The following is a 72,089-nucleotide window of genomic DNA, read 5'->3' as shown; positions in this document are numbered from 1 at the left end:
TCTCCCCCCCTTCTTGTTTTGTCACCCTGTCCTTGTGTGCATTAGCATCATCTGGCGGAGGAGCTGAGGCACCGGCGACGGAGGGAGCTGCATCCCACATGGCCCATGAGGGTGAATCCACTGAGGGTTAAGGCACCAATGGGACAGAGGGTGAGGGGAGCTCCACGACGGGGACAGGAGGGGATACCAGTGACAGCGACTCCTCCTCTGATGGAAGCTCCCTGGCGGTGGCGGACACCTCTGTGCCCACCCCAAAAACAGGTACAGCTGCCACCCCCCCTACCAGCACCACCCTCCCAGCAGCCCCTCAGCATGTTTCCCGTGCCCACTCACCCAGGATGGTGGGCATCTCCTTCGCCCCAGGCACCTCAGGCCCTGCCCCAGTCAGCCCTGCTGCCCTCAGTGAGTAGGCTATTGACCTCCTGAGATCCCTCATTGTTGGGCAGTCAACCATTCTGAATGCCATCCAGGGTGTCAAGAGGCATTTGCAACAAACAAATGCATACCTGGAGGGCATTCATTCTGGCGTGGCGGCCCAACAGAGAACATTTCAGGCTCTGGCCTCAGCACTGATGGCAGCCATTATCCCTGTGTCCAGCCTCCCCCCTCCAACTTCCACTACCCAGACCCAATCCCCTCTACCTCAGCCTATCCCAAGCACACCTTCAGACCAGCAGACACACACATCAACACACAAAAGTGGCTCAGGAAAACATAAGCACCACACATCATCACACAGGCACTCACACAAGCACCATCCCCATGCACACATACCAACATCCACTTCCTCCACTGTATCCCCCTCCTCCCTATCCTCCACCTTCCTCCCAGTATCGTCTCCACTCACACCTGCATGCACTACATCATCAGCCACTGCCTCCAAAACGCCCATCACAACACACCGCTCACGAGCAATCACCACCCCCACAACCATTCACACGTCCACTGTGTCCTCTCCCAGTGTGTCTGTGAGCCGTCCTACCAAAGTACACAAACGCAGGCACACACCCACTCAACACCCATCCACCTCACCACCGGCTCCAGCCCACACACTTTCACCCAAACTCAGCAGACGTACACCTCCTACAACCACTACCTCTTCCTCCACTCCCACACCCCCTTCATCTTCCTGTCCCAGTATGTCAAAAAAACGTTTCCTAGCTAACATTAACCTCTTCCCCACACCTCCCCCCCGTCCTTCCCCTAGGGCCAGGATGTCTAGATCCCAGACTAGCACCTCAGCCACCAAATCTGCGTCCGCTGTGGTCGCTGCAAGTCCGGGAGGATCGAAGGGGGCACCCGTCAGAGCTGCCAGTGTGCCACCTACAGATGGGAAGGACCACCCGATTCCGCCACCTGCGAAGGTCAAGAAGGGGCCGGCATGCAGCAGGGGAAAGTCACACCACCCACCCAGCAAGGCCTCATCCAAACACAAAGAAGACAGTGCCAAGGTCCCAGCAGCGACTACCATGGTGGGGAAGGGACACAAGACAAAGGAAAGTCACCTCAGGGCACAAAGCCTCCTGGTGAGGGGCTGATGACCACCATTTCCCCAGAGATGCCAGCGACCTGTACCACGGTCACCACCTACGCAACGACAGCCACCCGCACCGCCACCTGCACCTCCGTCTTCACCGCCACCTGCACCACCGCTGCCACAACGTCAGCCTGCAGCATCCTCCCCAAGGATCAGCCATCCGAGGCTGCTGGAGATGGTCTGGTGTGTCCCTCCACCACTACATACACCTGCACCACAGGCAGCACCGGCAGCATCTCCGCCTCAGCCACCGCCACCTGCATCACCATCTGCACCACCACGTGCCCAGCCAGTGCCACTACATCGACTTCAGCAGCATCACCAGTGGGCAGCTGTCAGAGGCTGCAGGTGACGTCCTGTACCCTGGACACACCACATGAGGCACCACCACCAGCACTGGCACTACCAGCAGTTTGCACCCTAAGTCGCCGCAGGATGAATTGTGGCTCTGCCTCCATGGAGGATCACGCTACCTGTTCCATGCACATCTCGTGGCTCAGACACCCAGGTGAGAGAATGTGAACTGCCACATCCAGGGTGCAGCATCACTAGGCACAATGCCCCCTCCAGAACCAGTGGAGATATGCATCCACTCCCCCAATCCTTGGTCAGATGAAGCAGACTGGGCACAATGCCCCCTCCAAAACCCGTGGAGAAATTAATCCACTCCCCCAATCCTTGGCAGGATGGAGCAGACTGGGCACAATGCCCCATCCAGAACCAGTGGAGAAATGCATCCACTCCCCCAATCCTTGGTCAGATGAAGCAGACTGGGCAAAATGCCCTCTCCAGAACCATTGGAGAAAGGCATCCACTCCCTCAATCCTTGGCAGGATGAAGCAGACTGGGCACAATGCCCCCTCCAGAACCAGTGGAAGAAGCCATCCACTTGAGAGACTGTGGCTTTGCACTCCCCAGGACCAAGTAGTGGGCAAACCACCCACTTGAGAGACTGTGGCTTTGCACTCCCCAGGACCAGGCAGTGGGCATGGAGCCCCCTCGAGGAGCAGTGATTTTGTACCATCTTCCGGCTGAGGTGCCCCCTCCCCTTCCCTCTGAGGTACCTGTGTTTTTTCAACCTGATGCCCCTGCAGTGTTCTCTCCATTTTGAGGCAGGTGTCATGTGTGGGCTTCGCGCATGCTTTTTGGGACCACTAGTCCACGGACATTTACAAGGGACAGTGTACGGTCTTGTGTACATTATGTACATTTTTTGTATATACTGATTATTTAAAATTCTATTGGTATATCTGAATGTTCCAATATAACACTGGTTAAACTCATTTCCTTTTGTCCTTGTGTTCTTCCAAGGGGTGACGGAGTGTATCAGTAATGTTGTTGGATGTGTTAGTGTGTATGATGTGGTGGGTGAGGGTGGGGGGTAGGGGTGTTGCGTGCCGCGTGTGTGTCACTCTCTTTTCCCTCTCCCCCTCCCCTGTGTGCAAGATGCAGTACTCACCGTCGTCACTGCTGCCGCCTTCTTTCCACTTCCTGGTGTATGAGAAGATACACCAACATGGGGAGGATCTGCAATTCGGGCTCCATGGCGTCCTGGTTCTTCGTGGAGTGTCAGAAGGTGAGTGGTTCCCCTTCGATGTACTGTTTCTGCCATGCTTTTGATGTCATTGGTACCGCCCTTGAAAAGCTGGCGGATTGGCCTCTCATGATAGGGTAGGCGGTACATTGTCTTCCGTCTGTCTGTTGGCGGTGACCGCTGCAGTGTTTGTTGCTACCACCATGGCGGTTAGAGTGTTAAGGTGGCTGTCTATGTTGGCGGTTTCCGCCGCGGTCGTAATCCCATTTTTTTTACCGCTGGCCTGTTGGCAGTGTTAACGCCACTTTAACACCGACCGCCAGGGTTGAAATGAGGGCCAAAGTCTTGTGATTTCAGGTGTGCACTGCATTTCAACACAGCAATCTTCTCAGCCATTTGAATAGCTTGTAATAATTCATTAATTCTCTCACCATTTCTGACTGGTGAACCAGAAGAGGTCAAGAAACCTCTCTGTGACCACAGCTGGCCAGAATCATGGACTATTCCAAATCCATACTGGCTGTCCGTATAGATGGTAACTTTAAGCTGTGCAGAAACATGGCATGCTCTAGTAAGGGCTACCAATTCAGCAACTTGTGCAGAATAGAATCCTCAAAGCCAGGACGCCTCAAGTATACCAGAAATTGTGCACACAGCATATCCTGCTCTCAGTGTTCCCAGATTGTCTCTCAAAAAGGAACCATCAACAAAAATAATTTGGTCATTTTCCTCCAATCAGGTATCTCTAATATCAGGTCTCGGTTTTGTGCACAACTCAATTACTTCGAGACAGTCATGTTCAACTTCTTTCAATTTGCCAATTTCAACATTCTCTTTTGGGAGTAAGGTTGCTGGGTTAAGCACTATACACCTTTTCAGTGACACATTTGGGGACCCCAGGATGATCGTTTCATAACGAGTCAGCCTGGCACCTGTAAGGTATTGCGTTTTGTTTTGGGTAAGTAAAACTTCAATGGAGTGAGGGACCATGACTATTAAAGGATGTCCTATCACAATGCTCTCACCCTGAGTGAGGCTCAGTCCAACAGAGGCTACTGAACGCAGGCAGCCTGGTAAAGCTGATGCAACTGGGTCCAAAGTAGGTGAAAAATATGCTACTGGGTGGTTTACACCACCATGGACTTGAGTCAAGACAAAGAACATGCATCACGCTCATGACAAAACAACATGAAGGATTTTGCGTAGTCAGGCATCCCCAAAACTGGGGCTTTGCATAGACTTTCTCTCAACTCTGAAAATGCTTTCATACAGGCTTGATCTAACTCTAAGAGATGAATGCGTTCTTTGTGAGTCAGCTTTTGCAATGGCTGTGAAATGACTGAAAAGTTGGGAATCCACAGGCGACAGTAGCTTACCATTCCCTAAAATATCCTGACATCTCTCTGGGTTGCTGGAGGACTCATCTGTAATATGTCTGTGACCCTTTCTCTGGAGATTTTCCTAGTTCCTTTCTCAATTAGGTGACCTAAATATTTCACTTCTTTCTGACAGTACTGTGATTTCACTGGAGAAATGTTATGTCCATTCTTCCCTAAATGTTTTAGCAATGCAATAGTACCATGCTTGGATGCTTCTCTCATCTTTGATGCAATCAACAAATCATCAATGTGTTGTACCACTGTCGATTGGAAAGGCATCTCCAATGACACCAGGTTCTTTTTCAGGATCTGGTTAAAAATAGAAGGTGATTCTGAAAACCCTTGAGGAATTCAACACCAACAGTAGACTCAATCCAAAAATTTGAAACAGAAAAGAAATTGAATATCCTCATGAAGAGGTACAGAAAAGAATGCTCGTGGCAGGTCTCTTACAGTGAACCATTCAGCATCACATGGGATCTGGAACAAAATCGCTGCTGGACTTGGCACTACGAGACAAATATTTGATTACAATGTTGTTTACCTTTCTCAAGTAATGAATAATTTGAAATTTCCCACAGGGCTTTCGCTATCCCATTATTGATGAATTACATGTACCGCTCAACACATCTTTCAAAACCCCTTGGTTTACAAATTCTGCAATTCTGGGTGCAATCCCTTCGATTGTGTCCTGTGTCATGTGATATTGAGGAATCTGGGGAAAAATCCCACACTTTAATTTTAACTGCTCCCTGTAAGTCAGAAGGAAGATCTCTCACTGTGAAAACTGGAAAGAAGCTAATCAAAGGATACTCCTTATTTTCCATGTCATAATCTGTTTCTGGGATCCAGTCATCACTGTTTGTCTGAATTTAAATTCCATCATTTGAGCAAGTAATGGAACATCCGGTTTTGCACAACAAGTCCCTTCCTGGTAAAGATTCCGGTCTCGAGTCACAAACTACGAATCATGAATTTGTGTAGTCCTTTAAAGTTGCCAATTTTAACCTGAATTGGTTCTGTAATTGTTTTGGTCAAATACTGATTTGCGACTCCTACAATCTGGACTGTTTTCCCTGAAAGAGGCAGGTTTGGAACTTCTGCAGTTCTTACTGTAAAGCGTGTAGCTCCTGTTTCAAACAAAAATGAAACTTTATGACCCATTACCTTTCCCTTTACATATGGGCCTTTCTGAGCTAGCTTTAGGGAAGCTGCTAACACACATTCTTCTTTATCCAAACTCTCACTCACTCAATCATCGTTTATTCCATACTCAATGTGTAATCGGAATTGGTGCATTGCGTTATTACTCTGATTAAACCTTTGACCTGTGACCTGCTGAGGAAGCAGCACATGCTGCTGCTCCATTGGGGCTGGAGGTATTTGAATTTGCTGTCTAGGTACCATTTGAACTTGAGTTGCATTTGCTGCGACTGGGGCATCTGCAAATGTGGCATTTGCATCTCATCTCTTCCATGGGCTAAAAACCTTACATCTGATTCACATTACTTTGAAAATTTGGATTATGACCTCTCATTCTCGGTCCTCTCAAGTTTTGAAAAGAATTGATATCACTAGTTTGCGGAACAACACCTTACTGTACTAACGTCGGACACGCCCGTTTCCAATGTCTGAGCCCTCCACAAGCGTGACATGGCCACCATCTCTTCATTTCTTGAACATCATTCTGTACCACCACAGTATTCAGATCAAGGCTACGATTCCCATTACCAATTCCACCACAATCTTTACCTCTTGCTTGATTCTGAAACACCACGTTTCCCTTTTGCTGCTGTTGTGGAAAACTTCCCTTCATTCCTGTTTGTGCCGCTTTAATCTGCATCACCGTTGCCTTATCATTCTCTGTTTCTGATCAACCTCTTCACTGCAGTACTTTGCATATTGCAATACTTCATCAATCAGCTTTGCTTGTCATACCATTATTCCTTGGGCAAAGAATGGTATGACTGGACCTATGGTAACTGGTACTGATACTGCAACTTTTACCAATTTCTCTTTCCAAATCTGTGAATTATTTTGCTTTCTTTAGGAGACTAACCATTAACCCACTGCCATCTCTGGGAAGACCAGCTATTTCTCAAGGGGAAACTTTTATGGTGGCCTCTTAAGGAGACATAACCATCCCACTCTCTTACCTTTTCTACAGGGCAAAAGCAAATTACTTTATGATATGGGTTCTCAAGGAAGCCAACGATGTTACTCTTCTACCTATCTCTAAACTTTATGATGGCCTCTTAAGGTGACAAACCATGCTAAAGACCTTATGATGGGCTGTCACAGAGGCTAACCATGTACCAGGCCTTGAGATTGGCTCTTCAGGAGGCTAACCATCTTACTCTGCTGCCATCTCTGTTAGCGCATCTGACCTTTTTTGGTTTCTTAATTTTACTTTATCAGGGGACACGTTAGAGGTTTGATGGACCTTTTGTCTACGCTTGGAGTAAATCCCACCACAAGGTACAAATTCAATACCAACCATCAAACAATATCAATCAGCAACATTAATAATCTTTGGAGACAGTAATCTCACGCACCATGACTCCTTTGGCCATGAATACGCACTCTAGGGTTAAGGTACAAATCAATAGCAAGAACAACTGCAAAATAGAAATCGCATACATCTACATTCAGCAACTGAGTAACATTGATTATTTATTAATAGCATCCTAATAGCATTTCAGGATTTCATCTACTAACCTTCTGATTAGAATAGCATGTTTGGACTTCATGCAAAACAATTTCGTCAACATAAATTTGGAAAACATCTAAATATGGCTCTATCAAAATAGCGGTTGGTACCTAAAAAAAAAAAGAAATTTCATCAAAACAACAACATTTTGTTTTACCTCTCCTCAGTAAGGATCAGCAAGCTGCGATTATCTTCATCAACTGGACATTTGTTCAGTCAACATCAGCATCGGACCATGAAAGGGAATGGTTCAGAACCAAGCTATCTGAACCAATTGAAAGCAAAGTCTAAGGGATTAGCATTCAGCATCAGAAGTCTAAGCAATAAAGTTAAAGATAGCATTCTCTACTTAGGAGAGTCAAGAATGAGCACACCTCTTTGGCAGAAACTGAAAATGTAATGAGCGCTTCTCTCTCTGTGCAGTCAGACTAATTTAAAATCATCTAAAACTCTTCCCAAGTCGCCATTGGTCAAAGAAACGTTTGTTTACATTCAATGAAGATAGAACTTCAAATCTAAGATATAACTAAACTGCCTTTCACATGTCAATGCTTGGCTCCTTTTCTCCTGTTCCCATCGTCACATTTGTCAGGTGTCAATTTTGTATCCCTTCGTCTCCAGTCAGTGCATCCATTGTTAGCTCCTGGGAACATTGCTTTCTCACACACTAAACTAAACAATGTATCAGTACTGTTACATCATATTCTAGTAAGCAGTTCTCATGAGAAAAGAAAAACATTTGCTAGCGTTTGGTCAACGCAGTGGAAAAGAACAATTCACTTATTCATTTCTTCAAGCAAACATTTCTCACAGTGTTATCTTAACAGTGCAATATAACACAAAGCTGTTCAACCAGGCCCAGGACCTCACTAACTTAAGGTCTACAATTAATGAAGTAATACATAATATGAAATCATTAATATAACATACTACTACATTAATTTAAACATGAGCACATCACTTCATTTTAATAAGCAACTAATAAGGACACTTTTATGATTACTGACGAAGTAGGGACATATTCCAAGTTGCACATTATTTTCTATATTAAGTCAAATTCTATGCAAATTCATAATTCAGATACATGAATATTTATTTGTAAAAACTCAGTGTTCACACGAGCCAAAATGACAAAAAAAATTCTTAAAAATCTGGAGTCTTCTGCCTGAATTGGGTCAATTGGCATGCATGCTAATGCCCAGGATCTCCTATTTGTCCTTTAGTCTCTCTAGAGGAATGTTCTTAGGTTGCTAGTGAAGATCAACCCTTTCTTCCTTGCTCCAGGCTTCAGAGTAAGGTAGGAGAGTTATGACCTACCATTGATAGGTTGTGACATTTAGATGTAAGCAGCTGTGACTGGTGAAATCCCCTAAGGGAATCCATTTAGAACTCTCAAACATTACCATGGTATCTTTTACCACACTATAATCTTCTTCATGTCCCAGCTATGGGCTGTATGGAAAAATATATCCTCATGTCTTCTGTGCTGCAAAAATATAAAATAATAGTTCTGAGTATCAGTTAAAAATGGTGTTTCTGTTATGCTAAGGTATACACCAGTGCAAGGTAGAACCCACCATTCTAGTCAGGGTAAACTAGATACACAACTGAGATAACCTGTGCTCACCCTCTAGTATATTGGCACAGAGCAGGTAGGCTTATCTAAAGAGGCAATGTGTGAAGTATTTGTGCAAAACACACACACACACAGTAACACAATGAATATACCACAAAAAGACTCCACAGAGGCTTATTAAAATAGCTTACTGTATTATCAATAAATCAAGACCAAAATGATAATAGTACCCGGTATACTTTTCAAGATATGTGCATTAAAATTTATAAAAGCAGAATATATTATTCAGGGCTTTTGTCATATTTCACTATTTGCTGGTGGTCACGCTGGCCCATGGAGAAATTATAAAATATGCACAGGGCCCCTCTATGGAGGCTGCCACCCAATATTATGAACAAATGGTGTCCCTAAAGCCTGAAGGCTCTAGAAGAGGGAGTCAGTGGGCCACTCTGTCTGCATCCTGGCACAGGGTAGCCTCTTGTGAGGGAGGGGAGGTCAGCTGAACACACCCCTCAGGTCCCATGAGATCACTGTACCTGACGGTGGAGTGCCGTCTATGCACAGGGCCCCACAGTGCTCCGGTTACTTCAGGAATCCGATGACAGGTATGTTTAGGGGTCTCATGAGTGGGGCCCATGTTGTTGTGCTGGTCTTCCTCCAAGTTAACAGTGGTAGCCCAAGTCGGGAGCACCATGTGGTTCTGGCGTGCAGGGGGCTGACAAGCCTTGCACTTCCGACCACCCCCCTGGTCATCAGGGAAATGCGTCATGATGGAGCTGCACTGAAAGGTGCTGCAGCCAGTTGGGGTGCAGCGGTGATTTGGATCAGCCCACACAGTCACTGGCCTTTGCAGTGAGAGTCGGAATGACTGGAGCACTGATTTTAAGCACCCAACAGAGTGCTAATCATTGAAAAACATGAGCAGGTGATCCAGTATGCTCAGTTTCTTGTCCAAGTTCAGCCACCTGGACTTCCGACAATGCTGAAGTCTTTGATGGCCCTAGGACTTTCGGGAACAGAGGGCAAACCAACAAGCCCTTGGAGAACACTTGAAGTCACAATGTAGAGGTAGCAGCCAGCAGAGCAGCACAACAAGGCAGGTAGCAAATTGGCAGTCCCTCCTTCATCTCAACAAGCAGCAGCCAAACACAGCAGAGCAATTAGCAAAGTGGCAGTCCTTCCTGGCAGCACAACAGAACCTCTGGCAATGTGTAGATGTAGAGCCAGCAATGTCTGGCTACAAGGCCAAAAGTGTCTGATTTTAGGGGGTCAGAGACTCAGTTATTATACTGAAAAGTGCCTTTGGTGTAGGGGATGACTTCAAATGAACTCTGAAGTGCACAAGGATTTCTTTCAGCCCAGCCATGTCTGCCAGGCTGTGGGGGATAATCAGTCCTTTGTGTGGAGTCAGGCCACTACTCTTTGAAGTGTAAGTGTGAGCCCCTCCCATCCTTCCTGCCCAAGAAGACTGATCAGTAGACAGATATAGTTGAGTGTCCTGTGTTGTGGCTGTCTAGAGGGAATGCACAAATGTAGCTTTCACCCACCCCAGCCCAGATGTGAGATGGAGACATGCTGTCAAGCACACAGAGCAATAAGAACAGAGAAATGTCCACTTTCTAAAAGTGGCATTTCTAAAATAGTAATGCTAAATCTGACTTTACCCGTATAGAGGATTTATCATTACCACTCCAATAATTATGAAACATGATGTAACTACTCCTTTCTCATGAGGAATTACAGCTGAAACATATATTAGCAAATTCCCAGTGCTAACCCAGGAGAGGAGTAGGCCTCACAATAGTGAAAAACGAAATAAGCTGTTTATCACTACCAGGGCATGTAAAACTGAAAAGTACATGTCATATCTTTTACTTACATAGCACCCTGTCCTATAGGCTACCTAGGGCCTACCTTAGGAGTGACTCATATGTAATAAAAGGGGAGTGTGCTTGGCAAGTAGTTTAAAATATATATAAGTATAAGGTATACCATTTTACAAGGGACTTATAAGTAAATTAAATATGCCAGTTATGTATTCACCACTCTAACCATGTTTAGAGAAGAGAGCACATGCTCTTTAGCACTGGTTAGCAGTGATAAAGTGCTTAGAGTCCTAAGGCCTACAAAAGCAAGGGCCGAAAAAAAGAGGTGGAGGAAGGCAAAAGGTTTGGGGTAATCCTGCAGAAGGGCCATTTCCAACAGTTTCCTTGGAATTTCTCAATCCCTCTGTTCAAGCTCCTCCCAAAGGAAAGTGACTCCAGCCCCTGTAAAAGCAAAGAAGAGTCCCATTTCGTCTAGGTGATTTTCCTTTCCAAATGGCGGAGAAAGCATCCTCCAAGTCAGCAATGTTCCTTCCGTTCAACAAAAGGAACTGACAGTCCTCCCATTAGCAGGCACTTGTCATAAATGAAGGGAACAGGAAGTTCTTGGACTGACAAGGAAGGGTTTGATCTGTGGTGGTTGACACCTCTCCTGTGGATGAGGAGTGAATGAAGAGAGTTACAGTTGTGCATGTACTTGGGTTCAGGTAGAAGCTGTAAACGTGATTCTTATTTATCTGGCAAACACAATGAGATTTTCTGCCTCGTTAATGTAAGTTGATTCAACAACCTGGTAATTCAGGTGGGAGACAACTTTCTTTTCACAATGCTGTAGACATGCCAAACTCTCATTTATAGCCACATTTTGATTGGTCAATCAATCAATCAGTGTATTTGTAAAGCGCGTTACCACACGCGAGGGTCTCGAGGTGCTGAGGGGGGCGTGAAGGTTCTGCTACTGCTTAAATAGCCAGGTCTTGAGCCGCTTTCTGAAAGTCAGCAGGTCTTCGGTCTGTCGTAGGGGCAGGGGAAGGTTGTTACAGATCTTGGCGGCGAGGTGGGAGAAGGATCTGCCTCTGCTAGGCGCTCTTCGGATGTGGGGGACGGTGGCGAGGGCGAGGTCAGCTGAGCGGAGTTGGCGGGACGGGGTGTAGAAGTTGAGTCGTCTGTTGAGGTAGGCGGGGCTGGTGTTGTGAGCACCTTGCGTGCGTGGGTGAGGAGCTTGAAGGTAATTCTTTTGTTGACGGGGAGCCATTGTAGGTTTCTCAGAAGGGGATTGATGTGGCTGTGGCGGTGGGCATCGCAGATCAGGCCTGCAGAGGCATTTTGTATGCGTTGCAGTCGTTTGAGGAGTTTGGCCGGGGGTTCCTGCGTAGAGGGTGTTTCCATAGTCAAGTTTGCTGCTGACGAGGCTTGGGTGACTGTTCTTCTTGTATCTGTGGGGATCCATCTGTAGGACTTGCGGAGCATGCGGAGGGTGTTGAAGCAGGATGAGGAGACGGCGCTGACTTGCTTGGTCATGGAGGGTGTTGGGTCAAGGATGACGCCCAGGTTGCGTGCTTGGTTGGTGGGTGTTGGGGGTGCTCCTAGAGCAGTCAGCCACCAGGAGTCGTCCCAGGCTGAGGGGTTGGTGCCGAGGATGAGGACCTCTATCTTATCTGAGTTCAACTTCAGTTTGCTGTTCATCATCCATTCGGCGATAGCCTTCATTCCAATGTGGAGGTGGGATTTGGCGGTGAGGGAGAGGATCAGTTGGGTGTCGTCGGCGTGGGAGATGATGTTGAGGTTGTGTAGTCGGGCGACGTGGGCGAGCGGAGCCATGTAGACGTTGAACAGTGTAGGGCTGAGGGACGATCTTTGGGGAACGCTGCAGATGATCTTGGAGGCTTCGGAGCGGAAAGGGTGGAGGCGGACGCTCTGGGTTCTGCCGGAGAGGAAGGAGGTGATCCACTCTAGGGCTTTGTCTCGGATCCCTGCGTTGTGGAGGTGTGTGCGTAGGATGCAGTGGCAGATGGTGTCAAAGGCAGCCGAAAGGTCCAGTAGGGCCGTGGTCAAGCAGGGCCCTGATGTCGTCGGTGGCGGCGACGAGGGCGGTCTCACTCTCACATATTACATCCATGTTTGAACTCTTGAGAATACTGAGTTTGGCATTTTAATGTTTTCTCAAGTCATTTCCCTGCTCTTCAAACTGAAAGGTGATTTATTGGTTTCTCCAAAAGAAGAGTCTCCTAGAGAAACCTGAGATAAATGGGCAGAATATGGTTCTCTAATTAAGTGTTTCAAAGGCACTAATTTGACAAATATGACAAAGACAAATGTTGCCTGTACAGCTCAGTCATTTCTTAAACACTTCCGGAACATGCATTGACACCTAGAGAATGAAGCATCTTTGTGAATTATTAACTGAGAAAGATCACCATATCAATCTGTAAAATCACTTTTTTTCGATTAAAGCACGAACCATAAAAGAATAGCAAAATATTTACAAGAAAGAAAAAAATCATATACATTTCTTAGTTCAATGGTGAATACAGTTTATGCTTCATTAATTAATTACGTTAAACCTCCGTCAATAAGATAAAAACACTAGCTTATAATATAGGGTTTCCTGTGGATAATGTAAAAACCACAAACAAATAACAGTGGTAAAGTGTTTTCCTTAGAATTGCCATCGCAAAGACACCTTTTAATGTTTTTTAGAGTCATAATTTTGAGGGAAGTCAACTAAAAAGTTTACAATACTTGAACGAAATCTCGTTTAAACAAATGTGAGATGTACGTCGATGAACATTGTAACATATGGGTTGGTGCCGCAATGTGTTAGCAAAGGTGCATGTATCATATTAGTTACTTTGTTTTGGTTGCATCTCGCCCTATCCTCCCTTGTAATCTGGGTGAGTAGTGTTTTAAAGTCTCTTTTGCTTATTTCAGCTTCTTCAAAATGTCTTGCCATTCCCATGTCGTTACACATTTTCCTGACATAGGTTAACATTCTTTTGAGCCACTGATTTTTCACCTTCTGCAAAATATTTAAATAGCCCCAGATACCCACACCACAACAAGCTGCTGCTATGCACTTTTCCGTGTAAATCGCAAGTCTCTCCTTCAGAGGCTTTACGCCTAGCCTAGCTGCAAAACTGATCATTTCTGAAAATAGAACCTTCGGATTTTCCTCAAAAGATGCCAATTGTTCCAATGATCGGAAGCGAAGGTATCAGTATTTGATATATTTTCTCGCTTTGGAGAAATAGGCAAGAAAGCTAGCCCTATGACCTATGATCATGGTGTATGTTTTATTACGGTTAAACACTCCGACCGTGGTCATTCATAAAGATAATAAAATGATTTGAAGACCGATGTAATCCAGTTTCTAGGCATGCCAACAAAAGTGTCATCTGTGTGTTACAACACAGGCCGAGGAAGTAAGCCAATTTGGGGCCTATCTTTTGCCTTTTCCTCTAACAATTTCTCAATGACATTTAAATATAGAATAAAGAGGAGGGGGCCAAAGGCACCTGCGGATCAGCACCCTCAGAATACCGAGTGGCTCAGGACATTCCCTAAACTTTCCATATCGTGCACTAGCCATTGAATCTATACACAGGTGTGTTTCAAAAAATGAGCCATAGAATCATCGACCCACATCTTGCCCATGACTGTCCACAATTTAGCATGGTTTATGCGGTCAAAAGCACTCGATAGATCCATAAGTGCCACACAGATGGATCCTTTTTTAGCCTGTGTATATATGTCGATTGAAAGATTTCAGTTCAAGCAGTGTTCCTTGGTATGGATACCTTTGCGGAAAGCATGTTGGACATCGCACATTATATTTTGCTCTTCCACCCAATATTCTAATTTTGAAAGCAGTATTCTCCCCACTACCTTTAGTGTTGAATCAAGTAGGGAGAAGGGCCTATAGCAGTTTGCATCTAACTTTTCTCTTTTTTTTTTTTAAATCAAGACAATTACTGATCGACTCCCGTTTGGAAACAGGCCCTTAGTTGAAACAGCTTTCAGGACATTAGTCAATAAAGGGGCCCACAGATCTGTTTTCTGCAAACATATCAACTGGAACCCCATTAGATTCTGGTATTTCCCTTTTTTTAATTGATTTTAGCACTAATGACCTCCTCTAGGTCAAACTTGAGAGGACATGGTACTTTCACTTCATCACATTGTCCCTTCTCCATTAAAGTAGTACCAATCTCATTAATGGGCAGAGAGTAAATAGAGGAAAAGTGATCAACCCAATCGTAAGGGGGAATTAGGGTTTCAATAATTGGACTTATCAAGAAGCTTACTAGGAAAATTGGTAGATATCAGGGTGGCCAAACCTCCCTTGGCTCTACCATATGTAGATGAAATTGCATGTGAACAGTACGATGTATAACCATCGATATGGAAGGAACTAGTGCCCGATGTTTTTGGAGGCACAGAATTGAATACTTTTGAGCCAAAATGTGCCAAACAAGGTTACCAAGTTTAGATCTAATACCAGCTGCATTCCAATACAGAACCTGCACTGATTCGTCATTACAGACCTTATTACAGGTGCTAGCTGTGGTGATATAGTTTACTGACATAGTTATATCTCTGGACAAGCAATGGGGAGGGGTGGTATATTTTTAACATCTTCTGATGCAACCTGGCTAGAAATGATCGCGGATGATTATCAGTCCGGTTCATTCAATGCGCTCAATGGGATGAAGTGATTGTGAGTATGCATCGACTGGGACAGTAGGGTTTAGCCAAAAAGGTATTTAAGAATTGTATTTTATCTCGATTAACTACTGGGCTCTTGCATAGTCAGTTGATTTATAAAAAATAATCTAAAGGGACGACAGTTAATTTGCTGTGTGGCAGTGAAGAAAAGGCCAAGATCAATGATACCCTTTCCACATAATATGAACATCTGCAGTTCGCCACCACACAGTCATCTATACTCGATTTTGCAGTTCTTCCAGTCTATGGGGCATGCACTATACTGATAGCATCCAAAAGTTGTGTTCTCTTCCCAATCTAGTATCCGGGTAGTTATATGCCTTCCATGGGAGTGCTTCTTTTGACTGGTTCTTGCAAAACGTAAGAATGCAGTTTTCAAGAGCTATTCCTCACAGCTGAAATTGATGTTGATAACACCGAAATAGATTCTTCTCTTCTTTGAGTTTGTTCCCTTCTGCCCATATCTCATGGCCCTGTCAGGTTGACAGTCTAAATGTTACGCCTGCCAAAGAAGGCGCTAGGGATTCCTTGTTGTCACTATTTAACGTTTTATATGTTCCTTGATTAAATTATCAGATGTGTGTAACTGGGGATCATTTCATTAACTTGTGTATGGTCAAGGAGCTCATTACAGATTTTATATTTCTACAGCAATGGTTTCATGATGGATTAACTGAGAATACAATGACTGAGAGAGAGAGAGAGCTTTCACGGAGCTCTGGGAAGGTTTTGAATAATTTTTTAAGTCTATGTTGCAGAAGGAATATCTATCTAGCAAGAGCACAGATTCAACAATTTGAAAAGAAGCCTAAATCCCTTCATATTCAACCTTTATATTTGGAAAATGGAATTAGTCCTGTTTACATTATTTTTCGACATAGATTCAACCCTGCAGACACATTGATATGTTGGCTATCCTGGAAAAGAGACTGGACTCTACCATGGACCTTCCTCCACCATCACCCCAGCCCCTTGCACATACCCCTATACTCACTAGCACCTAAAGAAACACCCTTTAATCAAATACCAATCTGGAGTCAGTCTGATGATTCACAAATGTATTACTACAACATTAGCAAAGCATTGCAAGGTATATGTTCATTTACTCATGCCAATGTATGACAGTTGTTGGGCAGCAGTACACATAGCAGAAGGCAGAATGGGGTACACAGATCTGAAAAAAGGAAATCCAAAGGGAACAATCAGTGTCCATACAGAGAGGTTAAGAGGCTGCCATGTACAATGTCCTAAAGTAAACTGATATGTGAAGAGGAGTTACAGTCTCCTACCTGTGTGCCACTGGAAGTACCGCAGGATGATGTTTGTCCTGTTCTTAACATCTTCTTCCTCTGCCTCCTCTTCCTCACTGTCCACAGGCTCCACCGCTGCCACAAGACCATCACCAGGCTCATCCTCCAGCAGAAAAGGCACCTGGCATCTCAATGCCAGGTTGTGCAATATACAGCATGCCACGATGATTTGGCACACCTTTTTCGGTGAGAAGTACAGGGAGCCACCGGTCAGATGGAGGCACCGGAATCTGGCTTTCAGGAGGCCGAAGTCCTCTCAATAATCCACCTACTTTGCCCAGGTGCCTCATTGTGGCGCTCCCCTGCCCTTGCCCTGGGATTCCTCACTGGGGTCAGGAGCCATGAGAGGTTGGGGTAACCAGAGTCACCTGCAAATATCGAGGGACAATTGTGAGACACACACTAACCCTTTGGGACAACCCCATTCCAAGACACCTACTCATACTGTGTGGGGACCTTGGGCTCACCTATTAGCCACACCCAGTGCCTCTGGAGTTGGCCCATCACATAAGGGATACTGCTATTGCACAAGATGTAGGCGTCATGCACAGAGCCAGGATACTTGGCACTCTCATGGGAGATGTACTGGTCCGCCAAACACGCCATTTGCACATTCATCGAATGGTAGCTTTTTCTATTTCTGTACACTTGTTCATTTCTCCGGGGGGACACAAATGCTACATGGGTACCATCAATGGCACCAATGATGTTGGGGATATGTCCCAGGGCATAGAAGTCAGCTTTCACTGTGGCCAAATCCTCCGCCTGGGGGAACACGATGTAGCTGCGCATATGTTTCAGTAGGGCAGACAACACCCTGCTCAACACTTTTGAGAACATTGGCTGAGACATCCCTGATGCCATGGCCACTGTAATTCGGAAGTAGCCACTTGCCAGGAAATGGAGCACTGACAGGACCTGCACAAGAGGGGGGATACCTGTGGGCTGGCGGATAGCTGACATCAGGTCTGGCTCCAATTGGGCACACAGTTCTTGGATTGTGGCACGATCAAGGCTGTATGTGATTATGATGTGTCTGTCTCCATTGTCGACAGGTCCACCAGGGGTCTGTACACCAGAGGATGCCCCCACCGGAGGATGCCGCCATCTCATATGCTGCTTCAGCGGTTGTAGCCTATGGAGAAGAATGGTGAGCAGAAGGTCATTTACCAAATAGATAGCACAACTGTGTCTGAACTAATGTTACAGAAGCCGTGTGTTAAATCGTGAGTCAGTATATGTGCCAATATGTGCTGTGGTGCAGTTAGGTGCCATGCCATGTGCTCCCCTGAAATGGCGGCTACCTCACATGTGAGGAGAGACAAGGGGAAATGAGGTAACTGCGCTGGCGTTGTGCAGTGTCGCGGTAGACGGTCGAAGACTGCCGCGCAACTCCGCATTGGTTATCATTGGGCCCTATGGGTCCTAGGAGCCAATAGCGAAGTATGCCATCGGTGACGGTATGCCCCGCCACAGACGTCACCACCATTTTCTACCCATTCACTCACTTGATACCTGACCATCAACAGGAGAGAACCTACACTGCAAGTGCTGATGTGACCTGAGTCTGGAAGCGACAATGGCTACAGTGTCTGGTGAAAGGGCCCCTGCCTTCACTTCGGAAGAGTTGGACAAACTGGTGGATGGGGTCCTCCCCCAGTAGACGCTACTCTACGGTCGTCCAGACAAACAGGTGAGTGCACTGTGAGCATGATGCGTGGCAATGCCTGTTTGGAGAGGTGTGGATGTAAGCCACATGTTGGGGGGTGGCCTGAGTGCTACATGTGAGGTGTTCAGTGTATGTGCATCAGGGCATGGGTGGGAACTGGTGGGCAATGAATATGATGGTCCGGACGGGTGAGTAATGACATTTTTCCACTCTGTTTACCCTCTAGGTCAGCGCCCACCAGAAGAAGGGTATTTGGCGTGCCATCACCAAGGAGGTGCGGACCCTGGTGGTCTATCACAGGCAGAGCACCCATTGCCGAAAGAGATGGGAAGACCTGCACTGCTGGAGCAAGAAGACGGCAGAGGCCCAGCTGGGGCTGGCCTCCCAACGTGGAAGGGGTGCCCATCGCACCATGAACCCCCTGATGTTCCGCATCCTGGCGGTGGCCTATCCGGAGTTGGATGGGCGCTTGAGGGCATCACAGCAGCCACAAGAGGGTGAGCACAGTTTCAGAAAGCTGACTTTGTGTGCTTTAGGAACTAGCTGGGTGAGGGATGTGTGCTGTGGGTGCCCTTAGGCCAGAGCCATCATGCCAGGGAAGGTCCCTTGTTTGAAGGCTCAGAAGCACCCCTACCCCAATGGTACAATTGAACAACTACTAGTGTGCAGGTTCCTGTAGGTGTCGGGTGTGCAGGTGCTGGCGTTAGGCATTGTACCCCATGGGCTGGTGAGTGGTTGGGCAAGGCCTAGTGCATAGGGCAGCTCAGTGTGTGTTGTGTCCGCCAACGGTAGTGGTGTTGCTGACATTGACCATGTGTGTCCTCTGTCTCCCCCCCTTCTTGTTTTGTCACCCTGTCCTTGTGTGCATTAGCATCATCTGGTGGAGGAGCTGAGGCACCGGCGACGGAGGGAGCTGCATCCCACATGGCCCATGAGGGTGAATCCACTGAGGGTTAAGGCACCAATGGGACAGAGGGTGAGGGGAGCTCCACGACGGGGACAGGAGGGGATACCAGTGACAGCAACTTCTCCTCTGATGGAAGCTCCCTGGCGGTGGCAGACACCTCTGTGCCTACCCCAACAACAGGTACAGCTGCCACCCCCCCTACCAGCACCGCCCTCCCAGCAGCCCCTCAGCATGTTTCCCGTGCCCGCTCACCCAGGAGGGTGGGCATCTCCTTCGCCCCGGGCACCTCAGGCCCTGCCCCAGTCAGCCCTGCTGCCCTCAGTGAGTAGGCTATTGACCTCCTGAGATCCCTCACTGTTGGGCAGTCAACCATTCTGAATGCCATCCAGGGTGTCAAGAGGCATTTGCAACAAACAAATGCATACCTGGAGGTTCAAGAAGGGGCCGGCATGCAGCAGGGGAAAGTCGCACCACCCAACCAGCAAGGCCTCATCCAAACACAAAGAAGACAGTGCCAAGATCCCAGCAGCGACTACCATGGTGGGGAAGGGACACAAGACAAAGGAAAGTCACCTCAGGGCACAAAGCCTCCTGGTGAGGGGCTGATGACCACCATTTCCCCAGAGCTGCCAGCGACCTGTACCACGGTCACCACCTGCACCTCCGTCTTCACCGCCACCTGCACCACCGCTGCCACAACGTCAGCCTGCAGCATCCTCCCCAAGGATCAGCCATCTGAGGCTGCTGGAGATGGTCTGGTGTCTCCCTCCACCACTACATACACCTGCACCACAGGCAGCACCGGCAGCATCTCCGCCTCAGCCACCGCCGCAGCCACCGCCACCTGTACCACCATCTGCACCACCACGTGCCCAGCCAGTGCCACTACATCGACTTCAGCAGCATCACCAGTGGGCAGCTGTCCGAGGCTGCAGGTGACGTCCTGTACCCTGGACACACCACATGAGGCACCACCACCAGCACTGGCACTACCAGCAGTTTGCACCCTAAGTCGCAGCAGGATGCAGTGTGGCTCTGCCTCCATGGAGGATCACGCTACCTGTTCCATGCACATGTCGTGGCTCAGACACCCAGGTGAGAGAATGTGAACTGCCACATTCAGGGTGCAGCATCACTGGGCACAATGCCCCCTCGAGAACCAGTGGAGATATGCATCCACTCCCCCAATCCTTGGTCAGATGAAGCAGACTGGGCACAATGCCCCCTCCAGAACCCGTGGAGAAATGAATCCACTCCCCCAATCCTTGGCAGGATGAAGCAGACTGGGCACAATGCCCCCTCCAGAACCAGTGGAGATATGCATCCACTCCCCCAATCCTTGGTCAGATGAAGCAGACTGGGCACAATGCCCTCTCCAGAACCATTGGAGAAAGGCATCCACTCCCTCAATCCTTGGCAGGATGAAGCAGACTGGGCACAATGCCCCCTCCAGAACCAGTGGAGATATGCATCCACTCCCCCAATCCTTGGTCAGATGAAGCAGACTGGGCACAATGCCCTCTCCAGAACCATTGGAGAAAGGCATCCACTCCCCTAATCCTTGGCAGGATGAAGCAGACTGGGCACAATGCCCCCTCCAGAACAAGTGCAGAAATGCATCCACTCCCCCCGATCCTTGGCAGGATGAAGCAGACTGGGCACAATGCCCCCTCCAGAACCAGTGGAAGAAGCCATCCACTTGAGAGACTGTGGCTTTGCACTCCCCAGGACCAAGTAGTGGGCAAACTACCCACTTGAGAGACTGTGGCTTTGCACTCCCTAGGACCAGGCAGTGGGCATGGAGCCCCCTTGAGGAGCAGTGATGTTGTACCATCTTCCGGCTGAGGTGCCCCCTCCCCTTCCCCCTGAGGTACCTGTGTTTTTTTGACCTGATGCCCCTGCAGTGTTCTCTCCATTTTGAGGCAGGTGTCATGTGTGGGCTTCGCCCATGCTTTTTGGGACCACTGGTCCACGGACATTTACAAGGGACAGTGTACGGTCTTGTGTACATAATGTACATTTTTTGTATATACTGATTATTTAAAATTCTATTGGTATATATGAATGTTCCAATATAACACTGGTTAAACTCATTTCCTTTTGTCCTTGTGTTCTTCCAAGGGGTGACGGAGTGTATCAGTAATGTTGTTGGATGTGTTAGTGTGTATGATGTGGTGGGTGAGGGTGAGGGGTAGGGGTGTTGCGTGCCGTGTGTGTGTCACTCTCTTTTCCCTCTCCCCCTCCCCTGTGTGCAAAATGCAGTACTCACTGTCGTCACTGCCGCCGCCTTCTTTCCACTTCCTGGTGTATGAGAAGATACACCAACATGGGGAGGATCTGCAATTTGGGCTCCATGGGGTCCTGGTTCTTCGTGGAGTGTCAGAAGGTGAGTGGTTCCCCTTCGATGTACTGTTTCTGCCATGCTTTTGATGTCATTGGTACCGCCCTTGAAAAGCTGGCGGATTGACCTCTCGTGATAGGGTAGGCGGTACATTGTCTTCCGTCTGTCTGTTGGCGGTGACCGCTGCGGTGTTTGTTGCTACCGCCATGGCGGTTAGAGTGTTAAGGTGGCTGTCTATGTTGGCGGTTTCCGCCGTGGTCGTAATCCCATTTTTTTTACCGCCGGCCTGTTGGCAGTGTTAACGCCACTTTAACACCGACTGCCAGGGTTGAAATGAGGGCCAAAGTCTTTTGATTTCAGGTGTGCACTGCATTTCACCACAGCAATCTTCTCAGCCATTTGAATAGCTTGTAATAATTCATTAATTCTCTCAACATTTCTGACTGGTGAACCAGAAGAGGTCAAGAAACCTCTCTGTGACCACAGCTGGCCAGAATCATGGACTATTCCAAATCCATACTGGCTGTCCGTATAGATGGTAACTTTAAGCTGTGCAGAAACATGGCATTCTCTAGTAAGGGCTACCAATTCAGCAACTTGTGCATAATAGAATCCTCAAAGCCAGGACGCCTCAAGTATACCAGAAATTGTGCACACAGCATATCCTGCTCTCAGTGTTCCCAGATTGTCTCTTAAAAAGGAACCATCAACAAAAATAATTTGGTCATTTTCCTCCAATGAGGTATCTCTAATATCAGGTCTCGGTTTTGTGTACAAATCAGTTACTTCGAGACAGTCATGTTCAACTTCTTTCAATTTGCCAATTTCAACATTCTCTTTTGGGAGTAAGGTTGCTGGGTTAAGCACTATACACCTTTTCAGTGACACATTTGGGGATCCCAGGATGATCGTTTCATAACGAGTCAGCCTGGCACCTGTAAGGTATTGCGTTTTGTTTTGGGTAAGTAAAACTTCAATGGAGTGAGGGACCATGACTATTAAAGGATGTCCTATCACAATGCTCTCACCCTGAGTGAGGCTCAGTCCAACCGAGGCTACTGAACGCAGGCAGCCTGGATAAGCTGATGCAACTGGGTCCAAAGTAGGTGAAAAATATGCTACTGGGTGGTTTACACCACCATGGACTTGAGTCAAGACAAAGAACATGCATCACGCTCATGACAAAACAACATGAAGGATTTTGTGTAGTCAGGCATCCCCAAAACTGGGGCTTTGCATAGACTTTCTCTCAACTCTGAAAATGCTTTCATACAGGCTTGATCTAACTCTAAGAGATGAATGCGTTCTTTGTGAGTCAGCTTTTGCAATGGCTGTGAAATGACTGAAAAGTTGGGAATCCACTGGTGACAGTAGCTTACCATTCCCTAAAATATCCTGACATCTCTCTGGGTTGCTGGAGGACTCATCTGTAATATGTCTGTGACCCTTTCTCTGGAGATTTTCCTAGTTCCTTTCTCAATTAGGTGACCTAAATATTTCACTTCTTTCTGACAGTACTGTGATTTCACTGGAGAAATGTTATGTCCATTCTTCCCTAAATGTTTTAGCAATGCAATAGTACCATGCTTGGATGCTTCTCTCATCTTTGATGCAATCAACAAATCATCAATGTGTTGTACCACTGTCGATTGGAAAGGCATCTCCAATGACACCAGGTTCTTTTTCAGGATCTGGTTAAAAATAGAAGGTGATTCTGAAAATCCTTGAGGAATTCAACACCAACAGTAGACTCAATCCAAAAATTTGAAACAGAAAAGAAATTGAATATCCTCATGAAGAGGTACAGAAAAGAATGCTCGTGACAGGTCTCTTACAGTGAACCATTCAGCATCACATGGGATCTGGAACAAAATCGCTGCTGGACTTGGCACTACGAGACAACGTTTGATTACAATGTTGTTCACCTTTCTCAAGTAATGAATAATTTGAAATTTCCCACAGGGCTTTCACAATCCCATTATTGATGAATTACATGTACCGCTCAACACATCTTTCAAAACCCCTTGGTTTACAAATTCTGCAATTCTGGGTGCAATCCCTTCGATTGTGTCCTGTGTCATGTGATATTGAGGAATCTGGGGAAAAATCCCACACTTTAATTTTAACTGTTCCCTGTAAGTCAGAAGGAAGATCTCTCACTGTGAAAACTGGAAAGAAGCTAATCAAAGGGTACTCCTTATTTTCCATGTCATAATCTGTTTCTGGGATCCAGTCATCACTGTTTGTCTGAATTTAAATTCCATCATTTGAGCAAGTAATGGAACATCCGGTTTTGCACAACAAGTCCCTTCCTGGTAAAGATTCCGGTCTCGAGTCACAAACTACGAACTATGAATTTGTGTAGTTCTTTAAAGTTGCCAATTATAACCTGAACTGGTTCTGTAATTTTTTTGGTCAAATACTGATTTGCGACTCCTACAATCTGGACTGTTTTCCCTGAAAGAGGCAGGTTTGGAACTTCTGCAGTTCTTACTGTAAAGCGTGTAGCTCCTGTGTCAAACAAAAATGAAACTTTATGACCCATTACCTTTCCCTTTATGTGAGAAAACAGGGCTGATTGCAGAGGCCCCATAACTTTTTGCCCCCATTTTCCTCTTTTTGCTGGTGTTTTCCTGACTTTGATGGTGCCCTGGGTACTGCTAACCAGTCCCAGGGCCTGTGCTCTGTGTAAAATGGATATGCAAATTAGGCTAATTATAATTGGCTAAGTTAACCTACCTATAAGTCCCTAGTATATGGTAGGGCATGTAGGTTTAGGGACCACAGCATAGGTGGTGCACACCTAGGTGCACTGCTGAGGTGCCCAGTGTCATTTTAAAAGCAAGCCTGCCTTGCTTGCTGCTTTTAAATTAAAGTTATATGCAAATTCGACTTTGGAATTAAAGGTACTTCCAAAGTCTTAAACTACCTTATTTTTACATATAAGTCACCCCTAAGGTGTGCCGTATGTGCCCCTAGGGCTGGGTGCCATGTAACTATAAGCAGGGACTTTATAAAAATAGATTTATAAGCCCTGGTGTGGTAAAAACAGCCAAATTCGTTTTTCCCTCATTGAAGTAAATGGCCTTCATAGGCTAGAATGGGCAGACTTTATTTTAAATTTTAAAGTCTCCTTAAATGTTGCATACCAAGAATTTGGTATCAAATTAATTGTTGTAATAAATCCTACAACTTCCAGTTGTTGGATTTAATATAACTAGTTCAGGTAAAAAGTTTAGACTTTACCTAAAAACCACTACAACACACACATCAATGCATTCCCACAGATCACTGTCACAACCCACAAACCCCCCCCTCCGAAATAATGCAAAGACCAAAAGAAGAGATCTTAAACGGGCAGATATATTGAAAAATGGACAGCAGTAATCCAAATAAATAAATAAACTATGTACAAAATATATACATCTACTATATGTAGTCCAACCACTGTCCGTGGACCACAGGGGTCCTGAGCAAAGGGGCAAGGCCCAGTCCCACGACAAGAACTCCACGGAGAGAACACTGCAGGGGCATCAGAAAGAAAAAAGGACAGGCACCTCAGGGGGAAGGGAAGGGGGGGCACCTCAGCCACTTGAGTACACGACGCCAGATCCACGAGGGGACTCCATGACCACTGGCCCATCCTGGGGAGCGCAAAGCCACAGTCCATACAGTCCATACAGTGGGTGGCCTGCCCACTGGGCCATCCTGGGGAGTGCAAAGCCAAAGTCCATACAGTCCATACAGTGGGTGGCCTGCCCACTGGGCCATCCTGGGGAGTGCAAAGCCACAGTCCATACAGTCCATACAGTGGGTGGCCTGCCCACTGGGCCATCCTGGGGAGTGCAAAGCCACAGTCCATACAGTCCATACAGTGGGTGGCCTGCCCACTGGGCCATCCTGGGGAGAGCAAAGCCACAGTCCATACAGTCCATACAGTGGGTGGCCTGCCCACTGGGCCATCCTGGGGAGTGCAAAGCTACAGTCCAAACAGTCCATAACAGACTCCACTGCCACTGGAGGAGGCATGTTGGCCAGAGGACATCCTGCAGCCCTGCCCGAGACAGATCCTGCCCTGCCACGTCTGCCAAAGGGCCAGCGGTTCTTGCCTGGAAGGGCCCAGTACAGCGGTTCTTGCCTTGAAGGGGCCCAGTTCAGCGGTTCTTGCCTTGAAGGGCCCAGTTCAGCGGTTCTTGAGACGGCGGTCCCCAGCGGAGCGGTGCTGGAGACGGCGGGGCCCAGTTCAGCGGTTCTTGCCTTGAAGGGCCCAGTTCAGCGGTTCTTGCCTTGAAGGGCCCAGTTCAGCGGTTCTTGCCTTGAAGGGCCCAGTTCAGCGGTTCCTGCCTTGAAGGGCCCAGTTCATCGGTTCTTGCCTTGAAGGGCCCAGTTCAGCGGTTCTTGAGACGGCGGTCCCCAGCGGAGCGGTGCTGGAGACGGCGGGGCCCAGTTCAGCGGTTCTTGCCTTGAAGGGCCCAGTTCAGCGGTTCTTGAGACGGCGGTCCCCAGCGGAGCGGTGCTGGAGACGGCGGGGCCCAGTTCAGCGGTTCTTGCCTTGAAGGGCCCAGTTCAGCGGTTCTTGCCTTGAAGGGCCCAGTTCAGCGGTTCTTGCCTTGCCCAGTTCAGCGGTTCTTGAGACGGCGGTCCCCAGCGGAGCGGTGCTGGAGACGGCGGCCATTCTATGGCCAACTGCTCATTGCCTGGTGGTGCCCTCCTGGGCAGCGGGGATGGTGCTCCTTCAATGCCCACCTGGGCTGTGGGTGGTGGGGCCCTCCTGGCCAGCTGGGTTGGGTCCTCCCTGGGCAGCGGCTATGGGGGTGGTGGGCTCTCCCTGGGCAGCTGTGACGGTTCCTCCCTGGGCAGCGGCTATGGGGGTTGTGGGCTCCTCCTGGGCAGCTGTGACGGTTCCTCCCTGGGCAGCGGCTATGGCGGTTGTGGGCTCCTCCTGGGCAGCTGTGACGGGTCCTCCATGGGCAGCAGGCCTGCTGCCTGACTTCTCCGCCTTGCTGCCCTTGCCCTCCTTAGTCGGGAGTCTGTGGCCCTTTCCTCCCTTTGGAGCTGTGGCTGTTGACGGTGGCTGGCTAGTGTCCTGGGGGGATATAGAACCCGGGCTCCTGCGGCGGCCCTTCCGCCTTCTGCTCCTCTTCCCAGGGGGTGGGCTGCCTGTCCCCTTGCTGCTGGGCGAAGATCCAGACATGCGGGCTGGTGGGCTCCAATACCCCTGCACCCTTGTCAAGGGGGCTGCAGGGCTGGTGGTGGCTGAGGTGCTCTTTTTACCCCGACGAGAAGGAGGGGGGGGGCTCAGGGTCAGGAAAGAAGGTAGCAGTAGAGAGATAGATTTTCTTGGGACAATGGAGAGTGATAGGTACAGTGGGAATGGGAGTGGAGGGAGAGGATGTGGTTGTAGGTGAGTGACGTTTGCTGTCTTTGGGTGCAGGTGCAGGAGGGATAGGCTGTCGTGAGGTGGATGGCTGTTGGGTGGGTGGGTGGCTGCGTTTGTGTGGTGTGGAAGAGGGGGTGACAGACACAGTGGGAGAGGACACAGGGGACCTGTAAATGGCAGTGGGGGTGGTGACTGCACGTGTGCGGACTGTTCTGGTGGGTGTGCTGGTGATGGAAACACTGGCTGATGGTGAGGTGAATGAAGGTGTGAGTGTAGACGTCACAGGGAGGGAGGAGGGAGACGAGGAGGTGGGGGTCACAGAGGTGGAAGTGACTGTTGGCATGTCTGCATCGGAATGTTGCTTGTGTGAATGTTTGCGTGATCTGTGGTGCTTATGTTTGGATGAGCTGCTCTTGGGTGTTGAGGTGTGTGCAGGCTGGTCTTATGGTGTGGGTGGGACAGGCAGAGGAACAGGAGACTGGGAGGAGGGAGTTAGTAGAGGGAGGCAGGAGACAGGGACAATGGCTGCCGTCAGTGCTGAGGCCAGAGCCTGGAACGATCGTTGATGGGCAGCCTGACCCGAATGAATGCCCTCCAGGTACGCATTGCTGCGATGAACCTCCCTCTCCACCCCCTGGATGGCATTCAAAAGGGTAGTCTGCCCAACAATGAGCGTTCGGAGGAGGTCAATGACCTCCTCACTGAGGGCAGCGGGGGTAACAGGGGCAGGGCCTGAGGTGCCTGGGGCGAAGGAGATGCCCGGCTTCCTGGGAGAGAGGGCACGGGGCGAACGCTGAGGGGCTGCTGGGAGGGCAGAGATGGTGCGCTGGGTGGCGGCTGTACCTGTAATGGCGGGGGGCACGGATGTTGCCCCCCCCGCAAGGGAGCTCCCTTCCGAGGACGTGTCCGTGTCGCTGCAGGGTCCAGTCGTCCCCGTTGTGGAGCTCCCCTTGCCCTCCGTCTCACTGGTCCAGTCAGACTCTGTGGCATGGCCCTCCTGGGCCATGTGAGATGCAGCTCCCTCCTGCCCCGATGCCACTTCTCCTCCGCCTGATGATGCTGATGCACACAAGCACAGAAAGACAAACAAAAAAGGGGGGGGGAGAGAGAAATAAAGAGATTTTGAGTACATGGATCACCGGTACAGTTAGCGGACATGACAGACACAGATGCCCCCTGCACTAAGTTGTGCACTTGGGGTCCGCTACGCATTCCGTGGAACATGCCCTACACGCCTAGAGTTGACAACTGCACCCATGGATGACACGGCCCAGGGATGGCTGTACTGGCACACTACTGAGGGTGGTGGCTGGGGACACAGGGGCTTACGGGGGTGCCCAGCCTACAGATATCGCCCTGGCCTAGGGGGACCCACAGCCCTCCTCCCCCACCCAGACACCTCCACTGCGCGACAACAGAGTAGATTATGCTTGTACTCACCCCCTTGTGTCTGCTGTGCTGCCCTCACGCGCCCATCCAAATCAGGGTAGGCCACCGCCAGGATCCGGAACATCAGGGGGGTCAGTTGACGGCAGGCACCCCGCCTACGTTGGGAGGCCATCCCCAGCAGAGACTCGGCGGTCTTCTTGGTCCCGCGGCGGATGTCCTCCCACCTCTTGCGGCAGTGGGTGCCCCGTCGATGGTGGACCCCCAGTGTCCGGACTTCCTTGGCGATGGCACGCCAAATCCCGATCTTCTCATGGGTGCGGACCTATGTGACACGTACAGGGAGGGAGAAATACCACGTTCAAGTTTGTCTGCATTTTCGTTGCCAGTGGCCCAACGCCCCCGATCCCCGCCAGGCCCCCCGCCATGCCCCCCGCCAGGCCCCCCGCCAGGCCCAACATGCCCCCCATCCCCGCCAGGCCCCCCGCCATGCCCCCCCGCCAGGCCCAACATGCCCCCCATCCCCGCCATGCCCCCGCCAGGCCCAACATGCCCCCCATCCCCGCCATGCCCCCCGCCAGGCCCAACATGCCCCCCATCCCCGCCAGGCCCCCCGCCATGCCCCCCGCCAGGCCCAACATGCCCCCCATCCCCGCCATGCCCCCCGCCAGGCCCAACATGCCCCCCATCCCCGCCAGGCCCCCCGCCATGCCCCCCGCCAGGCCCAACATGCCCCCCATCCCCGCCAGGCCCCCCGCCATGCCCCCCCGCCAGGCCCAACATGCCCCCCATCCCCGCCAGGCCCCCTGCCATGCCCCCCGCCAGGCCCAACATGCCCCCCATCCCCGCCATGCCCCCCGCCAGGCCCAACATGCCCCCCATCCCCGCCAGGCCCCCCGCCATGCCCCCCGCCAGGCCCAACATGCCCCCCATCCCCGCCATGCCCCCGCCAGGCCCATCATGCCCCCCATCCCCGCCATGCCCCCCGCCAGGCCCAACATGCCCCCCGCCAGGCCCCCAGGCCAGCCAGTGGCCCCAAATCCATATTGAATTAAACTCACTTGTTGGTCTGGAGGACAGTAGAGTAGCGCATACTGGGGGAGGACACCATCCACAAGTTTCTCCAACTCTTCTCCAGTGAAGGCAGGGGCCCTTTCCCCAGACACATGAGCCATTGTCCCTTCCAGACCGAGGTCACAGCAACACTTGCAGTATAGGTCCTCTCCTGTGAAAGTTCAAGTCGCGAGTGAATAAGTAGATAGAAAATGGCGGTCACGCCCGCGGCGGTGCGTACCGCGGCGGGGCGTACCGCCACCGCCGGCGCACTTCGCCATTGGCTCCTGATACCCATAGGCTTCAATGTTATCCAATGCGGCTTCGCGCCGCGGTCTTCGACTGCCTACCGCCACGGTGTGCCACGCCAGCGCATTGACCTCACATCCCATTGTCACACTTCACAGGTCAGGCAGCCGCCATTTCGAGGGTCCACATGGCTCAATTTCAACTGCGTCACACAGGCCTAGGCCTTGCATAGCCACTCATACACGCCATTCACTGCATAGAGAATCGTTTACTGTGCAAGCTGTGAGTACGTACCTGTGGGTTGCTTGACTGTGTGCTCCATGTTGTCCTTCCTAGGCACCGTCATCTGGGTTTGGCGAGGAGAAGGAGGAATCCTCCCGTGTACAGACCGCTGGTGGACCTGTCGACAATGGAAGCACGCCACATTATCCTGACCTACCGGCTTGACCGTGCCACTATACATGAACTGTGTGCCCAGCTGGAGCCCGACCTGATGTCCCCCATCCGCCAACCCACAGGGATTCCCCCTCTGGTGCAGGTCCTGTCAGTACTCCATTTCTTGGCAAGTGGGTCATTTCAGACAACAGTGGGAATTGCTTCTGGGATGTCTCAGCCCATGTTTTCGAAGGTGTTATCCAGAGTGTTGTCTGCCCTGATGAAATACATGAGGAGCTACATCCTTTTCCCTGAGGTGGGCGAATTGGCTACAGTGAAGGGTCATTTCTATGCCCTTGGACATATTCCCAACGTCATTGGTGCCATTGATGGGACCCATGTGGCTTTGGTTCCCCCCCAAGAAAGAGAGCAGGTGTACAGGAACAGGAAAAGTTACCATCCTATGATTATCCAGGTGGTGTGTTTGGCTGACCAGTACATCTCCCATGTCAATGCCAAATTCCCTGGGTCAGTGCATGACGCCTACATCCTAAGGAATAGCAGCGTCCTTACGTGATGGAACAGCTAGAGAGACACCGTGTATGGCTATTGGGGGACTCTGGGTACCCCAACCTGTCGTGGCTACTGACCCCAGTAAGGAATCCCCGGACCAGGGCAGAGAAACGGTACAATGAGGCCCATGGTCGTACTAGGAGGGTGATCGAACGCACCTTCGGCCTCCTAAAGGCCAGGTTTCGGTGCCTGCATATGACAGGTGGATCCCTAATGTACTCACCTAAGAAGGTGTGTCACATCATCGTGGCCTGCTGCATGCTTCACAACCTGGCTTTGCGCCGCCAGGTGCCTTTCCTGCAGGAGGATGGTCGAGACGGTGGTGTTGTGGCAGCTGTGGAACCTGTGGAGAGTGACGAGGAGGAAGACGACGGGGCTGAAACAGACAACAGGGACAGAATCATTGCACAGTACTTCCAATAGGACACAGGTAACAATTCAAACATAATTTAGTAAATGTAAACTACTCTCCTGCATCTCTGCTGCCTGTCTATTTGCCCCAGTGTATGATGACTGAGTTGTGGCTTTTCCATCCCTATTTCAGATCTGGGGTCCCCACTACGAGTCCTGTGCTTCGTTTCCCCATGGACTACAGCTTTGTGGCAGCGGGTTGTTGACTTCACTATGTACAAGGACATATTTGCACTGTCATGTCAATTACAATATTTTGAAATCACAGCCAGACTCCAGATAGTTTTGTGCAAAATAGGTGTTTATTTCAGTGCTCAAAATGGGATGGGTGGTTTCAAGTGGGTGGGGGCTATGGTGAAGGAATGTCCATGGCAGAGTCCAGAGTAACAGTCACACAGGTGCATTGTCCATAGGCCTGTGGAGAGATGGAGCATGGGCAGTTCAAGGATGGACAGGGTGACAATGTGGGACAGTGGGATGACATCAGGTGGTATCCTTTGCTGGCGGGGGTCTTGACATCCTACTCTGTCTTCTTGCGAGATCTCAGGGCCCTCTTGCGGGGTGGTTCTTCTCCTGCAGGAGGTGGGGGTCTGGTGGGCTGCTGTTGTGCGGGGGCCTCCTGTCCACTAGCGCCGGCGGAGGTGGTTGGCTGTTCTTGGTCCAGGCTAGTGGCAGGGGCCCTTTGTTGTTGTTGAGTGTCCGTCCTGGTGTTGATGAGTTCCTGCAGCAGCCCTACCATGGTAACCAGGGTGGAGGTGAGGGCTCTGATGTCCTCCCTGTACCCCCGATAGTGTTCCTCCTGCAGTACCTGGATCTCCTGGAACCTGGCCAGTACCGTCGCCATCGTCTCCTGGGAGCGGTTGTATGCTCCCATGATGGTGGTGAGGGCCTCGTGGAGAGTGGGTTCCCTGGGCCCGCCCCCCCCCCTGTCGCACAGCTGCCCTCCCAGTTTCCCTGGGCCTCTGCCCCCTGGCCGGTGTGCCCACTACCACTGCCCCCAGGTCCCTGTTGTTGTTGGGGTGGTGGGTTATCCTGGGTGCCCTGTAGTGGTAGACACACCGCTGATTGACGCGCCCTGGAGACAGAGGCATGGGCCCGCTGGGTGGGAGCTGTGCTGGTGTTCCCAGAGGGGTTTGGGTCTGTAGTGGCCTGTGGCTGTCTGAGGGGAACCGACTGTCCAGAGGTCCCCAATGGTCCGGGCTGGTCATCAGTGTCCAGGTCGACAGAGCTGCTGTCATCGCTGACGGCCTCTTGGGTGGGGGGTGTGGAGAATTCTGGGCCCTCCGTGGCGGTGTGTTGGCGGTCGGGTCCTGCAGGGGTATAGAGGTATTGTTATAGTTTCAATGTGTGCCATATGGGTGTATCTGTGGGTTCCCGTGTCCCCAAGTGCTGGCATTCGTGTGTGGGGGCTTTGGTGAGGGTGGCTTGTGGGGGGGATGTGTATATGCATTGGGCATGCTTTGGTGATGGGTGTCCATGCTTAGTGGACGCATGCAGGCCTAGGTTTTGGGATGTGTGGGTTGTGATGGTGAGACATTGGCAGGGAATAGGTGTGCTGGGGGTGGGGGTGAGGATGGTGGTGGGGGTGAGGATGGTGGTGGGGGTGAGGGTGGGGGTGAGGATGGGGGTGGGGGTGAGGGTGGGGTTCGAGGATGGGGGTGAGGGTTGGGGTATGATTTGGCATGCAGGTGGGGGGGAAGCAGTATTGAAGCTTCAACTTACCAGAATCCATTCCTCCGCCGACTCCTGCGAGGCCGTCAGGATGCAGGATGTTCAAGACTTCCTCCTCCCATGTTGTAAATTGTGGGGGTTGAGGTGGGGGTCCTCCGCCAGTCTTCTGCACGGCGATGTTGTGCCTGGATACCATGGAACGCACCTTCCCCCGTAGGTCGTTCCATCGCTTCCTGATGTCTTCCCGATTTCTGGGGTGCTGTCCCACAGCATTGACCCTGTCGACAATCCTCTGCCATAGCTCCGTCCTCCGGGCAATGCTGGTGTATTGGACCTGTGTGCCGAAGAGCTGGGGCTCTACCGAACAATTTCCTCCACCATGACCCTGAGTTCTTCGTCTGAGAAGCGGGGGTGTCTTTAGGGTGCCATGGAGTGGTGTGTATGATGTGTGGGGTGGAGTATGTGTAGTTAAGTGTGTTGAGTGTGGTGGTGTGTGTTGTTTTGTGTGTGGATATTGTGTGGGTGATGGTGTAGTGTGCCTCTGTGTGATGGTGTTCTGTGATCGCTGCTGTGTCTCTCAGTGCTTCTTTTTGGATTTTGGTCGAAGGGGTTTGTGGGTGATGTGGGTGTGTGTTTTATATTGTATTGTGTGTGTGGGAGTGGTGTGTGTATGTGTATCAGGTGTGTGGAATTCAAATCGTCCAATGTGGCTGAGTTTTGTTCGTTTGGGTGTATTCTGACCGCGGCGGTGTGTACCGCCAATGGAAAACTGCGTTTGAAAGACCGCCGCGTGGATTCGTGGGTCGTAATGGCATGGGCGTATTTCTGTTGGCGTGACGGTGGAGGTTTGGTCACCTCCACTTTTCCGCCGACCGCTGGTCTGGCGGTCTGTTGTGGCTGTCGGATTTTCGGAGGTTTGGCTGCTGCGGGTCAGAATGACCGTGGCGGATTACCGCGACCGCGGCGGAATTATGGAGGATTTCTGACCGGCGGTAGGCGCCTTTTACCGCCGAGGTCAGAATGACCACCTAAGTCAGAAGGTAACTTTTTAACCAAGGCCTCCCGCGACCTGTAGCCGAGCAGGGCTCCATCGCGGTCGGCCTGAAAGTTTGACTTTGCCCCGGTCGAGGTGCAACCAGATGACCCGATTGGCGCTTTTTGTTTCTAAGCGCTAGAAGAGTAATAATTCTTTAAAAATTCATATCTCCGGTTCCCCTGAACCGATTTTAATCGTTTTTGTGTCATTTTAAAGATAAAAATATAAACTATTTTTATAAATTGGTTTTGGATTTTTAAACTGTTTCCTGTGTTTTATTTAATTACTGTTTTGTGATATTTGAATGCTTTACACTTTGTCTCCTAAGTTAAGCCTTGACGCTCGTTGCCAAGCTACCAAGGGTTGAGCTGGGATTAATTTACTGAGACCTAACTGTACCTATGTGGAGGTTAGTGGCTTGTTGCTAGGTGTAGGTACCTACCTGCCCTACCAATAACCCATTTTCCAACACTTTACATATGGGCCTTTCTGAGCTACCTTTAGGGAAGCTGCTAACACACATTCTTCTTTATCCAAACTCTCACTCACTCAATCATCGTTTATTCCATACTCAATGTGTAATCGGAATTGGTGCATTGCGTTATTACTCTGATTAAACCTTTGACCTGTGACCTGCTGAGGAAGCAGCACATGCTGCTGCTCCATTGGTGCTTGAGGTATTTGAATTTGCTGTCTAGGTACCATTTGAACTTGCAGTTGCATTTGCTGCGACTGGGGCATCTGCAAATGTGGCATTTGCATCTCATCTGTTCCATGGGCCAAAAACCTTACATCTGATTCTCATTACTTTGAAAATTTAGATTATGACCTCTCATTCTCGGTCCTCTCAAGTTTAGAAAAGAATTGATATCACTAGTTTGCGGAACAACACCTTACTGTACTAACGTCAGACACGCCCGTTTCCAATGTCTGAGCCCTCCGCAAGCGTGACATGGCCACCATCTCTTCATTCCTTGAACATCATTCTGTACCACCACAGTATTCAGATCAAGGCTACGATTCCCATTACCAATTCCACCACAATCTTTACCTCTTGCTTGATTCTGAAACACCACGTTTCCCTTTTGCTGCTGTTGTGGAAAACTTCCCTTCATTCCTGTTTGTGCCGCTTTAATCTGCATCACCGTTGCCTTATCATTCTCTGTTTCTGATCAACCTCATCACTGCAGTACTTTGCATATTGCAATACTTCATCAATCAGCTTTGTTTGTCAAACCATTATTCCTTGGGCAAAGAATGGTATGACTGGACCTAGGGTAACTGGTACTGATACTGAAACTTTTACCAATTTCTCTTTCCAAATCTGTGAATTATTTTGCTTTATTTAGGAGACTAACCATTAACCAACTGCCATCTCTGGGAAGACCAGCTATTTCTCAAGGGGAAACTTTTATGGTGGCCTCTTAAGGAGACGTAACCATCCCACTCTCTTACCTTTTCTACAGGGCAAAAGCAAATTACTTTATGATAATGGGTTCTCAAGGAAGCAAACGATGTTACTCTTCTACCTATCTCTAAACTTTATGATGGCCTCTTAAGGTGACAAACCATGCTAAAGACCTTATGATGGGCTGTCACAGAGGCTTCGATTGTGTCCTGTGTCATGTGATATTGAGGAATCTGGGGAAAAATCCCACACTTTAATTTTAACTGTTCCCTGTAAGTCAGAAGGAAGATCTCTCACTGTGAAAACTGGAAAGAAGGTAATCAAAGGGTACTCCTTATTTTCCATGTCATAATCTGTTTCTGGGATCCAGTCATCACTGTTTGTCTGAATTTAAATTCCATCATTTGAGCAAGTAATGGAACATCCGGTTTTGCACAACAAGTCCCTTCCTGGTAAAGATTCCGGTCTCGAGTCACAAACTACGAACTATGAATTTGTGTAGTCCTTTAAAGTTGCCAATTTTAACCTGAACTGGTTCTGTAATTGTTTTGGTCAAATACTGATTTGCGACTCCTACAATCTGGACTGTTTTCCCTGAAAGAGGCAGGTTTGGAACTTCTGCAGTTCTTACTGTAAAGCGTGTAGCTCCTGTGTCAAACAAAAATGAAACTTTATGACCCATTACCTTTCCCTTTACATATGGGCCTTTCTGAGCTACCTTTAGGGAAGCTGCTAACACACATTCTTCTTTATCCAAACTCTCACTCACTCAATCATCGTTTATTCCATACTCAATGTGTAATCGGAATTGGTGCATTGCGTTATTACTCTGATTAAACCTTTGACCTGTGACCTGCTGAGGAAGCAGCACATGCTGCTGCTCCATTGGTGCTTGAGGTATTTGAATTTGTTGTCTAGGTACCATTGGAACTTGCAGTTGCATTTGCTGCGACTGGGGCATCTGCAAATGTGGCATTTGCATCTCATCTGTTCCATGGGCTAAAAACCTTACATCATATTCACATTACTTTGAAAATTTAGATTATGACCTCTCATTCTCGGTCCTCTCAAGTTTAGAAAAGAATTGATATCACTAGTTTGCGGAACAACACCTTACTGTACTAACGTCGGACACGCCCGTTTCCAATGTCTGAGCCCTCCGCAAGCGTGACATGGCCACCATCTCTTCATTCCTTGAAAATCATTCTGTACCACCACAGTATTCAGATGAAGGCTACGATTCCCATTACCAATTCCACCACAATCTTTACCTCTTGCTTGATTCTGAAACACCACGTTTCCCTTTTGCTGCTGTTGTGGAAAACTTCCCTTCATTCCTGTTTGTGCCGCTTTAATCTGCATCACCGTTGCCTTATCATTCTCTGTTTCTGATCAACCTCATCACTGCAGTACTTTGCATATTGCAATACTTCATCAATCAGCTTTGTTTGTCAAAGCATTATTCCTTGGGCAAAGAAGGGTATGACTGGACCTATGGTAACTGGTACTGATACTGAAACCTTTACCAATTTCTCTTTCCAAATCTGTGAATTATTTTGCTTTATTTAGGAGACTAACCATTAACCCACTGCCATCTCTGGGAAGACCAGCTATTTCTCAAGGGGAAACTTTTATGGTGGCCTCTTAAGGAGACGTAACCATCCCACTCTCTTACCTTTTCTACAGGGCAAAAGCAAATTACTTTATGATAATGGGTTCTCAAGGAAGCAAACGATGTTACTCATCTACCTATCTCTAAACTTTATGATGGCCTCTTAAGGTGACAAACCATGCTAAAGACCTTATGATGGGCTGTCACAGAGTCTAACCATGTACCAGGCCTTGAGATTGGCTCTTCAGGAGGCTAACCATCTTACTCTGCTGCCATCTCTGTTAGCGCATCTGACCTTTTTTGGTTTCTTAATTTTACTTTATCAGGGGACACATTAGAGGTTTGATGGACCTTTTGTCTACGCTTGGAGTAAATCCCACCACAAGGTACGAATTCAATACCAACCATCAAACAATATCAATCAGCAAAATTAATAATCTTTGGAGACAGTAATCTCACGCACCATGACTCCTTTGGCCATGAATACGCACTCTAGGGTTAAGGTACAAATCAATAGCAAGAACAACTGCAAAATAGAAATCACATACATCTAGATTCAGAAACTGAGTAACATTGATTATTTAATAATAGCAACCTAATAGCATTTCAGGATTTCATCTACTAAACTTCTGATTAGAATAGCATGTTTGGACTTCATGCAAAACAATTTTGTCAACATAAATTTGGAAAACATCTAAATATGGCTCTATCAAAATAGCGGTTGGTACCTAAAAAAAAAAGAAGAAATTTCATCAAAACAACAACATTTTGTTTTACCTCTCCTCAGTAACGATCAGCAAGCTGCGATTATCTTCATCAACTGAACATTTGTTCAGTCAACATCAGCATCGGACCATGAAAGGGAATGGTTCAGAACCAAGCTATCTGAACCAATTGAAAGCAAAGTCTAAGGGATTAGCATTCAGCATCAGAAGTCTAAGCAATAAAGTTAAAGATAGAATTCTCTACTTAGGAGAATCAAGAATGAGCACACCTCTTTGGCAGAAACTGAAAATGTAATTAGCGCTTCTCTCTCTGTGCAGTCAGACCAATTTAAAATCATCTAAAACTCTTCCCAAGTCGCCATTAGTCAAAGAAACGTTTGTTTACATTCAATGAAGATAGAACTTCAAATCTAAGATATAACTAAACTGCCTTTCACATGTCAATGCTTTGCTCCTTTTCTCCTGTTCCCATCGTCACATTTGTCAGGTGTCAATTTTGTATAACTTTGTCTCCAGTCAGTGCATCCATTGTTAGCTCCTGGGAACATTGCTTTCTCACACACTAAACTATACAATGTATCAGTACTGTTACATCATATTCTAGTAAGCAGTTCTCATGAGAAAAGAAAAACATTTGCTAGCGTTTGGTAAACGCAGTGGAAAAGAACAATTCACTTATTCATTTCTTCAAGCAAACATTTCTCACAGTGTTATCTTAACAGTGCAATATAACACAAAGCTGTGCAACCAGGCCCAGGACCTCACTAACTTAAGGTCTACAATTAATGAAGTAATACATAATATGAAATCATTAATATAACATACTACTACATTAATTTAAACATGAGCACATCACTTCATTTTAAATAAGCAACTAATAAGGACACTTTATGATTACTGACGAAGTAGGGACATATTCCAAGTTGCACATTATTTTCTATATTAAGTCAAATTCTATGCAAATTCATAATTCAGATACATGAATATTTATTTGTAAAAACTCAGTGTTCACAGGAGCCAAAATGACACATTTTTTTTCTTAAAAATCTGGAGTCTTCTGCCTGAATTGGGTCAATTGGCATGCATGCTAATGCCCAAGATCTCCTTTTTGTCCTTTAGTCTCTTTAGAGGAATGTTCTTAGGTTGCTAGTGAAGATCAACCCTTTCTTCCTTGCTCCAGGCTTCAGAGTAAGGTAGGAGAGTTATGACCTACCATTGATAGGTTGTGACATTTAGATGTAAGCAGCTGTGACTGGTGAAATCCCCTAAGGGAATCCATTTAGAACTCTCAAACATTACCATGGTATCTTTTACCACACTATAATCTTCTTCATGTCCCAGCTATGGGCTGTATTGAAAATGTATATCCTCATGTCTTCTGTGCTGCAAAAATATAAAATAATAGTTCTGAGTATCAGTTAAAAATGGTGTTTCTGTTATGCTAAGGTATACACCAGTGCAAGGCAGAACCCACCATTCTAGTCAGGGTAAACTAGATACACAACTGAGATAACCTGTGCTCACCCTCTAGTAGATTGGCACAGAGCAGGTAGGCTTATCTAAAGAGGCAATGTGTGAAGTATTTGTGCAAAACACACACACACACAGTAACACAATGAATATACCACAAAAAGACTCCACAGAGACTTATAAAATTAGCTTACTGTATTATCAATAAATCAAGACCAAAATGATAATAGTACCCGGTATACTTTTCAAGATATGTGCATTAAAATTTATAAAAGCAGAATATATTATTCAGGACTTTTGTCATATTTCACTATTTGCAGGTGGACACGCTGATCCATGGAGAAATTATAAAATATGCACAGGGCCCCTCTATGGAGGCTGCCACCCAATATTATGAACAAATGGTGTCCCTAAAGCCTGAAGGCTCTGGAAGGGGGAGTCAGTGGGCCACTCTGGCTGCATCCTGGCACAGGGTAGCCTCTTGTGAGGGAGGGGAGGTCAGCTGAACACACCCCTCAGGTCCCATGAGATCACTGTACCTGACGGTGGAGTGCCGTCTATGCACAGGGCCCCACAGTGCTCCGGTTTCTTCAGGAATCCGATGGCAGGTATGTTTAGGGGTCTCATGAGTGGGACCCATGTTGTTGTGCTGGTCTTCCTCCAAGTTAACAGTGGTAGCCCAAGTCGGGAGCACCATGTGGTTCTGGCGTGCAGGGGGCTGACAAGCCTTGCACTTCCGACCACCCCCCTGGTCATCAGGGAAATGCGTCATGATGGAGCTGCACTGAAAGGTGCTGCAGCCAGTTGGGGTGCAGCGGTGATTTGGATCAGCCCACACAGTCACTGGTCTTTGCAGTGAGAGTCGGAATGACTGGAGCACTGATTTTAAGCACCCAACAGAGTGCTAATCATTGAAAAACATGAGCAGGTGATCCAGTATGCTCAGTTTCTTGTCCAAGTTCAGCCGCCTGGACTTCCGACAATGCTAAAGTCTTTGATGGCCCTAGGACTTTGGGGAACAGAGGGCAAACCAACAAGCCCTTGGAGAACACTTGAAGTCAAAATGCAGAGGTAGCAGCCAGCAGAGCAGCACAACAAGGCAGGTAGCAAATTGGCAGTCCCTCCTTCATCTCAACAAGCAGCAGCCAAACACAGCAGAGCAATTAGCAAAGTGGCAGTCCTTCCTGGCAGCACAACAGAACCTCTGGCAATGTGTAGTTGTAGAGCCAGCAATGTCTGGCTACAAGGCCAAAAGTGTCTGATTTTAGGGGGTCAGAGACTCAGTTATTATACTGAAAAGTGCCTTTGGTGTAGGGGATGATTTCAAATGAACTCTGAAGTGCACAAGGATTTCTTTCAGCCCAGCCGTGTCTGCCAGGCTGTAGGGGATAATCAGTCCTTTGTGTGGAGTCAGGCCACTACTCTTTGAAGTGTAAGTGTGAGCCCCTCCCATCCTTCCTGCCCAAGAAGACTGATCAGTAGACATATATAGTTGAGTGTCCTGTGTTGTGGCTGTCTAGAGGGAATGCACAAATGTAGCTTTCACCCACCCCAGCCCAGATGTGAGATGGAGACATGCTGTCAAGCACACAGAGCAATAAGAACAGAGAAATGTCCACTTTCTAAAAGTGGCATTTCTAAAATAGTAATGCTAAATCTGACTTTACCCATAAAGAGGATTTATCATTACCACTCCAATAATTATGAAACATGATGTAACTACTCCTTTCTCATGAGGAATTACAGCTTAAACATATATTAGCGAATTCCCAGTGCTAACCCAGGAGAGGAGTAGGCCTCACAATAGTGAAAAACGAAATAAGCTGTTTGTCACTACCAGGGCATGTAAAACAGAAAAGTATATGTCATATCTTTTACTTACATAGCACCCTGTCCTATAGGCTACCTAGGGCCTACCTTAGGAGTGACTCATAGGTAATAAAAGGGGAGTGTGCTTGGCAAGTAGTTTAAAATATATATAAGTATAAGGTATACCATTTTACAAGGGACTTATAAGTAAATTAAATATGCCAATTATGTATTCACCACTCTAACCATGTTTAGAGAAGAGAGCACATGCTCTTTAGCACTGGTTAGCAGTGATAAAGTGCTTAGAGTCCTAAGGCCTACTAAAGCAAGGGCCAAAAAAAAGAGGTGGAGGAAGGCAAAAGGTTTGGGGTAATCCTGCAGAAGGGGCATTTCCAACAGTTTCCTTGGAATTTCTCAATCCCTCTGTTCAAGCTCCTCCCAAAGGAAAGTGACTCCAGCCCCTGTAAAAGCAAAGAAGAGTCCCATTTCGTCTAGGTGATTTTCCTTTCCAAATGGCAGAGAAAGCATCCTCCAAGTCAGCAATGTTCCTTCCGTTCAACAAAAAGGAACTGACAGTCCTCCCATTAGCAGGCACTTGTCATAAATGAAGGGAACAGGAAGTTCTTGGACTGAAAAGGAAGGGTTTGATCTGTGGTGGTTGACACCTCTCCTGTGGACGAGGAGTGAATGAAGAGAGTTACAGTTGTGCATGTACTTACGTTCAGGTAGAAGCTGTAAACGTGATTCTTATTTATCTGGCAAACACAATGAGATTTTCTGCCTCGTTCATGTAAGTTGATTCAACAACCTGGTAATTCAGGTGGGAGACAACTTTCTTTTCACAATGCTGTAGACATGCCAAACTCTCATTTCTAGCCACATTTTGAGTGGTCAATCAATCAATCAGTGTATTTGTAAAGCGCGTTACCACCCGCAATGGTCTCGAGGTGCTGAGGGGGGAGGGGAGGTTCTGCTACTGTTCAAATAGCCAGGTCTTGAGCCGCTTTCTGAAAGTCAGCAGGTCTTCGGTCTGTCGTAGGGGCAGGGGAAGGTTGTTACAGGTCTTGGCGGCGAGGTGGGAGAAGGATCTGCCTCTGGTAGCCGCTCTTCGGATGTGGAGGACGGTGGCGAGGGCGAGGTCAGCTGAGCGGAGTTGGCGGGACGGGGTGTAGAAGTTGAGTCGTCTGTTGAGGTAGGCGGGCTGGTGTTGTGGAGCACCTTGTGTGCGTGGGTGAGGAGCTTGAAGGTTATTCTTTTGTTGACGGGGAGCCATTGTAGGTTTCTCAGAAGGGGATTGATGTGGCTGTGGCGGTGGGCATCGCGGATCAGGCGTGGAGAGGCATTTTATATGCGTTGCAGTCGTTTGAGGAGTTTGGCCGGGGTTCCTGCGTAGAGGGTGTTTCCATAGTCAAGTTTGCTGCTGACGAGGCTTGGGTGACTGTTCTTCTTGTATCTGTGGGGATCCATCTGTAGGACTTGCGGAGCATGCGGAGGGTGTTGAAGCAGGATGAGGAGACGGCGCTGACTTGCTTGGTCATGGAGGGTGTTGGGTCAAGGATGACGCCCAGGTTGCGTGCTTGGTTGGTGGGTGTTGGGGGTGCTCCTAGAGCAGTCAGCCACCAGGAGTCGTCCCAGGCTGAGGGGTTGGTGCCGAGGATGAGGACCTCTATCTTATCTGAGTTCAACTTCAGTTTGCTGTTCATCATCCATTCGGCGATAGCCTTCATTCCATTGTGGAGGTTGGATTTGGCGGTGAGGGAGAGGATCAGTTGGGTGTCGTCGGCGTGGGAGATGATGTTGAGGTTGTGTAGTCGGGTGACGTGGGCGAGCGGAGCCATGTAGACGTTGAACAGTGTAGGGCTGAGGGACGATCTTTGGGGAACGCTGCAGATGATCTTGGAGGCTTCGGAGCGGAAAGGGTGGAGGCGGACGCTCTGGGTTCTACCGGAGAGGAAGGAGGTGATCCACTCTAGGGCTTTGTCTCGGATCCCTGCGTTGTGGAGGTGTGTGCGTAGGATGCAGTGGCAGATGGTGTCAAAGGCAGCCGAAAGGTCCAGTAGGGCCGTGGTCAAGCAGGGCCCTGATGTCGTCGGTGGCGGCGACGAGGGCGGTCTCACTCTCACATATTACATCCATGTTTGAACTCTTGAGAATACTGAGTTTGGCATTTTAATGTTTTCTCAAGTCATTTCCCTGCTCTTCAAACTGAAAGGTGATTTATTGGTTTCTCCAAAAGATGAGTCTCCTAGAGAAACCTGAGATAAATGGGCAGAATATGGTTCTCTAATTAAGTGTTTCAAAGGCACTAATTTGACAAATATGACAAAGACAAATGTTGCCTGTACAGCTCAGTCATTTCTTAAACACTTCCGGAACATGCATTGACACCTAGAGAATGAAGCATCTTTGTGAATTATTAACTGAGAAAGATCACCATATCAATCTGTAAAATCACTTTTTTTCGATTAAAGCACGAACCATAAAAGAATAGCAAAATATTTACAAGAAAGAAAAAAATCATATACATTTCTTAGTTCAATGGTGAATACAGTTTATGCTTCATTAATTAATTACGTTAAACCTCCGTCAATAAGATAAAAACACTAGCTTATAATATAGGGTTTCCTGTGGATAATGTAAAAACCACAAACAAATAACAGTGGTAAAGTGTTTTCCTTAGAATTGCCATCGCAAAGACACCTTTTAATGTTTTTTAGAGTCATAATTTTGAGGGAAGTCAACTAAAAAGTTTACAATACTTGAACGAAATCTCGTTTAAACAAATGTGAGATGTACGTCGATGAACATTGTAACATATGGGTTGGTGCCGCAATGTGTTAGCAAAGGTGCATGTATCATATTAGTTACTTTGTTTTGGTTGCATCTCGCCCTATCCTCCCTTGTAATCTGGGTGAGTAGTGTTTTAAAGTCTCTTTTGCTTATTTCAGCTTCTTCAAAATGTCTTGCCATTCCCATGTCGTTACACATTTTCCTGACATAGGTTAACATTCTTTTGAGCCACTGATTTTCCACCTTCTGCAAAATATTTAAATAGCCCCAGATACCCACACCACAACAAGCTGCTGCTATGCACTTTTCCGTGTAAATCGCAAGTCTCTCCTTCAGAGGCTTTACGCCTAGCCTAGCTGCAAAACTGATCATTTCTGAAAATAGAACCTTCGGATTTTCCTCAAAAGATGCCAATTGTTCCAATGATCGGAAGCGAAGGTATCAGTATTTGATATATTTTCTCGCTTTGGAGAAAAAGGCAAGAAAGCTAGCCCTATGACCTATGATCATGGTGTATGTTTTATTACGGTTAAACACTCCGACCGTGGTCATTCATAAAGATAATAAAATGATTTGAAGACCGATGTAATCCAGTTTCTAGGCATGCCAACAAAAGTGTCATCTGTGTGTTACAACACAGGCCGAGGAAGTAAGCCAATTTGGGGCCTATCTTTTGCCTTTTCCTCTAACAATTTCTCAATGACATTTAAATATAGAATAAAGAGGAGGGGGCCAAAGGCACCTGCGGATCAGCACCCTCAGAATACCGAGTGGCTCAGGACATTCCCTAAACTTTCCATATCGTGCACTAGCCATTGAATCTATACACAGGTGTGTTTCAAAAAATGAGCCATAGAATCATCGACCCACATCTTGCCCATGACTGTCCACAATTTAGCATGGTTTATGCGGTCAAAAGCACTCGATAGATCCATAAGTGCCACACAGATGGATCCTTTTTTAGCCTGTGTATATATGTCGATTGAAAGATTTCAGTTCAAGCAGTGTTCCTTGGTATGGATACCTTTGCGGAAACCATGTTGGACATCGCACATTATATTTTGCTCTTCCACCCAATATTCTAATTTTGAAAGCAGTATTCTCCCCACTACCTTTAGTGTTGAATCAAGTAGGGAGAAGGGCCTATAGCAGTTTGCATCTAACTTTTCTCTTTTTTTTTTTTAAATCAAGACAATTACTGATCGACTCCCGTTTGGAAACAGGCCCTTAGTTGAAACAGCTTTCAGGACATTAGTCAATAAAGGGGCCCACAGATCTGTTTTCTGCAAACATATCAACTGGAACCCCATTAGATTCTGGTATTTCCCTTTTTTTAATTGATTTTAGCACTAATGACCTCCTCTAGGTCAAACTTGAGAGGACATGGTACTTTCACTTCATCACATTGTCCCTTCTCCATTAAAGTAGTACCAATCTCATTAATGGGCAGAGAGTAAATAGAGGAAAAGTGATCAACCCAATCGTAAGGGGGAATTAGGGTTTCAATAATTGGACTTATCAAGAAGCTTACTAGGAAAATTGGTAGATATCAGGGTGGCCAAACCTCCCTTGGCTCTACCATATGTAGATGAAATTGCATGTGAACAGTACGATGTATAACCATCGATATGGAAGGAACTAGTGCCCGATGTTTTTGGAGGCACAGAATTGAATACTTTTGAGCCAAAATGTGCCAAACAAGGTTACCAAGTTTAGATCTAATACCAGCTGCATTCCAATACAGAACCTGCACTGATTCGTCATTACAGACCTTATTACAGGTGCTAGCTGTGGTGATATAGTTTACTGACATAGTTATATCTCTGGACAAGCAATGGGGAGGGGTGGTATATTTTTAACATCTTCTGATGCAACCTGGCTAGAAATGATCGCGGATGATTATCAGTCCGGTTCATTCAATGCGCTCAATGGGATGAAGTGATTGTGAGTATGCATCGACTGGGACAGTAGGGTTTAGCCAAAAAGGTATTTAAGAATTGTATTTTATCTCGATTAACTACAGGGCTCTTGCATAGTCAGTTGATTTATAAAAAATAATCTAAAGGGACGACAGTTAATTTGCTGTGTGGCAGTGAAGAAAAGGCCAAGATCAATGATACCCTTTCCACATAATATGAACATCTGCAGTTCGCCACCACACAGTCGTCTATACTCGATTTTGCAGTTCTTCCAGTCTATGGGGCATGCACTATACTGATAGCATCCAAAAGTTGTGTTCTCTTCCCAATCTAGTATCCGGGTAGTTATATGCCTTCCATGGGAGTGCTTCTTTTGACTGGTTCTTGCAAAACGTAAGAATGCAGTTTTCAAGAGCTATTCCTCACAGCTGAAATTGATGTTGATAACACCGAAATAGATTCTTCTCTTCTTTGAGTTTGTTCCCTTCTGCCCATATCTCATGGCCCTGTCAGGTTGACAGTCTAAATGTTACGCCTGCCAAAGAAGGGGCTAGGGATTCCTTGTTGTCACTATTTAACGTTTTATATGTTCCTTGATTAAATTATCAGATATGTGTAACTGGGGATCATTTCATTAACTTGTGTATGGTCAAGGAGCTCATTACAGATTTTATATTTCTACAGCAATGGTTTCATGATGGATTAACTGAGAATACAATGACTGAGAGAGAGAGAGAGCTTTCACGGAGCTCTGGGAAGGTTTTGAATAATTTTTTAAGTCTATGTTGCAGAAGGAATATCTATCTAGCAAGAGCACAGATTCAACAATTTGAAAAGAAGCCTAAATCCCTTCATATTCAACCTTTATATTTGGAAAATGGAACTAGCCCTGTTTACATTATTTTTCGACATAGATTCAACCCTGCAGACATATTGATATGTTGGCTATCCTGGAAAAGAGACTGGACTCTACCATGGACCTTCCTCCACCATAACCCCAGCCCCTTGCACATACCCCTATACTCACTAGCACCTAAAGAAACACCCTTTAATCAAATACCAATCTGGAGTCAGTCTGATGATTCACAAATGTATTACTACAACATTAGCAAAGCATTGCAAGGTATATGTTCATTTACTCATGCCAATGTATGACAGTTGTTGGGCAGCAGTACACATAGCAGAAGGCAGAATGGGGTACACAGATCTGAAAAAAGGAAATCCAAAGGGAACAATCAGTGTCCATACAGAGAGGTTAAGAGGCTGCCATGTACAATGTCCTAAAGTAAACTGATATGTGAAGAGGAGTTACAGTCTCCTACCTGTGTGCCACTGGAAGTACCGCAGGATGATGTTTGTCCTGTTCTTAACATCTTCTTCCTCTGCCTCCTCTTCCTCACTGTCCACAGGCTCCACCGCTGCCACAAGACCATCACCAGGCTCATCCTCCAGCAGAAAAGGCACCTGGCATCTCAATGCCAGGTTGTGCAATATACAGCATGCCACGATGATTTGGCACACCTTTTTCGGTGAGAAGTACAGGGAGCCACCGGTCAGATGGAGGCACCGGAATCTGGCTTTCAGGAGGCCGAAGTCCTCTCAATAATCCACCTACTTTGCTCAGGTGCCTCATTGTGGCGCTCCTCTGCCCTTGCCCTGGGATTCCTCACTGGGGTCAGGAGCCATGAGAGGTTGGGGTAACCAGAGTCACCTGCAAATATCGAGGGACAATTGTGAGACACACACTAACCCTTTGGGACAACCCCATTCCAAGACACCTACTCATACTGTGTGGGGACCTTGGGCTCACCTATTAGCCACACCCAGTGCCTCTGGAGTTGGCCCATCACATAAGGGATACTGCTATTGCACAAGATGTAGGCGTCATGCACAGAGCCAGGATACTTGGCACTCTCATGGGAGATGTACTGCTCCACCAAACACGCCATTTGCACATTCATCGAATGGTAGCTTTTTCTATTTCTGTACACTTGTTCATTTCTCCGGGGGGACACAAATGCTACATGGGTACCATCAATGGCACCAATGATGTTGGGGATATGTCCCAGAGCATAGAAGTCAGCTTTCACTGTGGCCAAATCCTCCGCCTGGGGGAACACGATGTAGCTGCGCATATGTTTCAGTAGGGCAGACAACACCCTGCTCAACACTTTTGAGAACATTGGCTGAGACATCCCTGATGCCATGGCCACTGTAATTCGGAAGTAGCCACTTGCCAGGAAATGGAGCACTGACAGGACCTGCACAAGAGGGGGGATACCTGTGGGCTGGCGGATAGCTGACATCAGGTCTGGCTCCAATTGGGCACACAGTTCTTGGATTGTGGCACGATCAAGGCTGTATGTGATTATGATGTGTCTGTCTCCATTGTCGACAGGTCCACCAGGGGTCTGTACACCAGAGGATGCCCCCACCGGAGGATGCCGCCATCTCATATGCTGCTTCAGCGGTTGTAGCCTATGGAGAAGAATGGTGAGCAGAAGGTCATTTACCAAATAGATAGCACAACTGTGTCTGAACTAATGTTACAGAAGCTGTGTGTTAAATCGTGAGTCAGTATATGTGCCAATATGTGCTGTGGTGCAGTTAGGTGCCATGCCATGTGCTCCCCTGAAATGGCGGCTACCTCACATGTGAGGAGGGACAAGGGGAAATGAGGTAACTGCGCTGGCGTTGTGCAGTGTCGCGGTAGACGGTCGAAGACTGCCGCGCAACTCCGCATTGGTTATCATTGGGCCCTATGGGTCCTAGGAGCCAATAGCGAAGTATGCCATCGGTGACGGTATGCCCCGCCACAGACGTCACCACCATTTTCTACCCATTCACTCACTTGATACCTGACCATCAACAGGAGAGAACCTACACTGCAAGTGCTGATGTGACCTGAGTCTGGAAGCGACAATGGCTACAGTGTCTGGTGAAAGGGCCCCTGCCTTCACTTCGGAAGAGTTGGACAAACTGGTGGATGGGGTCCTCCCCCAGTAGACGCTACTCTACGGTCGTCCAGACAAACAGGTGAGTGCACTGTGAGCATAATGCGTGGCAATGCCTGTTTGGAGAGGTGTGGATGTAAGCCACATGTTGGGGGGTGGCCTGAGTGCTGCATGTGAGGTGTTCAGTGTATGTGCATCAGGGCATGGGTGGGAACTGGTGGGCAATGAATATGATGGTCCGGACGGGTAAGTAATGACATTTTTCCACTCTGTGTACCCTCTAGGTCAGCGCCCACCAGAAGAAGGGTATTTGGCGTGCCATCACCAAGGAGGTGCGGACCCTGGTGGTCTATCACAGGCGGAGCACCCATTGCCGCAAGAGATGGGAAGACCTGCACTGCTGGAGCAAGAAGACGGCAGAGGCCCAGCTGGGGCTGGCCTCCCAACGTGGAAGGGGTGCCCATCGCACCATTAACCCCCTGATGTTCCGCATCCTGGCGGTGGCCTATCCGGAGTTGGATGGGCGCTTGAGGGCATCACAGCAGCCACAAGGGGGTGAGCACAGTTTCAGAAAGCTGACTTTGTGTGCTTTAGGAACTAGCTGGGTGAGGGATGTGTGCTGTGGGTGCCCTTAGGCCAGAGCCATCATGCCAGGGAAGGTCCCTTGTTTGAAGGCTCAGAAGCACCCCTACCCCAATGGTACAATTGAACAACTACTAGTGTGCAGGTTCCTGTAGGTGTCGGGTGTGCAGGTGCTGGCGTTAGGCATTGTACCCCATGGGCTGGTGAGTGGTTGGGCAAGGCCTAGTGCATAGGGCAGCTCAGTGTGTGTTGTGTCCGCCAACGGTAGTGGTGTTGCTGACATTGACCATGTGTGTCCTCTGTCTCCCCCCCTTCTTGTTTTGTCACCCTGTCCTTGTGTGCATTAGCATCATCTGGTGGAGGAGCTGAGGCACCGGCGACGGAGGGAGCTGCATCCCACATGGCCCATGAGGGTGAATCCACTGAGGGTTAAGGCACCAATGGGACAGAGGGTGAGGGGAGCTCCACGACGGGGACAGGAGGGGATACCAGGGACAGCAACTTCTCCTCTGATGGAAGCTCCCTGGCGGTGGCAGACACCTCTGTGCCTACCCCAACAACAGGTACAGCTGCCACCCCCCCTACCAGCACCGCCCTCCCAGCAGCCCCTCAGCATGTTTCCCGTGCCCGCTCACCCAGGAGGGTGGGCATCTCCTTCGCCCCGGGCACCTCAGGCCCTGCCCCAGTCAGCCCTGCTGCCCTCAGTGAGTAGGCTATTGACCTCCTGAGATCCCTCACTGTTGGGCAGTCAACCATTCTGAATGCCATCCAGGGTGTCAAGAGGCATTTGCAACAAACAAATGCATACCTGGAGGTTCAAGAAGGGGCCGGCATGCAGCAGGGGAAAGTCGCACCACCCAACCAGCAAGGCCTCATCCAAACACAAAGAAGACAGTGCCAAGATCCCAGCAGCGACTACCATGGTGGGGAAGGGACACAAGACAAAGGAAAGTCACCTCAGGGCACAAAGCCTCCTGGTGAGGGGCTGATGACCACCATTTCCCCAGAGATGCCAGCGACCTGTACCACGGTCACCACCTGCACCTCCGTCTTCACCGCCACCTGCACCACCGCTGCCACAACGTCAGCCTGCAGCATCCTCCCCAAGGATCAGCCATCTGAGGCTGCTGGAGATGGTCTGGTGTCTCCCTCCACCACTACATACACCTGCACCACAGGCAGCACCGGCAGCATCTCCGCCTCAGCCACCGCCGCAGCCACCGCCACCTGTACCACCATCTGCACCACCACGTGCCCAGCCAGTGCCACTACATCGACTTCAGCAGCATCACCAGTGGGCAGCTGTCCGAGGCTGCAGGTGACGTCCTGTACCCTGGACACACCACATGAGGCACCACCACCAGCACTGGCACTACCAGCAGTTTGCACCCTAAGTCGCCGCAGGATGCAGTGTGGCTCTGCCTCCATGGAGGATCACGCTACCTGTTCCATGCACATGTCGTGGCTCAGACACCCAGGTGAGAGAATGTGAACTGCCACATTCAGGGTGCAGCATCACTGGGCACAATGCCCCCTCGAGAACCAGTGGAGATATGCATCCACTCCCCCAATCCTTGGTCAGATGAAGCAGACTGGGCACAATGCCCCCTCCAGAACCCGTGGAGAAATGAATCCACTCCCCCAATCCTTGGCAGGATGAAGCAGACTGGGCACAATGCCCCCTCCAGAACCAGTGGAGATATGCATCCACTCCCCCAATCCTTGGTCAGATGAAGCAGACTGGGCACAATGCCCTCTCCAGAACCATTGGAGAAAGGCATCCACTCCCTCAATCCTTGGCAGGATGAAGCAGACTGGGCACAATGCCCCCTCCAGAACCAGTGGAGATATGCATCCACTCCCCCAATCCTTGGTCAGATGAAGCAGACTGGGCACAATGCCCTCTCCAGAACCATTGGAGAAAGGCATCCACTCCCCTAATCCTTGGCAGGATGAAGCAGACTGGGCACAATGCCCCCTCCAGAACAAGTGCAGAAATGCATCCACTCCCCCCGATCCTTGGCAGGATGAAGCAGACTGGGCACAATGCCCCCTCCAGAACCAGTGGAAGAAGCCATCCACTTGAGAGACTGTGGCTTTGCACTCCCCAGGACCAAGTAGTGGGCAAACTACCCACTTGAGAGACTGTGGCTTTGCACTCCCTAGGACCAGGCAGTGGGCATGGAGCCCCCTTGAGGAGCAGTGATGTTGTACCATCTTCCGGCTGAGGTGCCCCCTCCCCTTCCCCCTGAGGTACCTGTGTTTTTTCGACCTGATGCCCCTGCAGTGTTCTCTCCATTTTGAGGCAGGTGTCATGTGTGGGCTTCGCCCATGCTTTTTGGGACCACTGGTCCACGGACATTTACAAGGGACAGTGTACGGTCTTGTGTACATAATGTACATTTTTTGTATATACTGATTATTTAAAATTCTATTGGTATATATGAATGTTCCAATATAACACTGGTTAAACTCATTTCCTTTTGTCCTTGTGTTCTTCCAAGGGGTGACGGAGTGTATCAGTAATGTTGTTGGATGTGTTAGTGTGTATGATGTGGTGGGTGAGGGTGAGGGGTAGGGGTGTTGCGTGCCGTGTGTGTGTCACTCTCTTTTCCCTCTCCCCCTCCCCTGTGTGCAAAATGCAGTACTCACTGTCGTCACTGCCGCCGCCTTCTTTCCACTTCCTGGTGTATGAGAAGATACACCAACATGGGGAGGATCTGCAATTTGGGCTCCATGGCGTCCTGGTTCTTCGTGGAGTGTCAGAAGGTGAGTGGTTCCCCTTCGATGTACTGTTTCTGCCATGCTTTTGATGTCATTGGTACCGCCCTTGAAAAGCTGGCGGATTGACCTCTCGTGATAGGGTAGGCGGTACATTGTCTTCCGTCTGTCTGTTGGCGGTGACCGCTGCGGTGTTTGTTGCTACCGCCATGGCGGTTAGAGTGTTAAGGTGGCTGTCTATGTTGGCGGTTTCCGCCGTGGTCGTAATCCCATTTTTTTTACCGCCGGCCTGTTGGCAGTGTTAACGCCACTTTAACAGCGACTGCCAGGGTTGAAATGAGGGCCAAAGTCTTTTAATTTCAGGTGTGCACTGCATTTCACCACAGCAATCTTCTCAGCCATTTGAATAGCTTGTAATAATTCATTAATTCTCTCAACATTTCTGACTGGTGAACCAGAAGAGGTCAAGAAACCTCTCTGTGACCACAGCTGGCCAGAATCATGGACTATTCCAAATCCATACTGGCTGTCCGTATAGATGGTAACTTTAAGCTGTGCAGAAACATGGCATTCTCTAGTAAGGGCTACCAATTCAGCAACTTGTGCATAATAGAATCCTCAAAGCCAGGACGCCTCAAGTATACCAGAAATTGTGCATACAGCATATCCTGCTCTCAGTGTTCCCAGATTGTCTCTTAAAAAGGAACCATCAACAAAAATAATTTGGTCATTTTCCTCCAATCAGGTATCTCTAATATCAGGTCTCGGTTTTGTGTACAAATCAGTTACTTCGAGACAGTCATGTTCAACTTCTTTCAATTTGCCAATTTCAACATTCTCTTTTGGGAGTAAGGTTGCTGGGTTAAGCACTATACACCTTTTCAGTGACACATTTGGGGATCCCAGGATGATCGTTTCATAACGAGTCAGCCTGGCACCTGTAAGGTATTGCGTTTTGTTTTGGGTAAGTAAAACTTCAATGGAGTGAGGGACCATGACTATTAAAGGATGTCCTATCACAATGCTCTCACCCTGAGTGAGGCTCAGTCCAACCGAGGCTACTGAACGCAGGCAGCCTGGATAAGCTGATGCAACTGGGTCCAAAGTAGGTGAAAAATATGCTACTGGGTGGTTTACACCACCATGGACTTGAGTCAAGACAAAGAACATGCATCACGCTCATGACAAAACAACATGAAGGATTTTGTGTAGTCAGGCATCCCCAAAACTGGGGCTTTGCATAGACTTTCTCTCAACTCTGAAAATGCTTTCATACAGGCTTGATCTAACTCTAAGAGATGAATGCGTTCTTTGTGAGTCAGCTTTTGCAATGGCTGTGAAATGACTGAAAAGTTGGGAATCCACTGGTGACAGTAGCTTACCATTCCCTAAAATATCCTGACATCTCTCTGGGTTGCTGGAGGACTCATCTGTAATATGTCTGTGACCCTTTCTCTGGAGATTTTCCTAGTTCCTTTCTCAATTAGGTGACCTAAATATTTCACTTCTTTCTGACAGTACTGTGATTTCACTGGAGAAATGTTATGTCCATTCTTCCCTAAATGTTTTAGCAATGCAATAGTACCATGCTTGGATGCTTCTCTCATCTTTGATGCAATCAACAAATCATCAATGTGTTGTACCACTGTCGATTGGAAAGGCATCTCCAATGACACCAGGTTCTTTTTCAGGATCTGGTTAAAAATAGAAGGTGATTCTGAAAATCCTTGAGGAATTCAACACCAACAGTAGACTCAATCCAAAAATTTGAAACAGAAAAGAAATTGAATATCCTCATGAAGAGGTACAGAAAAGAATGCTCGTGACAGGTCTCTTACAGTGAACCATTCAGCATCACATGGGATCTGGAACAAAATCGCTGCTGGACTTGGCACTACGAGACAACGTTTGATTACAATGTTGTTCACCTTTCTCAAGTAATGAATAATTTGAAATTTCCCACAGGGCTTTCACAATCCCATTATTGATGAATTACATGTACCGCTCAACACATCTTTCAAAACCCCTTGGTTTACAAATTCTGCAATTCTGGGTGCAATCCCTTCGATTGTGTCCTGTGTCATGTGATATTGAGGAATCTGGGGAAAAATCCCACACTTTAATTTTAACTGTTCCCTGTAAGTCAGAAGGAAGATCTCTCACTGTGAAAACTGGAAAGAAGCTAATCAAAGGGTACTCCTTATTTTCCATGTCATAATCTGTTTCTGGGATCCAGTCATCACTGTTTGTCTGAATTTAAATTCCATCATTTGAGCAAGTAATGGAACATCCGGTTTTGCACAACAAGTCCCTTCCTGGTAAAGATTCCGGTCTCGAGTCACAAACTACGAACTATGAATTTGTGTAGTCCTTTAAAGTTGCCAATTTTAACCTGAACTGGTTCTGTAATTTTTTTGGTCAAATACTGATTTGCGACTCCTACAATCTGGACTGTTTTCCCTGAAAGAGGCAGGTTTGGAACTTCTGCAGTTCTTACTGTAAAGCGTGTAGCTCCTGTGTCAAACAAAAATGAAACTTTATGACCCATTACCTTTCCCTTTATGTGAGAAAACAGGGCTGATTGCAGAGGCCCCATAACTTTTTGCCCCCATTTTCATCTTTTTGCTGGTGTTTTCCTGACTTTGATGGTGCCCTGGGTACTGCTAACCAGTCCCAGGGCCTGTGCTCTGTGTAAAATGGATATGCAAATTAGGCTAATTATAATTGGCTAAGTTAACCTACCTATAAGTCCCTAGTATATGGTAGGGCATGTAGGTTTAGGGACCACAGCATAGGTGGTGCACACCTAGGTGCACTGCTGAGGTGCCCAGTGTCATTTTAAAAGCAAGCCTGCCTTGCTGGCTGCTTTTAAATTAAAGTTATATGCAAATTCGACTTTGGAATTATAGGTACTTCCAAAGTCTTAAACTACCTTATTTTTACATATAAGTCACCCCTAAGGTGTGCCCTATGTGCCCCTAGGGCTGGGTGCCATGTAACTATAAGCAGGGACTTTATAAAAATAGATTTATAAGCCCTGGTGTGGTAAAAACAGCCAAATTAGTTTTTCCCTCATTGAAGTAAATGGCCTTCATAGGCTAGAATGGGCAGACTTTATTTTAAATTTTAAAGTCTCCTTAAATGTTGCATACCAAGAATTTGGTATCAAATTAATTGTTGTAATAAATCCTACAACTTCCAGTTGTTGGATTTAATATAACTAGTTCAGGTAAAAAGTTTAGACTTTACCTAAAAAGTTGCCAATTTCAGCTCTGCATTGTTTTTGCTGCTGTGCTCTGATTGGCCAGCCTGCAGCAGCTTCTGCCAGGCTGCCTTGATGAGGTGTGAAGTGGCCAGGCTTCACACAAAGGAATGTGCTTGGGGGAGAGAATCTCCCCTCAGCAGATGGTGAGGCAGGAAGGGGGAGGGCTGCCAAACTGGTCTTCAAAGGCAGAGAAGGACATTTGCAGCACCCAGCAACACCCCCACATCCTGCAACCCCAGACAGCTAGGTGCCCCCTTGATTAGATTAGGAGAGGGCAGGAGAGGGGTGTGTTTATGATTTTTAGCCACACCAGTGGGTGGGCTCAGCCAGATGTAACCTCCAAAAATCAGATTCATCCATGTTGGATTTTTAGAGACTGTTGCCTTCTGGGATGGATTTTTGCCACACTTCCCAGGAAGTGGCCATCACAGGGGGACGACTCTGTCCCTGATTGGAGAACCAGGGCCCCCCTGCTTTTCACCCAGGAGCAAGGATAAAACTGGCAGACCTGCACCCACGCCTCAGATCCCCACCAAATTTCAAGAAGAAAGAACTTAAGGAGAAGAAGGACTGCCCTGCTGGACCCCTGGCCTGCACCTGGAACCTGCACTCAGAAGGACTGCACCAGCTGCACACTTGGGCTTCACCACAAGAAGGACTTTGCCTGGCTTCAACTGGTTCAAGGAGGGACTCCCTGTTTGCTACAGGTGAAAAATTGCTAAACCAGAGTCCCCTGCACCAACTCCTGAAGAAAGCGACCAGCTGACCACTGTCCAGTGGCCAAAAAGGAGTTTGCGCCAGGTGCATTCTGGGAGTTGAAGTCCGCACCCCCCAAGGACCATCACAGAACTTCTGGACCCTTGGGGTGAGCTGTGGACCCCATAAGAACCTTAAAAGAACATCTGGGTGAAGCCCCAGAAGTTTGGAAAAGATTTGAGAATTTTTGGAAAAAAGCTCCAGAGAGGGACCGACCCGCCGCGGAAATTCTAGCCGGCTTGCCTCAACCGCGACCCGGCCTGACTTCGTGGTTCGTCCTGGTAAAGAAAAACATCCAAAAAAGAGACTAAGTCCGAACGTAAAAAGTTGACCGGGACCTCCCAGCCATCGTATCCGAGAAGGGCTCCATGGACGTCGGATCAAGATCCAGGTTTACCCCGGTCGAAGGATTTTCATCTCGAAAAAACGACTAAGTCCGAAGATAAAAGTCTCCACCGAGGAAACCCACATCGCGTATCCGGACAAGGGCTCCAGGAGGTCGGATTCAACTGGCAGGTTCGTCCCGGTGAAGAAAAACTTCAAAATAAAGACTAAGGGGGTCATTCTGACCCTGGCGGTCGGTGATAAAGCGGCGGCCAACCCGCCAACAGGCCGGCGGTCCAAAATATGCAATTCTGACCCTGGCGGGAACCGCCAACACTGCCCGCCGCATTAACACTCCGACCGCCACGGCGGAACAAACAAACAGCGCGGCGGGCACCGCCAACAGCCAGGCGGCAGACAATGTACCGCCCACCCTATCACGACCCACCAATCCGCCACCTTTTCCGGGGCGGGAGCACCGCCGATAAAAACACGGCGGAAACAGACTACGAACGGGAAAACGCTCACCTCCACATACTCCACGCGAGATTCCGGCAGTATGGAACCCGAGTTACAGGTCATCCCCGCACTCCTATACCTGCTCCTGTACCAGGAGCACGCCCGGCGGCGCGGAAGACATCGGTGAGTACTGCACCTACGACACCGGGGAGGGAAAAGATTACCGGCACACACCCACCCACCCACACCCACTACAACACACACATCAATGCATTCCCACAGATCACTGTCACAACCCACAAACCCCCCCCTCCGAAATAATGCAAAGACCAAAAGAAGAGATCTTAAACGGGCAGATATATTGAAAAATGGACAGCAGTAATCCAAATAAATAAATAAACTATGTACAAAATATATACATCTACTATATGTAGTCCAACCACTGTCCGTGGACCACAGGGGTCCTGAGCAAAGGGGCAAGGCCCAGTCCCACGACAAGAATTCCACGGAGAGAATACTGCAGGGGCATCAGAAAGAAAAAAGGACAGGCACCTCAGGGGGAAGGGAAGGGGGGGCACCTCAGCCACTTGAGTACACGACGCCAGATCCACGAGGGGACTCCATGACCACTGGCCCATCCTGGGGAGTGCAAAGCCACAGTCCATACAGTGGGTGGCCTGCCCACTGGGCCATCCTGGGGAGTGCAAAGCCAAAGTCCATACAGTCCATACAGTGGGTGGCCTGCCCACTGGGCCATCCTGGGGAGTGCAAAGCCACAGTCCATACAGTCCATACAGTGGGTGGCCTGCCCACTGTGCCATCCTGGGGAGTGCAAAGCCACAGTCCATACAGTCCATACAGTGGGTGGCCTGCCCACTGGGCCATCCTGGGGAGAGCAAAGCCACAGTCCATACAGTCCATACAGTGGGTGGCCTGCCCACTGGGCCATCCTGGGGAGTGCAAAGCCACAGTCCATACAGTCCATACAGTTGGTGGCCTGCCCACTGGGCCATCCTGGGGAGTGCAAAGCCACAGTCCATACAGTCCATACAGTGGGTGGCCTGCCCACTGGGCCATCCTGGGGAGTGCAAAGCCACAGTCCATACAGTCCATACAGTGGGTGGCCTGCCCACTGGGCCATCCTGGGGAGAGCAAAGCCACAGTCCATACAGTCCATACAGTGGGTGGCCTGCCCACTGGGCCATCCTGGGGAGTGCAAAGCTACAGTCCAAACAGTCCATAACAGACTCCACTGCCACTGGAGGAGGCATGTTGGCCAGAGGACATCCTGCAGCCCTGCCCGAGACAGATCCTGCCCTGCCACGTCTGCCAAAGGGCCAGCGGTTCTTGCCTGGAAGGGCCCAGTTCAGCGGTTCTTGCCTTGAAGGGCCCAGTTCAGCGGTTCTTGCCTTGAAGGGCCCAGTTCAGCGGTTCTTGAGACGGCGGTCCCCAACGGAGCGGTGCTGGAGACGGCGGGGCCCAGTTCAGCGGTTCTTGCCTTGAAGGGCCCAGTTCAGCGGTTCTTGCCTTGAAGGGCCCAGTTCAGCGGTTCTTGCCTTGAAGGGCCCAGTTCAGCGGTTCTTGAGACGGCGGTCCCCAGCGGAGCGGTGCTGGAGACGGCGGGGCCAAGTTCAGCGGTTCTTGCCTTGAAGGGCCCAGTTCAGCGGTTCTTGCCTTGAAGGGCCCAGTTCAGCGGTTCTTGAGACGGCGGTCCCCAGCGGAGCGGTGCTGGAGACGGCGGGGCCCAGTTCAGCGGTTCTTGCCTTGAAGGGCCCAGTTCAGCGGTTCTTGAGACGGCGGTCCCCAGCGGAGCGGTGCTGGAGACGGCGGGGCCCAGTTCAGCGGTTCTTGCCTTGAAGGGCCCAGTTCAGCGGTTCTTGCCTTGAAGGGCCCAGTTCAGCGGTTCTTGCCTTGAAGGGCCCAGTTCAGCGGTTCCTGCCTTGAAGGGCCCAGTTCAGCGGTTCTTGCCTTGAAGGGCCCAGTTCAGCGGTTCTTGAGACGGCGGTCCCCAGCGGAGCGGTGCTGGAGACGGCGGGGCCCAGTTCAGCGGTTCTTGCATTGAAGGGCCCAGTTCAGCGGTTCTTGCCTTGAAGGGCCCAGTTCAGCGGTTCTTGCCTTGAAGGGCCCAGTTCAGCGGTTCTTGCCTTGAAGGGCCCAGTTCAGCGGTTCCTGCCTTGAAGGGCCCAGTTCAGCGGTTCTTGCCTTGAAGGGCCCAGTTCAGCGGTTCTTGAGACGGCGGTCCCCAGCGGAGCGGTGCTGGAGACGGCGGGGCCCAGTTCAGCGGTTCTTGCCTTGAAGGGCCCAGTTCAGCGGTTCTTGCCTTGAAGGGCCCAGTTCAGCGGTTCTTGCCTTGAAGGGCCCAGTTCAGCGGTTCTTGCCTCGAAGGGCCCAGTTCAGCGGTTCCTGCCTTGAAGGGCCCAGTTCAGCGGTTCTTGCCTTGAAGGGCCCAGTTCAGCGGTTCCTGCCTTGAAGGGCCCAGTTCAGAGGTTCCTGCCTTGTAGGGCCCAGTTCAGCGGTTCTTGCCTTGAAGGGCCCAGTTCAGCGGTTCTTGCCTTGAAGGGCCCAGTTCAGCGGTTCTTGCCTTGAAGGGCCCAGTTCAGCGGTTCTTGAGACGGCGGTCCCCAGCGGAGCGGTGCTGGAGACGGCGGCCATTCTATGGCCAACTGCTCATTGCCTGGTGGTGCCCTCCTGGGCAGCGGGGATGGTGCTCCTTCAATGCCCACCTGGGCTGTGGGTGGTGGGGCCCTCCTGGCCAGCTGGGTTGGGTCCTCCCTGGGCAGCGGCTATGGGGGTGGTGGGCTCTCCCTGGGCAGCTGTGACGGTTCCTCCCTGGGCAGCGGCTATGGGGGTTGTGGGCTCCTCCTGGGCAGCTGTGACGGTTCCTCCCTGGGCAGCGGCTATGGGGGTTGTGGGCTCCTCCTGGGCAGCTGTGACGGGTCCTCCATGGGCAGCAGGCCTGCTGCCTGACTTCTCCGCCTTGCTGCCCTTGCCCTCCTTAGTCGGGAGTCTGTGGCCCTTTCCTCCCTTTGGAGCTGTGGCTGTTGACGGTGGCTGGCTAGTGTCCTGGGGGGATATAGAACCCGGGCTCCTGCGGCGGCCCTTCCGCCTTCTGCTCCTCTTCCCAGGGGGTGGGCTGCCTGTCCCCTTGCTGCTGGGCGAAGATCCAGACATGCGGGCTGGTGGGCTCCAATACCCCTGCACCCTTGTCAAGGGGGCTGCAGGGCTGGTGGTGGCTGAGGTGCTCTTTTTACCCCGACGAGAAGGAGGGGGGGGGCTCAGGGTCAGGAAAGAAGGTAGCAGTAGAGAGATAGATTTTCTTGGGACAATGGAGAGTGATAGGTACAGTGGGAATGGGAGTGGAGGGAGAGGATGTGGTTGTAGGTGAGTGACGTTTGCTGTCTTTGGGTGCAGGTGCAGGAGGGATAGGCTGTCGTGAGGTGGATGGCTGTTGGGTGGGTGGGTGGCTGCGTTTGTGTGGTGTGGAAGAGGGGGTGACAGACACAGTGGGAGAGGACACAGGGGACCTGTAAATGGCAGTGGGGGTGGTGACTGCACGTGTGCGGACTGTTCTGGTGGGTGTGCTGGTGATGGAAACACTGGCTGATGGTGAGGTGAATGAAGGTGTGAGTGTAGACGTCACAGGGAGGGAGGAGGGAGACGAGGAGGTGGGGGTCACAGAGGTGGAAGTGACTGTTGGCATGTCTGCATCGGAATGTTGCTTGTGTGAATGTCTGCGTGATCTGTGGTGCTTATGTTTGGATGAGCTGCTCTTGGGTGTTGAGGTGTGTGCAGGCTGGTCTTATGGTGTGGGTGGGACAGGCAGAGGAACAGGAGACTGGGAGGAGGGAGTTAGTAGAGGGAGGCAGGAGACAGGGACAATGGCTGCCGTCAGTGCTGAGGCCAGAGCCTGGAACGATCGTTGATGGGCAGCCTGACCCGAATGAATGCCCTCCAGGTACGCATTGCTGCGATGAACCTCCCTCTCCACCCCCTGGATGGCATTCAAAAGGGTAGTCTGCCCAACAATGAGCGTTCGGAGGAGGTCAATGACCTCCTCACTGAGGGCAGCGGGGGTAACAGGGGCAGGGCCTGAGGTGCCTGGGGCGAAGGAGATGCCCGGCTTCCTGGGAGAGCGGGCACGGGGCGAACGCTGAGGGGCTGCTGGGAGGGCGGAGATGGTGCGCTGGGTGGCAGCTGTACCTGTAATGGCGGGGGGCACGGATGTTGCCCCCCCCGCAAGGGAGCTCCCTTCCGAGGACATGTCCGTGTCGCTGCAGGGTCCAGTCGTCCCCGTTGTGGAGCTCCCCTTGCCCTCCGTCTCACTGGTCCAGTCAGACTCTGTGGCATGGCCCTCCTGGGCCATGTGAGATGCAGCTCCCTCCTGCCCCGATGCCACTTCTCCTCCACCTGATGATGCTGATGCACACAAGCACAGAAAGACAAACAAAAAGGGGGGGGGGAGAGAGAAATAAAGAGATTTTGAGTACATGGATCACCGGTACAGTTAGCGGACATGACAGACACAGATGCCCCCTGCACTAAGTTGCGCACTTGGGGTCCGCTACGCATTCCGTGGAACATGCCCTACACGCCTAGAGTTGACAACTGCACCCATGGATGACACGGCCCAGGGATGGCTGTACTGGCACACTACTGAGGGTGGTGGCTGGGGACACAGGGGCTTACGGGGGTGCCCAGCCTACAGATATCGCCCTGGCCTAGGGGGACCCACAGCCCTCCTCCCCCACCCAGACACCTCCACTGCGCGACAACAGAGTAGATTATGCTTGTACTCACCCCCTTGTGTCTGCTGTGCTGCCCTCACGCGCCCATCCAAATCAGGGTAGGCCACCGCCAGGATCCGGAACATCAGGGGGGTCAGTTGACGGCAGGCACCCCGCCTACGTTGGGAGGCCATCCCCAGCAGAGACTCTGTGGTCTTCTTGGTCCCGCGGCGGATGTCCTCCCACCTCTTGCGGCAGTGGGTGCCCCGTCGATGGTGGACCCCCAGTGTCCGGACTTCCTTGGCGATGGCACGCCAAATCCCGATCTTCACATGGGCGCGGACCTATGTGACACGTACAGGGAGGGAGAAATACCACGTTCAAGTTTGTCTGCATTTTCGTTGCCAGTTGCCCAACGCCCCCGATCCCCGCCAGGCCCCCCGCCATGCCCCCCGCCAGGCCCCCCGCCAGGCCCCCCGCCAGGCCCAACATGCCCCCCATCCCCGCCAGGCCCCCCGCCATGCCCCCCCGCCAGGCCCAACATGCCCCCCATCCCCGCCATGCCCCCCGCCAGGCCCAACATGCCCCCATCCCCGCCAGGCCCCCGCCATGCCCCCCGCCAGGCCCAACATGCCCCCCATCCCCGCCATGCCCCCCGCCAGGCCCAACATGCCCCCCATCCCCGCCAGGCCCCCCGCCATGCCCCCCGCCAGGCCCAACATGCCCCCCATCCCCGCCAGGCCCCCCGCCATGCCCCCCCGCCAGGCCCAACATGCCCCCCATCCCCGCCAGGCCCCCTGCCATGCCCCCCGCCAGGCCCAACATGCCCCCCATCCCCGCCATGCCCCCCGCCAGGCCCAACATGCCCCCCATCCCCGCCAGGCCCCCGCCATGCCCCCCGCCAGGCCCAACATGCCCCCCATCCCCGCCATGCCCCCGCCAGGCCCAACATGCCCCCCATCCCCGCCATGCCCCCCGCCAGGCCCAACATGCCCCCCGCCAGGCCCCCAGGCCAGCCAGTGGCCCCAAATCCATATTGAATTAAACTCACTTGTTGGTCTGGAGGACAGTAGAGTAGCGCATACTGGGGGAGGACACCATCCACAAGTTTCTCCAACTCTTCTCCAGTGAAGGCAGGGGCCCTTTCCCCAGACACATGAGCCATTGTCCCTTCCAGACCGAGGTCACAGCAACACTTGCAGTATAGGTCCTCTCCTGTGAAAGTTCAAGTCGCGAGTGAATAAGTAGATAGAAAATGGCGGTCACGCCTGCGGCGGTGCGTACCGCGGCGGGGCGTACCGCCACCGCCGGCGCACTTCGCCATTGGCTCCTGATACCCATAGGCTTCAATGTTATCCAATGCGGCTTCGCGCCGCGGTCTTCGACCGCCTACCGCCACGGTGTGCCACGCCAGCGCATTGACCTCACATCCCATTGTCACACTTCACAGGTCAGGCAGCCGCCATTTCGAGGGTCCACATGGCTCAATTTCAACTGCGTCACACAGGCCTAGGCCTTGCATAGCCACTCATACACGCCATTCACTGCATAGAGAATCGTTTACTGTGCAAGCTGTGAGTACGTACCTGTGGGTTGCTTGACTGTGTGCTCCATGTTGTCCTTCCTAGGCACCGTCCGCTGGGTTTGGCGAGGAGAAGGAGGAATCCTCCCGTGTACAGACCGCTGGTGGACCTGTCGACAATGGAAGCACGCCACATTATCCTGACCTACCGGCTTGACCGTGCCACTATACATGAACTGTGTGCCCAGCTGGAGCCCGACCTGATGTCCCCCATCCGCCAACCCACAGGGATTCCCCCTCTGGTGCAGGTCCTGTCAGTACTCCATTTCTTGGCAAGTGGGTCATTTCAGACAACAGTGGGAATTGCTTCTGGGATGTCTCAGCCCATGTTTTCGAAGGTGTTATCCAGAGTGTTGTCTGCCCTGATGAAATACATGAGGAGCTACATCCTTTTCCCTGAGGTGGGCGAATTGGCTACAGTGAAGGGTGATTTCTATGCCCTTGGACATATTCCCAACGTCATTGGTGCCATTGATGGGACCCATGTGGCTTTGGTTCCCCCCCAAGAAAGAGAGCAGGTGTACAGGAACAGGAAAAGTTACCATCCTATGAACATCCAGGTGGTGTGTTTGGCTGACCAGTACATCTCCCATGTCAATGCCAAATTCCCTGGGTCAGTGCATGACGCCTACATCCTAAGGAATAGCAGCGTCCCTTACGTGATGGAACAGCTAGAGAGACACCGTGTATGGCTATTGGGGGACTCTGGGTATCCCAACCTGTCGTGGCTACTGACCCCAGTAAGGAATCCCCGGACCAGGGCAGAGGAACGGTACAATGAGGCCCATGGGCGTACTAGGAGGGTGATCGAACGCACCTTCGGCCTCCTAAAGGCCAGGTTTCGGTGCCTGCATATGACAGGTGGATCCCTAATGTACTCACCTAAGAAGGTGTGTCACATCATCGTGGCCTGCTGCATGCTTCACAACCTGGCTTTGCGCCGCCAGGTGCCTTTCCTGCAGGAGGATGGTCGAGACGGTGGTGTTGTGGCAGCTGTGGAACCTGTGGAGAGTGACGAGGAGGAAGACGACGGGGCTGAAACAGACAACAGGGACAGAATCATTGCACAGTACTTCCAATAGGACACAGGTAACAATTCAAACATAATTTAGTAAATGTAAACTACTCTCCTGCATCTCTGCTGCCTGTCTATTTGCCCCAGTGTATGATGACTGAGTTGTGGCTTTTCCATCCCTATTTCAGATCTGGGGTCCCCACTACGAGTCCTGTGCTTCGTTTCCCCATGGACTACAGCTTTGTGGCAGCGGGTTGTTGACTTCACTATGTACAAGGACATATTTGCACTGTCATGTCAATTACAATATTTTGAAATCACAGCCAGACTCCAGATAGTTTTGTGCAAAATAGGTGTTTATTTCAGTGCTCAAAATGGGATGGGTGGTTTCAAGTGGGTGGGGGCTATGGTGAAGGAATGTCCATGGCAGAGTCCAGAGTAACAGTCACACAGGTGCATTGTCCATAGGCCTGTGGAGAGATGGAGCATGGGCAGTTCAAGGATGGACAGGGTGACAATGTGGGACAGTGGGATGACATCAGGTGGTATCCTTTGCTGGCGGGGGTCTTGACATCCTACTCTGTCTTCTTGCGAGATCTCAGGGCCCTCTTGCGGGGTGGTTCTTCTCCTGCAGGAGGTGGGGGTCTGGTGGGCTGCTGTTGTGCGGGGGCCTCCTGTCCACTAGCGCCGGCGGAGGTGGTTGGCTGTTCTTGGTCCAGGCTAGTGGCAGGGGCCCTTTGTTGTTGTTGAGTGTCCGTCCTGGTGTTGATGAGTTCCTGCAGCAGCCCTACCATGGTAACCAGGGTGGAGGTGAGGGCTCTGATGTCCTCCCTGTACCCCCGATAGTGTTCCTCCTGCAGTACCTGGATCTCCTGGAACCTGGCCAGTACCGTCGCCATCGTCTCCTGGGAGCGGTTGTATGCTCCCATGATGGTGGTGAGGGCTTCGTGGAGAGTGGGTTCCCTGGGCCCGTCCCCCCCCTGTCGCACAGCTGCCCTCCCAGTTTCCCTGGGCCTCTGCCCCCTGGCCGGTGTGCCCACTACCACTGCCCCCAGGTCCCTGTTGTTGTTGGGGTGGTGGGTTATCCTGGGTGCCCTGTAGTGGTAGACACACCGCTGATTGACGCGCCCTGGAGACAGAGGCATGGGCCCGCTGGGTGGGAGCTGTGCTGGTGTTCCCAGAGGGGTTTGGGTCTGTAGTGGCCTGTGGCTGTCTGAGGGGAACCGACTGTCCAGAGGTCCCCAATGGTCCGGGCTGGTCATCAGTGTCCAGGTCGACAGAGCTGCTGTCATCGCTGACGGCCTCTTGGGTGGGGGGTGTGGAGAATTCTGGGCCCTCCGTGGCGGTGTGTTGGCGGTCGGGTCCTGCAGGGGTATAGAGGTATTGTTATAGTTTCAATGTGTGCCATATGGGTGTATCTGTGGGTTCCCGTGTCCCCAAGTGCTGGCATTCGTGTGTGGGGGCTTTGGTGAGGGTGGCTTGTGGGGGGGATGTGTATATGCATTGGGCATGCTTTGGTGATGGGTGTCCATGCTTAGTGGACGCATGCAGGCCTAGGTTTTGGGATGTGTGGGTTGTGATGGTGAGACATTGGCAGGGAATAGGTGTGCTGGGGGTGGGGGTGAGGATGGTGGTGGGGGTGAGGATGGTGGTGGGGGTGAGGGTGGGGGTGAGGATGGGGGTGGGGGTGAGGGTGGGGTTCGAGGATGGGGGTGAGGGTTGGGGTATGATTTGGCATGCAGGTGGGGGGGAAGCAGTATTGAAGCTTCAACTTACCAGAATCCATTCCTCCGCCGACTCCTGCGAGGCCGTCAGGATGCAGGATGTTCAAGACTTCCTCCTCCCATGTTGTAAATTGTGGGGGTTGAGGTGGGGGTCCTCCGCCAGTCTTCTGCACGGCGATGTTGTGCCTGGATACCATGGAACGCACCTTCCCCCGTAGGTCGTTCCATCGCTTCCTGATGTCTTCCCGATTTCTGGGGTGCTGTCCCACAGCGTTGACCCTGTCGACAATCCTCTGCCATAGCTCCGTCCTCCGGGCAATGCTGGTGTATTGGACCTGTGTGCCGAAGAGCTGGGGCTCTACCGAACAATTTCCTCCACCATGACCCTGAGTTCTTCGTCTGAGAAGCGGGGGTGTCTTTAGGGTGCCATGGAGTGGTGTGTATGATGTGTGTGGTGGAGTATGTGTAGTTAAGTGTGTTGAGTGTGGTGGTGTGTGTTGTTTTGTGTGTGGATATTGTGTGGGTGATGGTGTAGTGTGCCTCTGTGTGATGGTGTTCTGTGATCGCTGCTGTGTCTCTCAGTGCTTCTTTTTGGATTTTGGTCGAAGGGGTTTGTGGGTGATGTGGGTGTGTGTTTTATATTGTATTGTGTGTGTGGGAGTGGTGTGTGTATGTGTATCAGGTGTGTGGAATTCAAATCGTCCAATGTGGCTGAGTTTTGTTCGTTTGGGTGTATTCTGACCGCGGCGGTGTGTACCGCCAATGGAAAACTGCGTTTGAAAGACCGCCGCGTGGATTCGTGGGTCGTAATGGCATGGGCGTATTTCTGTTGGCGTGACGGTGGAGGTTTGGTCACCTCCACTTTTCCGCCGACCGCTGGTCTGGCGGTCTGTTGTGGCTGTCGGATTTTCGGAGGTTTGGCTGCTGCGGGTCAGAATGACCGTGGCGGATTACCGCGACCGCGGCGGAATTATGGAGGATTTCTGACCGGCGGTAGGCGCCTTTTACCGCCGAGGTCAGAATGACCACCTAAGTCAGAAGGTAACTTTTTAACCGAGGCCTCCCGCGACCTGTAGCCGAGCAGGGCTCCATCGCGGTCGGCCTGAAAGTTTGACTTTGCCCCGGTCGAGGTGCAACCAGATGACCCGATTGGCGCTTTTTGTTTCTAAGCGCTAGAAGAGTAATAATTCTTTAAAAATTCATATCTCCGGTTCCCCTGAACCGATTTTAATCGTTTTTGTGTCATTTTAAAGATAAAAATATAAACTATTTTTATAAATTGGTTTTGGATTTTTAAACTGTTTCCTGTGTTTTATTTAATTACTGTTTTGTGATATTTGAATGCTTTACACTTTGTCTCCTAAGTTAAGCCTTGACGCTCGTTGCCAAGCTACCAAGGGTTGAGCTGGGATTAATTTACTGAGACCTAACTGTACCTATGTGGAGGTTAGTGGCTTGTTGCTAGGTGTAGGTACCTACCTGCCCTACCAATAACCCATTTTCCAACACTTTACATATGGGCCTTTCTGAGCTACCTTTAGGGAAGCTGCTAACACACATTCTTCTTTATCCAAACTCTCACTCACTCAATCATCGTTTATTCCATACTCAATGTGTAATCGGAATTGGTGCATTGCGTTATTACTCTGATTAAACCTTTGACCTGTGACCTGCTGAGGAAGCAGCACATGCTGCTGCTCCATTGGTGCTTGAGGTATTTGAATTTGCTGTCTAGGTACCATTTGAACTTGCAGTTGCATTTGCTGCGACTGGGGCATCTGCAAATGTGGCATTTGCATCTCATCTGTTCCATGGGCCAAAAACCTTACATCTGATTCTCATTACTTTGAAAATTTAGATTATGACCTCTCATTCTCGGTCCTCTCAAGTTTAGAAAAGAATTGATATCACTAGTTTGCGGAACAACACCTTACTGTACTAACGTCGGACACGCCCGTTTCCAATGTCTGAGCCCTCCGCAAGCGTGACATGGCCACCATCTCTTCATTCCTTGAAAATCATTCTGTACCACCACAGTATTCAGATGAAGGCTACGATTCCCATTACCAATTCCACCACAATCTTTACCTCTTGCTTGATTCTGAAACACCACGTTTCCCTTTTGCTGCTGTTGTGGAAAACTTCCCTTCATTCCTGTTTGTGCCGCTTTAATCTGCATCACCGTTGCCTTATCATTCTCTGTTTCTGATCAACCTCATCACTGCAGTACTTTGCATATTGCAATACTTCATCAATCAGCTTTGTTTGTCAAAGCATTATTCCTTGGGCAAAGAATGGTATGACTGGACCTATGGTAACTGGTACTGATACTGAAACCTTTACCAATTTCTCTTTCCAAATCTGTGAATTATTTTGCTTTATTTAGGAGACTAACCATTAACCCACTGCCATCTCTGGGAAGACCAGCTATTTCTCAAGGGGAAACTTTTATGGTGGCCTCTTAAGGAGACGTAACCATCCCACTCTCTTACCTTTTCTACAGGGCAAAAGCAAATTACTTTATGATAATGGGTTCTCAAGGAAGCAAACGATGTTACTCATCTACCTATCTCTAAACTTTATGATGGCCTCTTAAGGTGACAAACCATGCTAAAGACCTTATGATGGGCTGTCACAGAGTCTAACCATGTACCAGGCCTTGAGATTGGCTCTTCAGGAGGCTAACCATCTTACTCTGCTGCCATCTCTGTTAGCGCATCTGACCTTTTTTGGTTTCTTAATTTTACTTTATCAGGGGACACATTAGAGGTTTGATGGACCTTTTGTCTACGCTTGGAGTAAATCCCACCACAAGGTACGAATTCAATACCAACCATCAAACAATATCAATCAGCAAAATTAATAATCTTTGGAGACAGTAATCTCACGCACCATGACTCCTTTGGCCATGAATACGCACTCTAGGGTTAAGGTACAAATCAATAGCAAGAACAACTGCAAAATAGAAATCACATACATCTAGATTCAGAAACTGAGTAACATTGATTATTTAATAATAGCAACCTAATAGCATTTCAGGATTTCATCTACTAAACTTCTGATTAGAATAGCATGTTTGGACTTCATGCAAAACAATTTTGTCAACATAAATTTGGAAAACATCTAAATATGGCTCTATCAAAATAGCGGTTGGTACCTAAAAAAAAAAGAAGAAATTTCATCAAAACAACAACATTTTGTTTTACCTCTCCTCAGTAACGATCAGCAAGCTGCGATTATCTTCATCAACTGAACATTTGTTCAGTCAACATCAGCATCGGACCATGAAAGGGAATGGTTCAGAACCAAGCTATCTGAACCAATTGAAAGCAAAGTCTAAGGGATTAGCATTCAGCATCAGAAGTCTAAGCAATAAAGTTAAAGATAGAATTCTCTACTTAGGAGAATCAAGAATGAGCACACCTCTTTGGCAGAAACTGAAAATGTAATTAGCGCTTCTCTCTCTGTGCAGTCAGACCAATTTAAAATCATCTAAAACTCTTCCCAAGTCGCCATTAGTCAAAGAAACGTTTGTTTACATTCAATGAAGATAGAACTTCAAATCTAAGATATAACTAAACTGCCTTTCACATGTCAATGCTTTGCTCCTTTTCTCCTGTTCCCATCGTCACATTTGTCAGGTGTCAATTTTGTATAACTTTGTCTCCAGTCAGTGCATCCATTGTTAGCTCCTGGGAACATTGCTTTCTCACACACTAAACTATACAATGTATCAGTACTGTTACATCATATTCTAGTAAGCAGTTCTCATGAGAAAAGAAAAACATTTGCTAGCGTTTGGTAAACGCAGTGGAAAAGAACAATTCACTTATTCATTTCTTCAAGCAAACATTTCTCACAGTGTTATCTTAACAGTGCAATATAACACAAAGCTGTGCAACCAGGCCCAGGACCTCACTAACTTAAGGTCTACAATTAATGAAGTAATACATAATATGAAATCATTAATATAACATACTACTACATTAATTTAAACATGAGCACATCACTTCATTTTAAATAAGCAACTAATAAGGACACTTTATGATTACTGACGAAGTAGGGACATATTCCAAGTTGCACATTATTTTCTATATTAAGTCAAATTCTATGCAAATTCATAATTCAGATACATGAATATTTATTTGTAAAAACTCAGTGTTCACAGGAGCCAAAATGACACATTTTTTTTCTTAAAAATCTGGAGTCTTCTGCCTGAATTGGGTCAATTGGCATGCATGCTAATGCCCAAGATCTCCTTTTTGTCCTTTAGTCTCTTTAGAGGAATGTTCTTAGGTTGCTAGTGAAGATCAACCCTTTCTTCCTTGCTCCAGGCTTCAGAGTAAGGTAGGAGAGTTATGACCTACCATTGATAGGTTGTGACATTTAGATGTAAGCAGCTGTGACTGGTGAAATTCCCTAAGGGAATCCATTTAGAACTCTCAAACATTACCATGGTATCTTTTACCACACTATAATCTTCTTCATGTCCCAGCTATGGGCTGTATTGAAAATGTATATCCTCATGTCTTCTGTGCTGCAAAAATATAAAATAATAGTTCTGAGTATCAGTTAAAAATGGTGTTTCTGTTATGCTAAGGTATACACCAGTGCAAGGCAGAACCCACCATTCTAGTCAGGGTAAACTAGATACACAACTGAGATAACCTGTGCTCACCCTCTAGTAGATTGGCACAGAGCAGGTAGGCTTATCTAAAGAGGCAATGTGTGAAGTATTTGTGCAAAACACACACACACACAGTAACACAATGAATATACCACAAAAAGACTCCACAGAGACTTATAAAATTAGCTTACTGTATTATCAATAAATCAAGACCAAAATGATAATAGTACCCGGTATACTTTTCAAGATATGTGCATTAAAATTTATAAAAGCAGAATATATTATTCAGGACTTTTGTCATATTTCACTATTTGCAGGTGGACACGCTGATCCATGGAGAAATTATAAAATATGCACAGGGCCCCTCTATGGAGGCTGCCACCCAATATTATGAACAAATGGTGTCCCTAAAGCCTGAAGGCTCTGGAAGGGGGAGTCAGTGGGCCACTCTGGCTGCATCCTGGCACAGGGTAGCCTCTTGTGAGGGAGGGGAGGTCAGCTGAACACACCCCTCAGGTCCCATGAGATCACTGTACCTGACGGTGGAGTGCCGTCTATGCACAGGGCCCCACAGTGCTCCGGTTTCTTCAGGAATCCGATGGCAGGTATGTTTAGGGGTCTCATGAGTGGGACCCATGTTGTTGTGCTGGTCTTCCTCCAAGTTAACAGTGGTAGCCCAAGTCGGGAGCACCATGTGGTTCTGGCGTGCAGGGGGCTGACAAGCCTTGCACTTCCGACCACCCCCCTGGTCATCAGGGAAATGCGTCATGATGGAGCTGCACTGAAAGGTGCTGCAGCCAGTTGGGGTGCAGCGGTGATTTGGATCAGCCCACACAGTCACTGGTCTTTGCAGTGAGAGTCGGAATGACTGGAGCACTGATTTTAAGCACCCAACAGAGTGCTAATCATTGAAAAACATGAGCAGGTGATCCAGTATGCTCAGTTTCTTGTCCAAGTTCAGCCGCCTGGACTTCCGACAATGCTGAAGTCTTTGATGGCCCTAGGACTTTGGGGAACAGAGGGCAAACCAACAAGCCCTTGGAGAACACTTGAAGTCAAAATGCAGAGGTAGCAGCCAGCAGAGCAGCACAACAAGGCAGGTAGCAAATTGGCAGTCCCTCCTTCATCTCAACAAGCAGCAGCCAAACACAGCAGAGCAATTAGCAAAGTGGCAGTCCTTCCTGGCAGCACAACAGAACCTCTGGCAATGTGTAGTTGTAGAGCCAGCAATGTCTGGCTACAAGGCCAAAAGTGTCTGATTTTAGGGGGTCAGAGACTCAGTTATTATACTGAAAAGTGCCTTTGGTGTAGGGGATGATTTCAAATGAACTCTGAAGTGCACAAGGATTTCTTTCAGCCCAGCCGTGTCTGCCAGGCTGTAGGGGATAATCAGTCCTTTGTGTGGAGTCAGGCCACTACTCTTTGAAGTGTAAGTGTGAGCCCCTCCCATCCTTCCTGCCCAAGAAGACTGATCAGTAGACATATATAGTTGAGTGTCCTGTGTTGTGGCTGTCTAGAGGGAATGCACAAATGTAGCTTTCACCCACCCCAGCCCAGATGTGAGATGGAGACATGCTGTCAAGCACACAGAGCAATAAGAACAGAGAAATGTCCACTTTCTAAAAGTGGCATTTCTAAAATAGTAATGCTAAATCTGACTTTACCCATAAAGAGGATTTATCATTACCACTCCAATAATTATGAAACATGATGTAACTACTCCTTTCTCATGAGGAATTACAGCTTAAACATATATTAGCGAATTCCCAGTGCTAACCCAGGAGAGGAGTAGGCCTCACAATAGTGAAAAACGAAATAAGCTGTTTGTCACTACCAGGGCATGTAAAACAGAAAAGTATATGTCATATCTTTTACTTACATAGCACCCTGTCCTATAGGCTACCTAGGGCCTACCTTAGGAGTGACTCATAGGTAATAAAAGGGGAGTGTGCTTGGCAAGTAGTTTAAAATATATATA

This window comes from Pleurodeles waltl, chromosome 8 (genome assembly GCF_031143425.1).
Source record: "Pleurodeles waltl isolate 20211129_DDA chromosome 8, aPleWal1.hap1.20221129, whole genome shotgun sequence".
In the NCBI taxonomy this organism is placed as follows: Eukaryota; Metazoa; Chordata; class Amphibia; order Caudata; family Salamandridae; genus Pleurodeles; species Pleurodeles waltl.
Note: the sequence above shows the minus strand (reverse complement) of the source record.